This window comes from Panthera uncia, assembly GCF_023721935.1.
Source record: "Panthera uncia isolate 11264 chromosome B3 unlocalized genomic scaffold, Puncia_PCG_1.0 HiC_scaffold_1, whole genome shotgun sequence".
NCBI classification, from domain to species: Eukaryota; Metazoa; Chordata; class Mammalia; order Carnivora; family Felidae; genus Panthera; species Panthera uncia.
The window spans coordinates 83,799,588-83,867,896 of NW_026057582.1; the positions used below are offsets into that span (position 1 = coordinate 83,799,588).

The 68,309-nt window shown below is 51.2% G+C and overlaps 5 protein-coding genes across 5 annotated transcripts in view; 3 read left to right on the forward strand and 2 right to left on the reverse strand.

Annotated features, from left to right (window-relative positions):
• Positions 1-10,922, forward strand: part of RTF1 (RTF1 homolog, Paf1/RNA polymerase II complex component) — a 50,610-nt gene extending 39,688 nt beyond the window's left edge. The window contains exons 7-18 of the mRNA XM_049613401.1: positions 1,146-1,281; positions 1,770-1,947; positions 2,906-2,988; positions 4,322-4,409; positions 4,503-4,610; positions 5,193-5,270; positions 5,965-6,086; positions 6,281-6,338; positions 6,769-6,846; positions 7,329-7,424; positions 8,371-8,482; positions 8,739-10,922. Coding sequence (XP_049469358.1) covers positions 1,146-1,281; positions 1,770-1,947; positions 2,906-2,988; positions 4,322-4,409; positions 4,503-4,610; positions 5,193-5,270; positions 5,965-6,086; positions 6,281-6,338; positions 6,769-6,846; positions 7,329-7,424; positions 8,371-8,482; positions 8,739-8,845 — 1,244 coding nt within the window. The 3' untranslated portion in view covers positions 8,846-10,922. The remainder of the gene's footprint in view (positions 1-1,145; positions 1,282-1,769; positions 1,948-2,905; positions 2,989-4,321; positions 4,410-4,502; positions 4,611-5,192; positions 5,271-5,964; positions 6,087-6,280; positions 6,339-6,768; positions 6,847-7,328; positions 7,425-8,370; positions 8,483-8,738) is intronic.
• Positions 10,923-19,481: 8,559 nt separating this feature from the next.
• Positions 19,482-28,041, forward strand: ITPKA (inositol-trisphosphate 3-kinase A). Its single transcript, XM_049613402.1, has 7 exons — positions 19,482-20,035; positions 25,951-26,047; positions 26,133-26,349; positions 26,481-26,685; positions 26,915-27,016; positions 27,273-27,344; positions 27,458-28,041. The coding sequence occupies exons 1-7, from the start codon at positions 19,547-19,549 to the stop codon at positions 27,659-27,661; spliced, it is 1,386 nt and encodes a 461-aa protein (XP_049469359.1). The 5' UTR covers positions 19,482-19,546; the 3' UTR covers positions 27,662-28,041.
• A 233-nt stretch (positions 28,042-28,274) lies between these two features.
• LTK (leukocyte receptor tyrosine kinase) lies at positions 28,275-35,788 on the reverse strand (the record flags this gene model as incomplete). Its single annotated transcript, XM_049614124.1, is given in 26 exon segments — positions 28,275-28,387; positions 28,486-28,753; positions 28,844-28,934; positions 29,011-29,145; positions 29,252-29,277; positions 29,279-29,329; positions 29,679-29,795; positions 29,891-29,922; positions 29,925-30,048; positions 30,205-30,258; positions 30,378-30,443; positions 30,445-30,478; positions 30,980-31,175; positions 31,632-31,724; positions 32,168-32,320; positions 32,857-32,954; positions 33,877-34,037; positions 34,040-34,074; positions 34,122-34,195; positions 34,197-34,261; positions 34,467-34,489; positions 34,492-34,603; positions 34,740-34,949; positions 35,415-35,530; positions 35,624-35,671; positions 35,674-35,788. Coding segments are annotated over 26 exon segments (2,610 nt in total), but the record flags the coding sequence as incomplete, so codon positions are not given.
• Positions 35,789-38,764: 2,976 nt separating this feature from the next.
• RPAP1 (RNA polymerase II associated protein 1) lies at positions 38,765-56,123 on the reverse strand. Its single transcript, XM_049613403.1, has 25 exons — positions 56,076-56,123; positions 55,014-55,270; positions 54,557-54,705; positions 54,184-54,273; positions 53,362-53,482; positions 52,369-52,590; positions 51,311-51,490; positions 50,158-50,273; positions 49,778-49,876; positions 48,831-48,932; positions 48,438-48,605; positions 48,008-48,193; positions 47,749-47,883; positions 47,471-47,641; positions 46,793-46,950; positions 46,170-46,328; positions 45,844-46,045; positions 45,303-45,412; positions 44,792-44,987; positions 44,425-44,577; positions 44,075-44,217; positions 42,726-43,482; positions 39,560-39,736; positions 39,362-39,421; positions 38,765-39,254 (listed from the first exon to the last, which is right to left on the reverse strand). Exons 2-25 carry the CDS (start codon positions 55,192-55,194, stop codon positions 39,105-39,107), a joined length of 4,185 nt encoding a protein of 1,394 aa, XP_049469360.1. The 5' UTR covers positions 55,195-55,270; positions 56,076-56,123; the 3' UTR covers positions 38,765-39,104.
• Positions 56,124-64,111: 7,988 nt separating this feature from the next.
• Positions 64,112-68,309, forward strand: part of TYRO3 (TYRO3 protein tyrosine kinase) — a 17,026-nt gene continuing 12,828 nt past the window's right edge. Inside the window, exons 1-4 of the mRNA XM_049613404.1 lie at positions 64,112-64,305; positions 66,131-66,314; positions 66,554-66,654; positions 67,423-67,593. Of these exons, the coding sequence (XP_049469361.1) occupies positions 64,173-64,305; positions 66,131-66,314; positions 66,554-66,654; positions 67,423-67,593 (589 nt within the window). The 5' untranslated portion in view covers positions 64,112-64,172. The remainder of the gene's footprint in view (positions 64,306-66,130; positions 66,315-66,553; positions 66,655-67,422; positions 67,594-68,309) is intronic.

The following is a 68,309-nucleotide window of genomic DNA, read 5'->3' on the forward strand; positions in this document are numbered from 1 at the left end:
GTGAGTACAAGCGGGGGAGGGGCAGAGAGAGGGAGAGAGAGGAGGACAGAGCATCCTCAGCAGGCCCAGAGCCCAACTTGGGGCTCGAACTCACAAAATGTGAGATCGTGACCTGAACTGAAGTCAGATACTCAACCGACTGAGCCACCCAGGTGCCCTGTTTTGCTTTTTTCAAGTTTTATTTCAGTAATCTCTGCACCCAACATGGGGCTCAAACTAATGACCCTGAGAACAAGAGTCTCATCCTCCTCTGACTGAGCCCGCCAGGCACCCCTAGACTACCTATTTTTATAAATAGAATTTTATTGGAAAGCAGCAGTGCCCATTTGTTTCATAATTGTTTGTAGCTGCTTTTTTTTTTTTTTTTTAATGTTCGTTTATTTTTGAGAGAGAGTGTGCAAACGAGGGAGGGGCAGAGAGAGAAGGAGATAGAAAGAAGACTTGAAGCAGGCTCTGGGCTGACAACAGTGAGCCCAGTGCAGGGCTGTAACTCAAACCATGAGATCACGACCTGAGCTGAAGTTGGCGCTCAACTGACTGAACCACCCAGGCACTCCATCTATAGCTGGTTTTTATCTACAGCTGCAAAGTTGAGTAGTTGAAATAGTGACCCCATGAAGCACAAACCTAAAGTATCTGCTGTCTGCCCCTCCAAAAAATATTTTCTGACTCAGGATTTAGTGTGATGGCTTGTTCCTTTTTTATAGCTGCATAGTGGTCCATTTGGGTGGCTGTACTAGAGGTGATTCAGCCATTCCCCTGTGCAGACATTTGGGTTGTTACAAAAGACCACTTTAAATTGAAAGTAAAGTTTTTCTCCAAGACCCTCTAAAGACATCATAAAATTTTTCCCCATCTTTCTTGCCCGTCTTCAGGTGTCTTGAGTGTAATAACAGACACCTGTGCATAGAGTTGGTGACGCTTTCTGCCCACTTAGCAACAAGCATCCAGCCCCTTTTTTTGTCTGTTGAGGCTTGTGCCTGAATGATTTAACTCTAGTTTAACTCGCCTCTGTATATAACCCAAGTAATCACAGTGCAATCCACAGAGGACAGGGCTCCATGTCCCAGTTCTTTTTCAGGGATGAAAGCTGTTTCAGTTTCTTATTGAGAGAACATGGGTAAACATTTCCCCTTTGATTTTAGCCGAGCTCCTCGCTAAAAAACAGCCATTAAAAACCAGTGAGGTGTACTCTGATGATGAGGAAGAGGAAGAGGATGACAAGTCCAGTGAAAAGTCAGACCGCTCATCCAGAACATCGTCATCTGATGAAGAAGAGGAGTAAGCTGTGTATATTTTGGTCTAGTAGTCAGGATTAGGTGGGTTCTTTGGGAAGAAGCTTAGTGTAGTTTCCAAAATCGTCTTGTTTGGATGGTGAACTTTGATTTGGTTTAGCACCTTCAATTGCAGAGCTGAGTTCCCCAAAAAATATGCTCCTGCCTTTGGCTCTTAGCTAACTGCACCCCTGGACATTTTGTCTGGGCCTGGCAGGTAGGAACTGACTTCATGTCATCCTCAGACCGTCTTGGAGCTTCCATTTGTTTTCTTACTCTGATAGGTTATCTGGGATGACCACGTCATTGAAGACAGTTCACAGTACCATTAGGAACAGGATTCTATTACCACTCTTTCCTGTTGCTTCATTTATTTCTTCGGTGGTTAATCACATGTACTTTGGTCAAGTCAAGTCTTAAGAAACTGGTAGTATTTATGTATCTTGATCTGTTTTTATGAGGAACACTTTTCTCAGTGTCCTTTATTCCTCACAGGAAAGAAGAGATCCCTCCCAAATCACAACCCGTCTCCTTACCCGAGGAATTGAATCGGGTTCGATTATCACGGCATAAGCTGGAACGTTGGTGTCACATGCCCTTCTTTGCTAAAACTGTCACAGGATGTTTTGTACGGATCGGCATTGGAAACCACAACAGCAAACCAGTTTACCGGGTTGGTGTTTCTTTCCTGGACAATTGTCCGTGTTTTAAATATAATGATTCTCAACTGGAATAGGAGCTGCTGAATGACACAGATCTGTCACTTTTCTGCCACCATTTGATGGGAAAATAGACTCTAATTGAGACGCCCATAGAATAATGACAGTCTGAGGTGACCAGAGATCCTTCATGAACTATTGACAGTCTTTGGAGCCCAAGGGTGGGGGGGGTTTGGATTTAGAATAATTTTCTTTCCCTTCCATATAAAAGCAAGAAGGGAAACAGCAAGAAGGGAGTATTCATTGGTTGTTACATAATCTGGAAGCTTTGTTCATTTGAAAAATAAATAAATGAAAAATTTCCATGTTACATACCAAGAGACTTCTGAAACAGAATTATATTGAGGTTTAAAAACAAAAACACAAAAAAACCACCCTCTGACCTAATAGAGGTGGTTTTGTGAGTTCTGGCACTGCTTCTGTGATCTGGATGGCTGGAACATAGCTGTTTGATGTTTTTTCTTTTTGTTTTTGTTTGTTTTATCCTGGGTTGTATGGTTTTAATATGTGTTTACCTCCTTCTGTGAGGACCAGCAGCCATGCCACATCCCGGAAAGCTTGACAAACAGAAACTGACCTCCATGGTCTTCATGTTTGATTGATAACACTGACCTCTGAAATCCCAAGTGTATCCCCTTAGTAAGGGAGGACTGGGTCAGAGGGGAAGCTCCTAATGGGCCCTGCCAGGCTAACCACCTCCTCTCCTGGCGCTCACTCACTCTGTGCGTGGGGCGCCTGGTGCTTGGCCATCTGGGTTGTAAACCTGAGGAAGGTGCCCAGAACGTCTGGCAGCTGTGGGCTCCTCTTAGTGCAGGGTCACTCTTTGTAGTTAGGTCAGGAGAGCCAGAGAGAGTGGTGTGGAGAGCTCTGAAAGAGTCTGTTTTTAACTGGTGTCTCTGTCCTTTCACTTAGGTGGCTGAGATCACGGGTGTTGTGGAAACCGCCAAGGTCTACCAGCTTGGTGGCACCAGAACAAACAAAGGGCTACAGCTACGGTAGGGGAGGTGCGGCGGTGGCAGCCTCTGCACAGGCACTGCCTGTTGGAGCTGTTGTTCTCTCCCAGTGTGACGTTTCTTGTTACAGTAAATTTCTGTTGTGCCCAGTGGGGACTTAGAGGGGAAACTTATATTCTGCCTTTGCCCGTAAGGAAAGGTAGGGTGTCTCCCTCTCACAGGGGAGATCCAGGACAAGACGTGATGGGACGTAGAGAAGGAAAATGTCAAGCTCCCCTCATCCCAGAGCCCTGCAGGCATTTCCTTGGTGACCGTGGTCAGGAGGCTTGCTTCTATTTCTGGCTGTCACTAACCTCATCTTCTGACAAGTCAAGCCACCTTTCAGGACTTCGTTTCTCTTCAGTAACATATTTGCTGAGTGCTTGCTATCCGCCACTGTTCTGGGCATCAGGATAGAGGCAGAAACAAAGTAAAAACATGAAAATCCCTGCCCTCTTAGAGCCTGAAAATTCTAGAGACCCTATATGAAAAGGAATAGAAGTAGTTTGCCAGGATCACCGAAAATAACAGATAATAGACCCAGCTGTAGCCTGGCCTAATTTGGTCTCTGTGGTCTCCATTCTCTTCTCCTGGCACTGTCATCTTTCCTGGTCTTCTTGAAAAGGGCCAGTTGGGGGGCACCTGAGCAGCTCAGTCGGGTAAGTATCGGACTTCAGCTGAGGTCATGATCTTAGAATTTGTGAGTTCGAGCCCCGTGTTGGTCTCTGTGCTGACAGCTCAGAGCCTGGAGCCTGCTTCAGATTCTGTGTCTCCCTCTCTCTCTGCCTCTCCCCCACTCTCACTCTGTCTCTCTCTCTCTCTCTCTCTCTCAAAAAAAATAAATAAGTAAACATTAAAAAAAAAATTTTTTTTAAAGCAGTTTCTTTCTAAGGAATGGAATTTCCTTGTCATTCAAATATCTACATAGTATTTCATATTCTCACTGCCAGTTGATTGTAACATTTTATTATAAATGGACTTTTGAAGCACTAGCCAAGTCGTTTTGTTGTTGTTTTTTTTTCCAGTGGTAGCTGTGATTCTTTATCCTGGCTGCCCATTAAACAGCCTGGGAGGTATTGTTTGTTTAATTTCATTGCCTGGTTCCTACTCCCAGAGATTCTGTTTCAGTTGAGCTAGAGTGATGCTTTGGCATTAGAGTTTTTAGATCTTCCTAGATGATTAGATGATTGGAATTTCTAGATCTTCCTAGATGATTCTAAGGGGCAGATAGGATTGAGAACCACAGAGATAGGTGGTTCACAGTCTGGTAGGGTTGTTTTGCTGGTACTGCAGTTAACATACCCATTCTTGGAGATGCTTTCTCTTTTTTATGTAGGCATGGCAGTGACCAACGAGTGTTCCGCCTAGAGTTTGTCTCAAACCAGGAATTCACTGAAAGTGAATTCATGAAGTGGAAAGAGGCGGTAAGTGGATAGATAGCACCTACCAATTGTTCATGAAGACCCTGAGAAAGTCTCTAAAATCCCTTAATAAGCTTTTATCATGTTTTGGTCTAGATGTTCTCTGCTGGCATGCAGTTGCCCACTCTAGATGAAATCAATAAGAAGGAATTGTCTATTAAAGAAGCTCTTAATTATAAATTCAATGATCAGGACATTGAAGAGGTAAGAAACCTGGTACCCCAGAGATTGGAGGTTCAGTAAGAACCAGTGTTAGAGAAGATCATGACTTTCTTTTCTTTCCCTATATCTTGATATGTTTAACTCTGCGTAAGGATTGAATAAGGATGAGAAAATATTGATATTACTACTTTATTTATAATTCATTAAGATTTTCTCTATACGCTCTCATTTGAAATCCTAGAGTAAAGACGTGTATTTAGAGTTCAAGGATCTGTTTTCTGCTAGGCTTGGTCCTTCATGAGTTTCCTTTCTCCAAAACATTTTGGTAAAATTCTTTGATCTCTGTTCTCTTGGACAGTGGCTAGCCTTACAGTACCAGGTCCCTGGGCTGCTGCTGTTTATTGGTGCATGTTCCTTCAGACTGTCCCAGAAGAATCTCCGTGACCCTGGAAGCAGCATAGTATCCCTTGGAATGAACTCGCTTTCTCTCTCTGGGGCATGACACTGCTGTAGGAAGAGCAGCCCCCTCTTAACTAGCTGCTTGCCTCCAAAATGGGCTCATTTAGCCTGTCTACAAAACTAGTTTAGGAATACCTCACTGCTGGTATCTCCTCTCTGGTACAGATTGTAAAAGAGAAAGAAAGGTTCAGGAAAGCTCCACCCAACTATGCTATGAAGAAGACTCAGCTGCTAAAGGAAAAGGTGAGGACTTGCATTTGAACCTCTTTCCTCATCCTGAAAGGTGTAGAAATCAGACTTGTGTGTCCTCTGCTAAGTTAGTGGTGGCAAGATGGGAGGGAAATGCTGGGCTCCAGCATAAGCAACACAGGGCTTTCCAAGCAGTGAGGCAGCATCCCTTGGCCATTTTCCTTTCTATAAATTGAAATTGATTGTGTCTGTTCTGTTCCCCTTACTTTCTAGAAAGTCCCTTTAGTTTCGTGTGTAATAAGACAGAACCCAGGGTAATATGAGCACTGGGTCTGAACAAATGATACTGCCAAACCCAGCTGAGGTGGGTGGCTTTCCATTCTTCACATCACGATGGGGTGAGCCTTGTTAGGGTGAGTCAGCCCCATGGGGCCTGGGTTCCAAGGTTAATGTTAGATATCGCTGCAACCGGGGGCCCAGAGCCAGATAGCTATATGACAAGGTGTTACTACTGTAATAAGAATTATACCTTGCATTTGTAAAGTTTGTTTTCAGCGTTCTTTCATATCTCCTGTCATTTGTTCACTGAGTGAACAAATGTCTTGCCTGTGCTGAAAGTAAGGGGATACTTGTTACAGAGCCAGTCATAGCCAAAAACTCTTGGCTATGTCTTGCCTGTGCTGAAAGTAAGGGGATACTTGTTACAGAGCCAGTCATAGCCAAAAACTCACACTTCTCTCTTGTGCAGGCCATGGCTGAGGACCTGGGGGATCAGGACAAGGCCAAACAAATCCAAGACCAGCTGAATGAGCTAGAGGAACGGGCAGAGGCCCTGGACCGCCAGCGGACCAAGAACATATCTGCCATCAGGTGTGTTACTGATCTGTTTTGGTTGGGCTCCTGTCCTGGACCCACAGACCTTGCCACAGTTATCAGGTGAGCCCGTGGCCTTGCACATGCTGTGCTTGCACTGGCTGCATGAGGCTCCGGGGTCAGGGGTCAGGGCTCAGTGGTTCCCTCCCTCCTTCCCCAATCGACTGACTCACCCTTTTACTCACCCACAGTTACATCAACCAGCGGAACCGGGAGTGGAACATCGTAGAGTCTGAGAAGGCCCTTGTGGTGAGTAAACAACTTTATTTGGATCCCTGAAGACATTTTAATTAATAAAATGATATGAAATCTTCTATACATCTTGCTCCAGTTAATTTTTTTAATTATTGAAGTAACATGTACTCTTCACATCCACGTGTTTGTGTGCACACATAGACCCATAAGATGTATTGATTTATAGTGAAAAGCAGCATTCTTCTGCCCTTCTTATCCCTCCCCATCCCATAGATTCTGCTCCACGGGTGTTCGTCTTTCTCGGTTTCCAGTTTTGTTCTTTTGTTGTTGCTCCCATATCTGGTCTGGTGTTCTTGAAGAGAAGAGGATGATACGTGACTTTGACTCTTTTAAGCTCTTGCAAAGACTGTTACGTATGTGTAAGCTAGGATAAGTGAAGGTGGGGAAGGAGACGCAGTCCTGTAACGCATGCTCTCTGTTTCAGGCTGAAAGTCACAACATGAAAAACCAACAGATGGATCCCTTTACCAGGCGGCAGTGCAAACCTACCATCGTTTCTAATGTGAGTGCCTAAAGAGGACGTTTTTAGTCAGGACCTAGATTCTAGGACATAAAATGAATTCCATTAGGAGATTAATAAGGAAGTTAAAAATAATGTTGTCTTAGTGGGATTTGCTTGCCTCAAACTCTTGGGTCTGGCTATCTCTCTCTCTGTTTTTTTTTTTTTTTTTTTTTTATCTTGCTATAGGACCTATAGGTAGTGAAAACCTGGCATGGATTTGTAGAAACGTCTGGACTAACCCCTCTTTGGCAGGGTGGGTTTACCAATGTGGCAGACGTTAGGAATGTGTGGGCTGGGCCACCTAGGGCCAGGCTGGCCTGGGCTGGGCTTCAAAGCTTTTAATTGCCTCTTTTTTGCTGCCTTGAGGAAAACCCCACTGAGCTGCTGATGGGTCCACTGTGGTGCTTGTGATGTTAGTGGTGGTCGGCGGGTAGGACTCTGTGAGCTTTAAATCTCTAAAATAACTTGATTTTCTCTCTCAGTCCAGAGACCCGGCTGTTCAAGCTGCCATATTGGCCCAGCTGAATGCAAAATACGGTTCTGGAGTGTTACCAGATGCTCCAAAGGAAATGAGCAAGGCAAGTGCAGCACTGTCCTGTGGGCTAGACGCTTGGCTTCGTTGGGGCCTGATCTCTCCCACCTGGAGGAACATAGCCTTTCACTTGCAGCCCTTTCTCCATCCTGATTGTTCACAAATGTAATAAACAGCTACTGAATTTTAGTCAGACAACCTAAGTGCTAAACCCAACACCACTACTTAACTAAGGCCTTGATTACAGCTTTAGGCAACTGACATCTAGCCCTCTGAGCCACATTTTCTCCTATGTAAAATGGGGATAATACTCTATATCCTGCTGCTCCGCAGGGTACTGGGAGGAACTGATGACACATAAGCATCAGACCGTTGTAAAGGTGAAAGCTCTTTGAAAACTGAATGTCAGGGGCACCTGGATGGCTCAGTTGGTTAAGCGTCCAACTCTTGGTTTCGGCTCAGATCATGATGTAATGGTTCATGAGTTCAAGCCCTGAGTCGGGCTCTAGGCTCATAGTGTGGAGCCTGCTTGGGATTCTTTCTCTCCCTGTCTCTCTCTGCCCCTCTCACACTGGCTCGCTCTCTCAAAATAAATAAATAAACTTTAAAGAAATTTTAAAAAAAAGAAAACTAGAATGTTAAGCAGAGAAACTGCCAATTTAGAAGCAGATTTTTGCCTAAGTTAGGTCTTTTCCTGTGGAGTGCACACTGTCCCAGGAATTCCTGAAATCTTGGGTCAGAAAGTAACTTACTGTCTTAAGCCCACCCTTTCTGCCCCACACCACAGACATGAGCCTTCCCTCTCCTCTTTCAGGCTTCAGAAAAGAAACCACCTTAGTGGCCTCTCCTGTCCTCCCTCTGAGGGAAGGAATCAGAAAAGGGCCTTAGCTTTTTTTTTTTTTTTTTTTTTTTTTTACTATTAGTGGCCGCTGCTTCTTGAAGTCCTCTTGTATTTATGCTTTTATAGTTAGTTTTTTCTCTTCACATTGCAGGGTCAGGGAAAGGATAAAGATTTGAATTCTAAGTCAGCCAGTGACCTCTCAGAAGATTTGTTCAAAGTACATGATTTTGATGTGAAGATTGATTTACAAGTTCCCAGCTCAGGTAGGTACAGGTGGGGGGAGTGGTGATGGCTGAGGACCAGATGGCAACATGGCTCTCTCGGTCAGTGGGGAGGCCTGATTTTAGGGAAGAAGTGCAGGTGTCTACTCATCATTATTTATAGAGGCCAGAGTAAGCGGGGCTGTGGGCATGTTTTGAGAGGGAGCAGGGACAGTCAACCCGACTGGAAGGAGTGAAGCAGGAGACTCAAAGGACTTCGTAGGCGCCTCAGATGCCAATTTGCTCTTCTTTCCCACAGAGTCAAAGGCTTTGGCCATCACCTCCAAGGCTCCACCAGCCAAAGATGGGGCTCCAAGGAGATCTCTAAACTTGGAAGACTACAAAAAACGGCGAGGGCTTATTTGAGCGCACCCAGCCTGCTGCTTCTGACCCTGCATGCCCCATCACAGTGTCCCACCTTTCCTCTTTTCCTTTGATTTGCCCTCTTTGGGCTGGAGCAGCAGTAGAACTGGGAAGAGACTCTAAACTGCCAGTCATCTGTAATATAAACCATTTGCTGTATAGACCTCCCTTGTCTGCACCATCTCCCACCAACCCCCCAGGCCTCTCACCCAGTGTGGGCCTGGGCTCTCTTGGGTTTTTTCCATGTCTTTAGATTTGTGTTTGCCTTTTTTTTTTTTTTTTTTTTTTTAAAAAAAAAACCAGCACAGTTCATTGGCCACTCTGCACACATTCAGTATTAGCGTGGAGCTGGGATTCTTGCTGTAGCCCCTGGGGGCAACAGCAGCAGCACTGGGCGGCCTCCTCCGCGGGCTGCCTTGGACCCAACCATTGAACATTTGGCACCGGACACTTGTGGAGGGAGTGGGGACTGGGCACCTGCAGCCCTCCTCCCTCTCTCCTCATCTTTCTCTTCTTCCCATCTCTGCAGAAGAGAGGTTTTCAAATCCAATTTAGTTTCCAAAAAGTGTACATTTGTGGGGAGGGAGGGGGGGCTGTTTGAGAGAGAGAGAGAGAGAGTGTGTGTGTGTGTGTGTGTGTGTGTGTACGTACGTGTGTGTTTGTGTGTCTGTAAGTGCGTGGATTTTTTTATCATTTTTTTAAAATGCAGTACTCTTTGTATCAGTCTGTCATGGGTCTATAGCTGTTTCAGATTTTTTTCAGCTGTACATGAGCATCTGAAACTGCAAGAAAGAAACTCATTAAATGTGATTCTTCTTACTAAACAGGCCTGACTGCTGTAGCTGTGTAACATATCCTCCCCCACATCCTCTCCCCCCCCCCCACCTCCCCCACCTCAGAGAAAACACCCCAGTTTGCCCCCTGCCCTGTAGGCTGTGTCCTGGCAGGTGGGAGGGAAGCCCACAGCCAGGTAGCAGAGAAGGCAGTGCAGGTGTCTTGCTCAACCCATGGGTACAGCCTACAGCTTCTCGGCTGAACATAGAGTGTCTTTTTCCCACCCCATGTTCTTGTCTCTTCCTAGTGATTCTGTTTTGCTCTTTGGGAAAGAATAATGTTTTGTTTTTTAAGAGAAAGTATTCAACGTGAATGTGGAGAGAACGAACACAAAAAGATTTAGGTTGCAAATGTTACAAGCATGTGCAGTTTTGTGTGTGTGTATACATATATATATGGTAAGCATATATATTGTTGTGCAGCTAGGGTGAGGCCAGCAAAGAAGTGTGTATGTCTTTATGAAATGTTTGAAAAGAGATAAGCTGACTGCTTGATAATCATTCTCAGGTGTAAAGCTCCAAGTGTAAATAAAAGTGGCATTTAACAAATCTTTTCAGAACAAAGTACAGCTGACTATATATACCAAGAACTAAGCTAAAGAAACAGCTGAGAGCTGCTGAGTCCCACAAGAGGGAGAGGAATTTAGAAGCTCTGCTTTGTACTTCATCACCCTACTTTTCTGTAAGGAAGTGGGATGATGGGAAATCATGGACTTAAGTTGTATTTAAACATACAAAATGAACTTGGTGACTCTTCTGGGTTTAGTAGAGCCTCGGTGTTGCTTTAACTTAGTTTACACTTTTTTTATTTTAAAAAAACAGCAACGGATGGTTTTTTAAAAGTATTGTGACTGTAAAATTGGTAAACTGTGACTGTAACATAGCTCTGTGGTAGCTGTGACGCAGTTCGGTTGGGCTAAGGTGGGCAGTGGACTCATTAAAATCATATATACTTGAATAGTCCATTGACCGAAACCCTTTATAGACTGTTGTGTAAATGTGGAATCACAGACTGCTAAACATTGCCCAGACTCCGGCAGAGCCCTGGAAGCTGCTGGGACCTCTCCTATCATGACAAACCTGGACTGTTTTTTCTTTCTGGTTTTAAAAAACATGAAATTATAGAATCCATATAATTTGCTGGAGTCATTCTGATCCACCATGTAGATCTGTATTTAGTATCATTTGGATTTGGAGAAGTGTCGATTACATTATGGCTGTGTAATAAAATTTTTATTAAAACTGCATCACACTGTAGCCACTTTGCCACTACCTCCCCACACACAGCTGCCAAAAGTTTCGTTCTGAGATGCCAAAACACAGCGAGGAGAGAAGCCAACCAATTTATCACCTGAGTCGTCTCCTTGGTGATTGGAATCAGGACTGAGAATTTGTCTCCAATCTCCACTGAGGCAGGGCCTCTGAACCAAGATCTTGACCAGGCAGAAGATGTTGGCTTTATTACACACCCCTCCTCCACAGCCCCCACACCCCCACCCCCAGCTGGGCTTCTTGGCTGTTCACTTGAGGTATTTCTTACGCTGGGGAGTTGCTGCCATGGCTCCCTACTCCACACCTCCCCCACTCCATGTGGTTTCAGTGTTGAAGGGTGCGGCACCTAAGGCTGTTTAACACATTTTTCACTTCCTTCCAAGAGGCAAAAAGGCCAATGTCCATATGCCTGGCTCATGATGTATAGGTCTGTTTGTCTGTCTTACTTCTGACAGGTGCAGGGAAAGTCTGCCTGCAACTTCCCTTCAGAAAGAATGCTTTTGTTCTGTTTCTGTGAAGTCCCGAGCTGTCACTCAAACTGTACAGATATTTGTAAATAAACTTTACACCCTGTTTTAACAAGGGGATCGGAATTAATCCAAGGATTGCATCCTCAGTGGCAACTCTCAAAGTCACGTTTTCAAAGTCCAAGAAAGCCTCTCTTTTGCTTGGTTTCCCTCCTTCCCCTTCTCTTAGCCTAACACCCCCCAAAAGTGAAAGTGACTGCTTTCAACTCTTTAGCAACCTGGTTACCCAGAAGCTTCTCTAGTATGGTAGTTGTCTACAGCCAGGGAGCCCTCCACTTGGCCTGGTTTACTTCCTATCTTGGAAGATACCAGCAACCTTTAACAGAACTAGGTAGGGCCCTGATAACACTGCCTAGCCCTAGTGAGAGGCTGGTGCTTCCAAGCTTTCAGTTGGCCTTTGCTATGCTGTCTCCTGCCTATCATGAGTGTGCAGAGGGAACCCAGGGACTGGTGACCATGGAGAAAATACTGATAGCCTTTCATCGATCCCCCAAGCTAGGGAGATCTGGAACGCCTCCACTCCCCCATTCGCTGAGGATATGTCTCAAAACTTTCTGGCCATGCTTTAGGAAGCAAAATCCTGGATCATCTATTTCCCTTTATAGACGGGAAGGTGTGAGGTGACAATCAATGGTAGGATCCCAGTCCAAGCCTGCCTCTGGTATTGGGAGAGGTGGGTCCCTAGGGCTAGCCCAGCAGCTGTGCCCAATGAGGTTTTCTCCCAACTCATCAATACTCCCACTACCTGAGTGCTGGCAGCAGTGGGCTAGCTAGGCCCTAGAGAGCAGGGATTCTGAGCAGAAAACAGCCCTATCTGCGTCTCCCAGGATGCAGTGCCTTGGGGCAGGCATACCTGAGGGCAGAAAGGAAGCTGCCATAGGCAGAAAGATGTGGAAGGGAAAGAGGTGCAGGGTCAGTCAACTTCATCTTCTGGCCTTGGTGTGGGCAGCTTTCCTTGGGTAATCCTAGGTGGCAGTGTCCAGCACCTCTTGGGAACTAGGAAACCATCAACCCCCAGCATGGAGTTTTTGCGTGACTTCACTGACCACTGAGGGCCTCTGAGCTCCCTTGAGGAGGAAAGTGTTGGGGGGCTGGAGGGAACAGCAGCACTAAAAGAGGGCCAAGGGGTAGCCTGCCTTCTCTGCAGGGTTCCCCAGGCCAGCCCCAGGCCAGCCCCAGTCCTGGCTGAGCAGAACCTGGAGCTGGTGTTTCTTGGCTCTGCGTGGGGGCTCAGCTACCGCAGCATAGGCACATCTAGGGATTCCAGATGGTGCTCTGGACCCAAAGGAGAGCCAGGAGCCACAGGACATTGCAGGCTCAGTACAGGGTTCATATCCCTGCTCTGCCACTTACTACCTAGGCCTGAGCTGGTTAACTCCTCTGAGCCACAAATCTCCCATCTTTACAACGTAAGATCCGTCAGAGCGGTCTTAAAGATTAAGTGTACCTTTCCCCAGAAGGGGTTCAATAATGCTGTTGTTAGAGCAGAGGCCACTGTTCTTGGGAGGAGAGACTTCAGGGGCAGAGTGGCGGGGGCGGGGGGTTGGGATAGAGTGGGCAGTGAGTTGAGGGACAAGGTAGAAGCTGTAGGAAACCAGGCAGAATGGGGGGCAGCAGAACCGCCAGAAGCTGAAGCACTTAGTTCAGGAACTCCTGGCAGCAACCACCTCCAGGGTCAAGAAATTCTGCTTTCAGGTTGAGATTACGAGCGTGGGCACTGGAGCGGGTCTGGGGAAAGTCCAGGGAAGCAGAGCTGCTTTTTGGCCTGCCCTTGCTGCTTATGTTCTCTCCAGAATGGACAGTCTGAAAGTGGCTCAGAAGACTCCCACCTCACCACCACCCCAGCAATCTCAAAGATTGTGAGGCTTGACCTACTCACCACCACCAAGAGTAATTAAAACATACAAGCAGTACCAAACTGGAAAATATGTGTAAAGATGACTAAGAAAATGTTCTGATCTTTCCCACAAGGACTATCTGGATACCTTCTTTAAAATATCAAAGGAATTTTTTTTCTTTTTCAGCTGTCAGTGACCCTGGTTTGAAAAGTGCATGCAGAACAGACACGTGAAAAGATGCTCAACATTGCTCATCGCATCATCAGGGAAATACAAATCAAAATCACATTGAGATACCTCGCACTGGTCATAGTGGCTAAAATCAACAACTCAGGAAGCAACAGATGTTGGCAAGGGTGTGGAGAAAGGGGAACACTCTTGCACTTCGGTGGGAATGCAAACTGGTGCAGCCCCTCTGGAAAACAGTGTAGAGGTTCCTCAAAAAAAAAAAAAAAAAAAAAAAAATTAAAAATAGAACTACGCTACGGCCCAGCAATAGCACTACTAGAAATTTATCCAAAGGATACAGGAGTGCTGATTCATATGGGCACAAGTATCCCAAAGTTTATAGCATCGCTATCAACAATAGCCACATTATGGAAAGAGCCCAAATGTCCATCAACTGATGAATGGATAAAGAAGATGTGGTGTGTGTATATACATACATACACACAATGGAATACTACCCCTGGTGAAAAAGAATGAGATCTTGCCATTTGCAACAATGTGGATAGAACTGAAGTGTATTTTGTTAAGTGAAATAAGTCAGAGAAAGACAGATATGTGTTTCCACTCATATGTGGAATTTGAGAAACTTAACTGAAGACCACAGGGGAAGGGAAGGAAAAATAAGTTAACAAACAGAGAGGGAGGCAAACTATAAGACACTCTTAAATACAGAGAATAAACTGAGGGTTGATGGGTGTAAGAGGTGGGGGGGAGGCTAGGAAAACGGGTGATGGGCATTGAGGAGGGCACTTGTTGGGATGAGCACTGGGTGTTGTATGTAAGTGATGAATCACGGGAATCTATTCCCGAAGCCAAGACTACACTGTATATACACTGTATGTTAGTTAACTTGACAATAAACTATTAAAAAAGAAAAAAAGAAAGTGTAGGCGGAGACCAGGTCTTGCTCAGCCGCAGACACATTCACCTCTCACCTGGAATGCACTGGTCTATCTCCACTGATTTTCCTTGGAGAACACCTCCTCACCCTACAGAGCTCAGCCGAAAGGTCACCTCCTCCTGGAAGCCTTCCTTGATCTCCCCTCCCAATCTGGTTTGGGAGCACCTTCTACTGGCTCTCCCTAGAGCAGCACTCACCAGGTAATAATTTATGAGTCCCCACCCTGAGCCTGTTAGCTACTTGGGTCTGCCGCATATCCGCAGCACCCAGCGCCACCTGGCACTTAGGTAACGCCCAGTAAATGTGGTGGAGGGAAGGGGGGCAAGCGGATGTCCAGCGGAGCCGACGCGTTCTGGGGCATTCGATCCCACCTGTCCCTCCCATCCTGTCCCCGGACCGCAGCGCCCAGTCCTTTGGGACTCGACCAAAGCCAGCGAGAAACGCGGCTGTGGCAGGTAGGCCCGTTCACCCCAGGGCTAGTGTGCCGCCCAGTCCGGACGAGCCAACACCCTTGACTTGGGCTCGCCCACTGGGGCCGGCTGCCCGCACGTGCGCGCGCACCTCCAGCCGTGGACGCCAGCAGGATGCGCTTCCCGGCGACATCCCGGGTTTGGGAGCGGGGCCTCGGCTTTCAACACCCGCGTCTTGGGGCCTGCGCGCGACTTCCCGGTGGCTCTTTTTGTCCGGCCACCGGATGCCTTGTGGAGTCGGCCGCCTAGCACCGGGGGTGGAAGTCAGGCTGCAGAGAGGTCACCAATGGAATTAGGGGAGGCACCCACGCCCTCGGGCACAAGATTCAGGGAGATGTCCTGCGGGGCACCTCGGGGACAGAGGCCGACCGACGGGCACCCACAGCATTCTCAGAGCAGTTCCTTCGACCGACCGGCAGCCGCATCCCTGACCTCATATGCTCTCGGTCCCCTCTGCCTCCACTAGGCCGCGGGAGAGATCCTGCGGGTTCTGAGTTATGAAGAGAGGGAGGAGGGAGAACCACAGGAACACAGGCTCCTGGGAGGGATGGGAAACCTTGTTTCTGAAGTGTGTCAGGAGAGAAAATGTTCTTATTGCGCATACACAGGCGCGGTGACACATTTTGTTTGTTTTAAACCAGAGTGATTCAGATGGTGAAGGGTCAGCAAAGGCTGCTGGATCCCTAGCCCTGCTAAACTAGCCTAGCTCGAAATCCCAGAATATTCCCATCAGGTCTATCCATAATGAGGTCAAAGATTGCACGGGGAAGGAAGAGAAACCTTCTCAAAGAAAAGGGTCTGGGGCTGTCAGGTGAAAACAGCCATTCACTCCTCTTCCCAGGAGGAAGGAGACCTCCAATTCTAACCCCACCCTCAAGTTGCCATTGGCCCTGGCTTTGGCCAGTCCTCCAGCGCCCTCTCTAGTTTGTTCTGGGCAGAGATGGGCCCCAGACCGACCAGGATGGGGAATGGTTGGGATGCATGGAGCCCCTGAAAGGGCAAGGTCTTAGTGACAGCCCCTTGGAAAAAGAGCCATATAGCACCCTGGGGCCTGTTTTCTGATGGGTCCTTTCTGGTTTCCTTTCTCCAGAAGACAAGTGTAAAATGATACACCACCATTCCATATAATGAAGGGAGGTCATTATAGGAACTACTCCTTGTATCCTTTTCACCTAGCACAGTGCCTGGTTTGAGGAAACTGCTCAAGGGAAGTTTGTTTTCTCTGTGAATCAATGAATGGATCACAGGTATTGTCACAAAATATTGGAATCTTGGGGTCAGGAAGTCCCTTGGAGGACACCAGTTCTCACAGAGCACATCTAGGAGTTGTTGACCAGAATAAGAACCTGTATCACTTGGTCCAGAGGAAGATTTGCCACCACCCTGCCCCCAACACACAGACACAGACACACACATGCACACACTATAGAGGCTCTGCTTTCTCTAGGGAAGCTTTCAAGGTCCCTCAAAGCAAAGGCAGTGCTCTGTCCTTTCTCCCTCAGGTGAAAGGGCCCGCCTGTGGCTCTTGGGAAGAAGAAATTAGTCCTGTGCCTGGCAGGGAATGGCGAGCAGTGACTTTACTCCTGCCCCTCAGGGTGGGGAGAGAGGGGCAGAGCTAAATAAGGCAGGTTGGGGAATGAAACCAAGCCTCCAGAAAACCCTCACCTCACACACCCTATTTTCCAGGCCTCCCCCTTTCCCAGCTTTGTGCCCACTGTCTTTACTGCCTAGGAGGGATGTAGCTCCCAGGCCTGATAAATCCCGAAAGCCATGGAGAGGAGTGAAGACTCAGACACTCTAGAGAGAAGGCCTCAAGGGTACAGGAGGATCCCTGAACTGAGATGCCACAGAAGAAGAGAGATCAGTTTTCTCATCAGACACATAGCTGGCCTTGTGAATAAGGCAGAGAGACGCACATGGCCTATCTCAGATTAGCCACCTCATGTCCATCAAAACCTTGCAACATTCCTGTATGCCCCCGTTTCCCATTTTTGCAACACACAAGAGGCCTTTCCTCCGTCTATATAGTAGTCTGATTTTCTCCACAGCACTCTACGCGTAGCCATCTACTCACAGCTTCAAGAACTGTGGAAACTGAGGCACAAACAACATGATTCCAGGATTTGAAAGGTCATTCCTGGCTCAACTAAGACAACATGAGACCCCCTGACTTGTCCCACTGCTATATCGGGACCCCCGGCTCTGCCCCAGTATGTGCCCCTATGCTTTCTGCCTGTAGTAGGTGGAGGCAGACTCTGCCTTCCTCAGATAAGGAACTAGAGACTGAACTATAAGATGCTAATAAAAGAAAGTATGCACGGCACAGGAATAGAAGTCAGTGGATCTAGCCAAGACTCTCTGGCTTTTCCACCAACTAGCTGTGTGGCCTTGTGCAAAGACTGTAACCTCCTGGGTTGAGCCATTTAACTCCTTTGTTACTTCTCCTGTGTTTTGAGGAGAACAGGATGCACCTAAAGGTCCTTCCCACTCTAAAAGTCTATGAAATTGGGGCCCCTGAGTGGCTCAGTTGGTTAAGCAGCTGCTGACTCTCGGTCATGATCTCATTGTTTGTGAGGTCAAGCCCTGCATTGGGCTTCCTGCTAACAGCAGGGAGCCTGCTTGGGATTCTCTCTCTTCCCCTCTCTCTGCTCCCTCCTCTCTCTAAATAAATAAATAAACATTTTCTAAAAAGTCTATGAAATTAGCTCTCATTTCAATACCCATTCCCAAGTTTGCCCTTACCTTTCCACTGAGGGATACTTAGAAAATATGGCAAAGAGCTCTTCTTTGGTTTCTGGGCTTAGGACAAGTGCCTAATAGAAGAAGAAAAAGAATTGCCCTTGAGTTTTCTCTTGGCAGCCAGCTCCTGGCTTGCTTGTGCTTCCAACATTGTCATTTATATATATATATATATATATATATATATATATATATATATATATCTCACAAACATTGACAGGTGCACAGTGCATGTTCCCTCCTCTCATTTCCCTCCCACCTTTTCAGTTCTGGCGAGTCCTTGTTGACTCTCCCCATCCTGGGTTTGCCCCCAGCCTGCCCCTACTCTGAGGGCAGTACCAGTGCCACCAGAGACCAAGTAGCCCCGAAAGAGGGAAGTGAGTGCAGGAGACATGGCTTTTGAGCCACCAAGCTCTAGAGTACACCCTTCACACACATCCAGGCTCCTCTAGATCTCTGTGCCCAGAGAAAGTAGCCATGTCATTTCCCAGGTTCTCTGAATAGTCAAACTCCTGTATTTCCTTCTTTCTCTCCTTCCCCTCCACTCATCCTTCCACACTTTTACTTTCTTCATCAATTCCCCCAGGACCTTCTCCTTTTTGCTCTGCTGAAGCTTCCCATTTTCTCTCTCTGAACCCTCCTTTTGTCTCCTCCTGGGCCATCCTTGAATCTAGCTGAAGGGAGATGAGGGGAAGGAGAGCTTCTTTTGGCTTTCATCAGCATCAGAGGCAATCCTTCTGGGGCATCCTGCCCCACAGGGTCCCCAACAACCCTGAGGCACGAGGCACCTGAGGAGGGATCCTCCCCGGTGGCATTTTGGGGGAAGACAAGAAATGCTGTGAAATACAAACTCTACTTAAAGCAGCCCTGCAGTTCAGCCGACCACTAACTTGTGAAGTGGCCAAATACTGCACCACGATGCCACGGATGAGCCAGCGTCGTGACTCTCTTCCCCTGTCACAGCCACAACTCTGGGTCAGGTGAGGTTTTCCTAAATTTACAAAGGGAAGAGACGTCAAAGATCACATCTAGAGTGTGATGAACCTGAGACTGGCTCTTCCTACCACCCACACTAAAACTATTCTCATATTGTATAGATTTTACATCTTTCATTTTATTTTATTCTCATAGAAATCCTGTGAGGTAGACGACAACCCTGCGGAAAAGAATCAACAGTTCAAGGAGGTGAAATGACTTGCTTAGGATCACACAGCAGACTCCACGCTCCGAATTCCACAGAAAAAGGAATCAGAAGTCCACAGCCCCCGCCAGCCAGTAGCCAAGGGATGCTGCCCAGGACTGCGCCAGGACTCGCCGCGAGATTCAGGCCCCGCCCCCCTGACCTTGTTCTCTGCCAGCTGAGAAGTGGGGAGCTTGGGGGGAGGAAGCCTCAGGTCTTGCCCAGGACAGAGTCCCCACTTGGGCGCACGCCCTGGGGTGAGGCTTCCCCAGGAAGCTGATGGCCTTGCATTCCATGCTGAAGGAAAGCCCGGGGACCAGGAATCCTTGGCCCAGGATGGATCGTGGAAAGGAGCCGGAGGGACTGGGTAGGAGAGCGAGAGCAGGACCAGCTCCAAGGCAGTAGGGCCCGGGGGCGGAGCGACCCCTCCGGTCTCTTCGAGAGCGGGGACAGAGAGGCTGCGAAGGCCAGGCCCTGACTTTGTGTCCACGAGGTCTGAGCTTCCCGGTCACCTGGAGGAGCAACAGGGAGCCCTTGGAGGCCCGCGCTTTCTCTGAAAGTGAAAGGAGTGGGCGGGGGGCGCGGCCGAGGCGGGGCCCAGGCGGGCAGCCGCGCAGGCTCCGCCTCGGGGCAGTCTCGCGCCGGGGGCGCTGAGCGTCTCCAGTCCTCGCTGCGCCGCGGGCTGGTGGGCTTCGCTGAGGCTCGCGTGCGGGGAAATGACCCTGCCCGGGGGCCCGACGAGCATGGCGCGGCCGGGGGGCGCGGGGCCCTGCAGCCCGGGGTTGGAGCGGGCCCCGCGCCGGAGTGTCGGGGAGCTGCGCCTGCTCTTCGAGGCGCGCTGCGCGGCGGTCGCTGCCGCCGCCGCCGCAGGGGAGCCCCGGGCCCGCGGGGCCAAAAGGCGTGGGGGACAGGTCCCGAACGGGCTTCCGCGGGCTCCCCCTGCCCCGGTGATCCCGCAGCTGACTGTGACAGCCGAGGAGCCGGACGTACCCCCGACCAGCCCGGGGCCACCGGAGCCGGAGGGTGGCTGGCTCCCGGCCGTGGGCTCCTCACACCTGCAGCAGCCGCGCCGCCTCTCCACCTCGTCGCTCTCCTCTACTGGCTCCTCGTCGCTGCCCGAGGACTCAGAGGACGATCTGCTGAGCGACAGCGAAAGCCGGAGCCGCGGCAACGTGCAGCTGGAAGCCAGCGAGGACGTGGGTCAGGTATGGGCCGCGGGGGCGGGGCCAGCGCGGGGCGCGGGGGCTGCGTGCGGCGGACCCAGCTCTGACCTGGCTGAGCGCCGACTTCTGCGCTAAGCTCCCTCCGCCTGGGGTCCTGCTTAGCAGGAGCATGGGGTTCTCAAGGACGCGCTGGGCTGACCTCCCTCCTTGGCAGTTTTCACCCGGCTTCCACCTGCGGGTCGCTGCCCGAGCCCTGGGGCGTCTAAGAAAGAGAGGGAGGAGGAGTCTGCGACCGGTCGCGAGCACCGGGTAGGGCGGAGGTGGAGATCGTGACTTGCTGGCTGCGAAGTGGAGCTGAGGGATCGGAGGGGCTTGGTCTTGCCCCGCGAACTCTCGAAGAGAGAGGGGTGAAGGAGTCTCCCTCTCTCCCCACCCCCTCTCCCGCGCGGCGGCCCCACCCCCCGCCGTTGCCACGGTTTCCCTCTCCTGAGTGGGAGTGGAGAGGCGCTCCAGGCTCTGCTCGGGAACCGCCGCCGTCTGCTCCCGGCGCCCGCACAAGATGTGGACGCAGAGAAGGGAGGGGCTTGGGGCTGGGGGCTCCGGTAGGGAGTGGGACGCAGCCCTCCCCGGGTTTCCTGCTCCTAAGGAAAGCCGGGAGGAGGTAAACTGAGGCTGAAAAGCGGGATCCGCCTGCTAGTCCCTACTCCGGTAACCTGGCTGTTCCGGTGCCAGGTTTGACCCTCAGATAACCCCGGCCAGGGTGCAGCGAAGTCATTCCCATGCCTGCCCCTCAGGGGTGTGCGGCGCCCGGGATAGCCATCTTGACCCCCTCGTTTTAACCAAGGCCAAATACTTTAAATAACTACCCGCGGTCAACGCGAAGGAGTTGCTCTACATCCACGTTATGCAAGTGTCCCTGGAGTGGAGGGAGAGGCGAAGGGCGTCCCGCAGGCTCTGGTGGTTCCGAGCCTGCCCAGAAGGGCGGTGAGAGCGGCGGACACTGGGCGCGGTGGGGAGAGCCCAGAGGCGCGGCCTCTGCCTGCTGAACCCGGGCTTCGCCGCTCGTTCGGACTGGATGAGGCGGAGGAGACCCTGTAACGACTTGCAATGGACCTGTGAATCAGTTACCCGCTGAGACGTACATTCTCCAGAAGGCAGCGTGGTTTGTAAGGTACAAGAGGGAAAAGTCTCATAGAGCAGGAACACACAAACGCGCACACACGCACACACCCCGCCGCAGTCAGGTGTAGGGTGCGGGGAGTCCCTCTCTCCTCCGCGGATGAAAAAGATACCCCTCCCTGATCCGTGATCATTCCTAGTACAACCCTGGCTCACAGAGGGATGCGGGTGCCATCGAGGAATCTCCAAAGCCGTGGAATGTGGGGCAGTGAGAGGACTCCTTTCCTACCTCCTCCGAAATCCGGAGCAGTAGTTCTGGGTGCACCGTTCCCCGGGTCAGATCTCTGACAGCGGAGAGGCGGGATCAGGAGAAAGGACGCCAGGAGGGAAGCCTCCCCCCCCCCCGCCCCCGCCCCCGTTTCCCTCTTCCGCCTACAGTCGGAGGAGGGCCCGGGGCCCAATCCTGCCTGCAACATAGGCACCCCGCCTGGGGTCAAGACTCCGAAGACCAGCTGCAGCCGTGCCCTAGGCGTCTTCGGCCGGCCTCTCCCTCGCCGAGCTTCGCCTTCTATCGGCGCAGCCAGGAGCTGGAGCAGAAGGCCGCTGCGGGCCCTTACAGCTCCAAGGCTGCGTCTCCCAGGCCTTCCCAACCCCCAGCCCGCCGGGGCCTCCCCGAAGGCAAACAGCCACGGAGGCGGCAGATAAGCCAGTAGGTGTTGACAGAGGCTGCCCGCGCCCGCGTGGAAGGGCCAGGCGCGGACTTTGCCTCACAGCCGGTCGGGGAGCGGCACAGAGTGCCCGCCTAGGCTGCCTTCAGGGCTTCCCTGGTCAGGAAGCTGAGGCCATCGGTTGGCTGTCGGTGAAGGATGCGCCGGGAGAAGGGTCCTGCAGCAGAGCTCGGGAGCTCCCAGCTTGCCAGGCCCTGACACTAGGGTATGGGTAGATAATGGTATAGCTGGAAGCAAGAGGCGGCCCTGAAAGTCTCCACTTTGCCTCTGCCTGACACATCTTTCCCCAGCTCCTAGGAGCACCACACAGCCTGCCCAGAGCCTGGAGCTGGGCTCCGGCAGGGTACTATCCTGGGACTGGGCAGCCTGCCTCCTTCCTGGGGCCTTTCTTCTGGAAGAGGGAAAAGTCACGGGCAGGGAAACCCAGACAGATCAGGAGAGGAGTTGGGGGCCTATCCCCAAGAGCAGCCAGCATGACTGTCCTCTTAGGCCTTGCCTGCCTCTTAAAACAGTTTTGGGGTGTTGCTGTAGGGAGGGTATCTGGCTCCTGTTCATTTGGTTCTCCTCTTTCAGTGCTCTAGGATGGGTAAAGAGACCTCGATGCCATCCTGTCCTGGACCCAGAACTCCCACACTTCACTTTTCACTAATTATAGAGCAGAATTTAGGTTAACAGACTTCCTTTTTAAAAAGCAAATGCCCCTGGGAGGGTGAAGTCGTGGGTCACTTATACCTTAGTGCAAATCATTTTATAAATTTAAACTGATTGCTCCCACCACCACCACCACTACCACCACCACCACCACCACCACCACCACCACCACCACCACAGGGAGTGCTGGTTTGATAGGGCAATGGGAACATGAGGAGGGGGTTGGGCTGGCAGAGTGCTTCAGCCCAAGACTGAATGGCTGGAGGTAGGGAGCCAGAGCCAGAGTCAGGAAGAATGGGGATGAGTATCTGGTGTGCTGTAAGAAGCAGGAGTCCTCAGGGCTTCCAAATGGAGCTTGGACAAAGGAGGGTCTGAGGCTAATGTCCAGCCAAACCCTTCCCAGAGAGAGATGGTCCCTGTTTAGCCCCAGGGGTAAGGATCAGAAGGTGCCCCTGTGACTTCCTCAAAGACTCTTTCACATAATCAGCTCTCCTGGTTTTTTTTTTTGCCCCAAGATGCCCAGGCAGCCTATGGGTGTGAGTTGGTTTCCCAGACTTCTATGGAGGGTAGGCTGGACCCAAGGTTGGGGCTTTGGCCCTGTTTCCAGCTAGAAATAACAAATCTGCTTTTTGATATCCATATAATAAAAGCCTTACCTGCTCAAAAATATCTTCCTTGCTGTTGTTCATGTGCCAAAATTCCCGCCCACCCACTAAAGAATGACTCTTCAGGAGCCTTTTTGAATACATGCATTTTTATCTGCATTATGTTCCCTGGAGGAGGCAGCTTCCTAAGATGGATGGTGGTGAGTTCATTGATACTTGCATAGACTCCTTCCGTGTTTGACCATATCCCTCACTGGCAGGGGAGCTAAATTCTGTCCTACCAACCTCAGGAAGTGGCTGGGAGGGTTCAGATGAAACCCCCTTGTAACCTGCATGGCTGGAACCAGCCTTAGTTGCTGCTACTCTTGGCTGATATGATCCTCACAAAATTGGAGGAGAATAGGTGATGACCCCATTTTACCTCAGCTTGGAAGCAAATCAGTGCTGCGTTATCATGCATCAATCAAGTGACAGTAGCCCAGGACTGCAGGCACTAAATCTTCTTCTACTGGGCCCACCTCCCACCTTCCATCCCCACTCACTGCTCTCACAAAATCCCAAAAGAAGGGATGGTGTGGTTCTCCCATCTCACCTAACCCAGGGCTGGCTCTCTCTTCCCCTGGGGTGGCTACAGAACTAGATATACCCTCCAAGTCCATTCTGGCCCCACTGTCCCCAAGCTTCTGTCAGTAGGCCCCTAAAGCTGCCTGAAACCATACCATTAAACCCATTCCTTTGGATGAAGACAGAGATGTTCAGCCAACAGAGAGGAGTTTGCAGGCAGATCTCAGTGTTTCCCCAGAGAGCAGACAGCCCACCTTGTGGCTGCAGATTGCTTCATCTTACACAAAGCGCTTTCTCATGCAGGGTCCCATTTGACCCCCAAAGGGAATTGGGGTGGTAGAATGGAGTTTGGAACCTGATGGGGTAATTGGGACATGGGGGAGGAGGTTGGGCTGGTAGAGAACTTCAGCCAGAAGCTGGGAGGCTGGAGGCAGGGAGTGAGGGGATGTTAACTCCTCTGAGCCTTGATTTCCTTCTGTAAAATGGCAATAATGCTACCACCCCATGCTCTTGCTTTGCATGTGAATGATTTGAAAATCATGAGTGGGAGAAGGGGGTATAGGACGGTGCCACTGAATACACATGGCGCATACATCTTCCTGGAATTTTACTTGAAGATTTGGAGGTGGGAGAGTTTTATAATAAAACTTGGATTTATTATGCAGCAGAATGCAAACCTTGCATGTATTTAAAGAGTAAAAAAAGGAGTTTTGAAAGAGATGTCATGTTTCTAGTGGGCTGCTTCTGGCTACACCCCCAGATCCCTGGGGGTTGGACACGTGATCACACCCTAGTGTGCCATGTAGGGACTTCAGTAGGAAAGTAGGAGCAGTGCTTTCTGATGGAAGATGAGAAGCGCCTGGCAGGCAGTAGGCGGTCAGTAAATGGTGGCTCGTGTTATGGCAGCAGCTCTATCCTCCCAGAGGAAACAGGCTCACACAGATGAAATCCTCACTTTGGTTCACTCAGCTAAAAAGTGACAGAACACATGATTCCAGTGCCCTGTCACTAACCCCTATCTCCTCCCCATGGGAAAGCAGCAGACTTCCCCTGTTTAGGCCAAGTTCTCCCTCTCCCTCTTGGAACTCTCTCTGATTAGGGAGGCTGTATTTCTGTGTTCCAGCCCTATAACTCCTGCAACACATATGCAACTCCTCTGAGGCAAGTACCCCTACGAGGAGGCAGCAGACACACAGTTTGGATGAGCAAACCTGTGTACTTTAGAGGGTGGACACAGGGCTGATGAGTTTTGGGTGGGAAAAGGAAAGGTCCAGAGTATGAGCTGCTCTCTGAATTGGGTGGAGGCCAGAAGCCATGGTCATGAGGCAAGAAGCACACCAAAATCTACATTTCCTTCCCAGTTTCATCTAAAATGATAGGCTCTCAGCTCTGCATCCCATTTTCAAGGCTCAGGTTTCTGGGTCTAGATCAAGACCAAAGATGCCCCGAGCCTTGCCAACTGGTGAGGAGTGAAAAGGCATTAGGAATAGCAAGAGGGTCTCAGGGAGCCCTAAGCCATTCTTTTCCCAGGCCCTGCCAGGCTAGCCTCTCTGTCCTGGGCCTTTGCAAAAGTTTGTTTCCATGTTTGTCTCCCTAAATGAGAGTAACCAATGGTCCAAAGTGAACGAAACAAGAATCCAAATTTGTCCAGTTTCTGCTTCATGCCAAGGAATGGGGCTGGGGAGGATGGAGCCTGTTACACTCAAGCCTCATTTACTACTCATAACAACCCAGGGAGAGTGATTGTTTCCCCATTTTACAGATGAAGAAACTGACACTCAGAGGCCTGTTTCTCAGGCCCCAGAATCTCCTGAGGCAATGTTAGAAATGCAAATTTTTGGCTCCACCCAGACCTACTTAGAATTTCCCCCTGGGGCAGACCTGAGCGTCTGCATTTTTTAACCGGGGTGAGCATCAGGTGATGTTCAAGCTCAGGAAAGTTCTAAATCCTTGACAGAGCACTTTAGTAACCTGCTCACACAGCTCAGAGCAGCAGGAGTGGGGTGCAAACCTGAGCCCTTTGGTATTAAATTCAAGGCTGTTTTCAGTACAGTCCATAAGCTGGATATCTGCCATCACCCTGTGCCCATCTCAGTGTCCTCCACATAGGCTCACAATAAACTTTCCTTGAGTGAGTGAGTGAGTGAGTGAGTGAGTGATTGAGTGAGTGAGTGAATCGTGGGGCCCTAGCTACTTGCGGTGGGTTGGGGCAGGAGACCCTATTCCAAAGGAGGGAGGGCTTAAGCACTGCTGAGACGCCAACGTGCACGCTGGACCGTGTCGCTTTCAGAAAAGCCACTGGCAGAAGATCCGGACCATGGTGAATCTGCCCGTCATGAGCCCTTTCAAGAGGCGCTATGCCTGGGTGCAGCTGGCTGGGCACACGGGTGAGCACAGGGCAGGCGCCGGTGAGGTGGGTGGGTGTCTGGAGTAGGAAGGGACCAGGCAGCGCTAACTGGTGCCAGTCTGCAGGGAGTTTCAAGGCGGCTGGCACCAGCGGGCTGATACTGAAGCGCAGCTCCGAGCCGGAGCGCTACTGCCTGGCGCGGCTCATGGCGGACGCGCTGCGCGGCTGCGTGCCCGCCTTCCACGGCGTGGTGGAGCGCGACGGCGAGAGCTACTTGCAGTTACAGGACCTGCTCGACGGCTTCGATGGGCCCTGCGTACTTGACTGCAAGATGGGCGTCAGGTACACGTGTCATGCCTGGCTGGGCGCGCACATAGGGAGGGGATGAGCGCTCTCCCGGGTGCCCAAAACCGCCCTGGACCGGGTCCAGGTGTGCGCCCTCTTACGCCCCGCCGCTGCCCGCGCCTCCGCAGGACTTACCTGGAAGAGGAGCTGACCAAAGCCCGCGAGCGGCCTAAGCTGCGGAAGGACATGTACAAGAAGATGCTGGCGGTAGACCCTGCGGCTCCTACCGAGGAGGAGCACGCGCAGCGCGCGGTCACCAAGCCACGCTACATGCAGTGGCGAGAAGGCATCAGTTCCAGCACCACACTGGGCTTCCGCATCGAAGGCATCAAGGTGGGCCAGTCCCGCTTCGCTTTGCAGAGCCCTGTCCCTCCCTCAGCCCTAACCCCGCCGTGCGGTATCTGCCCTGTTGTTGACCCCCACCACGAGGCACCCTCTGGCGGCCTTTCTGCGGTCCCTGCAACTAATGTCCTGGGAGGTATTGCTGCTCTAGTCTGATCCTCTCCCCTTGAGCTGAGGAGAGACACGGGGACCCTGACCCTTCCTGTCCCATCTCCTTCAGAAAGCTGATGGCTCCTGCAGCACCGACTTCAAGACGACGCGAAGCCGGGAGCAGGTGATTCGTGTCTTCCAGGAGTTTGTGCAAGGGGATGCGGAAGTGCTGGTGAGCGCCGGATCCTAGAACCCTGGGGTGGTGGGGAAACCTGAAAACGAGGGTTGCCCCTAGGTCATCCGGTTTAACTCCCTCGCCTGTGATCCGCACCCCCCCCCCCCATCGTAGCATTTATCCCACCTGGGGGCCTGTGTCTTCCTCACCGCGGTATTTGCCATGCCAAGTATGCTTCGTGGCCCCTAATATTAGCAGAGGCTCAATTAGTGTTTAATTAATTTGCCTTCCTCTCCTACCCTGTTCTCTCCAGAGGAGGTATCTGAACCGCCTGCAGCAGATCCGGGACACCCTGGAGGTCTCTGAGTTCTTTAGGAGGCACGAGGTAAGAGGGGTAGGCTCAGGTGCGGGAGTTGTGGTCTGTGAGGGCTACAGCAGGATTAGGATGGGGGGCTTCTCCAGGAAAGGGCCGTGGCCTGACCATGTGGGGCTCGACAGGTGATCGGCAGTTCGCTGCTCTTCGTGCACGATCACTGCCATCGCGCCGGTGTGTGGCTCATTGACTTCGGCAAGACCACGCCCCTCCCCGACGGCCAGACCCTGGACCACCGGCGGCCCTGGGAGGAGGGCAACCGCGAGGACGGCTATTTGCTGGGGCTGGACAATCTCATTAGCATCCTGGCCAGCCTGGCTGAGAGATGAGGCTGGGCCCTGGTTCTGACAGATGGACCTGCGGCCGTGTCCACACCATGCATGCAGCCAGAGACTGAAACCCTGTGGTGCCGGGAGGTTCACACGGTTCTGAAGGCCAAGTGCCAACCACCATGGGACACACTGCACGAGCAGGGGGCTGTCTCCCATACAAGCCCCAGAGTTCCCAGAACCGATGGCACTAATTAACCCAGGGAGGGTGGGTAGGGAGGCTGGCTGGGACAATGGCCTCCTTCCTCAGCCCAGCTCTCTTGAGGGGGCTGCATATCTCTCTAGAGAGGCCAGATAATGAATTTTATTTCACAAACACTAGATCTATTGGTCTAACCTCCCACACTACAATGGACAGCCTTTGCCAATAAAACTCAAAGACACCAGCTTTGGTGACTCAGGCCTCATCCCCTCCCTCCTCTGGTCCCTTTCTTACTTCCCTAGCATCCTTCATGTCTAGGCAGATCACTGGAGGGTATGAGAAGAGCTCTTTATTAGAGGCATTTGTAGGGTTGAGGGCTGCCCAGATGAAAGACACTTATGGGTGGGGGAGGGAAGGGTAATCCAGAGAAGGCTTCCAGAGGGAGGCGATTTCAACCTCTGGTCCCAAAGATCAAAGGCTGGGAGTGTCCAAGCTCTTCTCCAGGAAGCCTGGGCTGGTTTCCAGGATGGGGAGTCCACTGGTGCCTGGCCAGTTCTGAGACAGGCCCAGACACGCAGTACAGACTGCAGGGGACAGAGGCTACTGGAATAACAAGCTACCTAGAAGCCTGAGGAAGAGTGCAGGGAGGAACCATTGCTACAGGCACTGCCTGAGTCCTCACCTTCCAGGCCCCTTGGGGCCCAAGAGCCATAGGGGGGATTCCAAAGGTTCTGAGGTTGGAGGTCCCTGGATTTGGGGTCTTGGGACTCGAGGGCAGTCAGGGGCCAAGGAGGCTCCCTATTCAGCTCTTTAAGCTCTCCAGATTCAGTTCCTGGGCCCGTGGGGAATCTTAGGCCCTCCAAAGACTTGCTCCCCAGCCCAGAAGCCTTTTCCTCATCCAGAGTGGGCAGTAGCTCCATTGGCAGGAATAAATTCAGCACATCCGGGTCCTGTAATAGAAGGGCAGGGGAGCAGCTTTGTTTTATGGCTTCCTTCCTGACCCTCAAGATCAAGATGGTCAAGGCAGGTGAGGGGCACACCTGAATGCAGTACTGAAGATGCTCCAAGATGCTGGCAAAACAGGGGCACAGCTGAGGTTGGTGCAGCCAACACCGTGTCATGGTACAGTACCTGGGAGAAAGGTAGGATTTTGTGCCCACCCATGGCTGTGAAGGACCTCCGTCCCTGGACAACACTCCATACTCACACAGGCCCTGGGCAGCCCCTGGGAGGGCCCATCTGTCCCCCTCCAGTGACAAAGTACAGTATGTCCTGGTTGGTGCACCCAGGGTAGGGCATGTAGCCTAATAAGAAGATTTCCCAGAACAGGACCCCGAAAGACCTGCATCATGAGTGGGGGAAGTTCAATGAAGCCCATTAGACACAGCCTCCCCTTTCCCTCATGTAAGGTGGCCCAAGGCCAGGGAAGGGGGCAGGCATGTTATCACCAGGAGTCTGTCTTGGATGTGAAAATGAATGCCCTCCAGAAAGGCCTCTTCAGGCATCTACTTGACTGGCAGCAGAGCCTACTGCCCCCCCCCCCCACTCCTAATAACTGGTTCTACAGGAGGGAGGAGGGGAGTGAGACACTGCTCAAATGCCACCAGAGTGCTGGTAAATCTCTTGGAGCAGCAGCAGCTTTCCCCACGTCCCCAGACCCCACACCTGTAATATCATATTTTGCCATCCTGAAGTCCCCAGTACCGACCACTGGGCTGAGTCCAGTGCAGCCCAGCAGGCAGTTCCTGGCATCAATGTCCCTGCAGGCAAAAAAAATCACTGCCAGAACTCAGAAGCTCTGACCCTGAACTATTTCTATAAAAGTTATGTGGAAAAGCTATTCCTTAGGGATTAGAGATTGGGCTGCTCCCCCACCTGCTCTGAGCCAGGATCACTCCCAACCTGTGGATTTTCCTTCAGGTAGTGGCAGCCCTGGGTTATGTCCTGAGCCAGCTGGAGCAGGTCCCACATGGCCAGAGGTGATGGCTGGTCCTGGGTAGCGCAGAGGGTGTGTTAGTCCATGCTTGTTTTGGGACACATGGACAGGGTCTTTAGATGGGCCAAGAGGGCTGGGAGAAGGGTCTTACCAAGTGTGGCCGGTTGTTCCTCAGGAAACTGTTATGTCCCCTCCAGACCTCAACTCCAGCAGAATTAGGCGAGGGGCAGTCCAGAGTCTGAGCCCCACTCAGCGCACAATGTTCTGATGGTTGAATGTGCTGTGTGGGAGGTGCACATACCCCAGTCACTGACAGGGAAGGAAACCAGGCTCTAGGCTCCACAAAAGTGGAGACGGGCTCTGTATCCCTAGAACTGCTACCTCTCAGCTCCAGGGTGAAGAGAAGCTGTCCCAGCAGGCAGTTCAGTGCCCACCTTCCACCCCTGCCCCTGGGCCCAGGTGCACCTGATGCGGTGAGAAATCCAGCTCATCCTGACTAGAGCAGAGTTCTGGCAGGGTCTGGGGAGGAAAAGGGCTCCTGAGCTCCCCCAGACATTTCAGGAGGCCAGTTGATCCTAGCTCTAGCAACTGTTCCTCCCCCCATGGAGCCCTGCTCTACCCTGAGCCAGGAGTTCCACCCCTCTCCCCTTGACAGCCACCTGCAGGGGGTTGGGGTCCCCAGGAAGGCCAATTACCAGTCCTTCAATAGACTTCTCCCAAGGCGCCATGGCCCAGTGCTCTGCAGGAAGACAGGTTGGAAGGGAGAGGGTGGCTGGTCCTGGGGAAGGGTCCTGGAGGGTCTAGTGCCTCCTTTACCTCCCTTGCCACTCCCTATACACCCAGGTGGCCCTATCTGAGGACTCTGAGGCTTTTCTGCATCATGGCATCTCCCCAAGTACAAGCCCTGCAGAGGCAATGCTGACTGGCACAGAGTTAGGGCAGAAGAGAGAGCAGGTATGGGCTTAGGGTGAGGGTGGGAGTCTGTGATGAGGTTTTCCTTATGTCCTTGCAGATACTTGCTCCAAAGAAATCATGGGGTCCCTAGCATCCCAGGACTGGGGATGACAACTGACCTATACAAGTCACTGTGCCTTTTAGAAATTCTCTGGCCTCTGTCTCCTCCACAGAGGGGTTGAGGCCAGATTCTCTCTGGGAACCATAATTCACCACAGCAGGGAACGGGGTGGAAGAGGGAGGGATTCAGAGTGCATAGGTTCTCAGAAGGAGGGGGAGAACTCACCTGAGCAGAGTGACATTGGCTGGGGAAACCTCTGTAAGTCCTGGGGGCAGAGGCCAGGACTGGGCGGGGCCAAACCCCACCTGGCAGTAGTAGAGGTTGAGAGGTGTCCTGGTGGTGGAGGTTTGAAGGTAGCTCAGCTTGAGCTCAGGGTCGTGCAGCCTCATCTACCACAGGCCCTGCCACTTCTTATGGTTCACTGAAGAAGATGGCAAGAAGATACCCACACTGTTTGCTACCCTTCTGCACAGGACATCTCTCCAGATGTCCATTAAGGCAAATGTTTTCCCTGGGCCTCCACAGCTACTTCTACTCTTAGAACCCTAGAGGAGTCCACCACTGCTCTGCTGGAAGCAGGGTTTTTGTTTTGTTTTGTTTTGAGAGAGTGGGCACATGAGTGCTAGTGGAGGAGGGGCAGAAAGAGAGGGAGCATAGAGGATCTGAAGCGGGGTTCCATGCTGACAGCAGAGAGCCCAAGGCAGGGCTTGAACTCATAAACAGTGAGATCATGACCTGAGCCAAAGTCGGACATTTAACTAACTGAGCCACCCAGGTGCCCCAGGAGCAAGGGTTTTGAAATCAGCCTCGTCTGTCCCTGGGACCCCGTGCAGCTCAGTGACAAGGTGGGCAGCCATACCTGTTGGATGTTGCTTACCCAGAATAAGAACCCCACACACCATAAGGAGGCTCAATGTAGAGGTCACAACAGTCACCAACAGAACCAGAGGGCCTGGTGAGGTGGGCAGGTCTAGGGAGAAAGAGAGATGCCTTCAGTGGGAAGCTTTTCTCTGTCCCCCTACCCAAATTTTACCCAGACCTCAAGACTCAGCCAAACTGTTAACTTCTCCATGATGCTTTCCCTATTTATCCTAGACAAAAGCAACCTTTCCTTTCTGAGAACTCCTAAAACATTTTAAACCTCCCATGGCAATTGTCACTTTAATAGATTTCTAAATCTAGATCTAGATAGATAAATAGGTAGGTACATAGGTGGATAGGTAGATATCACCCCTCCCATACTAGACCACTAGACTACATGCTCCTTGAGGGCAGAGCATGCACTGATGCATATCCAGCCTCCTGCCCAGCACCTAGAATGGTGCCTGGCACATACCAGTCATCTTTCCCAGCAGCCTACTGCTCCTCCCAGCCCGTGGCCCCAGGAGTCCAGACCTTGGACAAAGGCAGGACTTACCTGTACCATGCATGTAATGTTACCTGCAGCTAGCTCCATGCCCCCTGGGCACATGCATTTGGCTAACCAGAGCTCTGCCTGCCACTGGCAATGGCAATGACTACAGCTGAGGAGGAGTCAGATCTCTACCTCTCTGTGGCTCTCCATGACTATGAGTAAAACAACTGATACTGCAGGGTGAAGGTGGGGGACAGACATACTTTTTCCAGCTATGTGGTTAACTCTAGCCCTGGACTTTGAACAATGAGCAACACCAGAGGCATTGAAGGGGTAGGGGAAGGGCTTGCAGGACTCTGTCAAGTCCATATACTCCCTCTTCTGGGATCCTGGAGCTTGGAGGATTGAGTTTAAGAATTCATAGCAGGAGGGGCACACCAGGCTCTGTGCTGACAATATGGAGCCTGCTTGGGATTCTCTCTCTCTCTGCTCTTTCCCTGCTCACACACTCTCTCAAAATAAATAAATAAACATTAAAAAAAATCATAGTAGGAGATATTTGACAAGCACCCCAGAATGCCTCATACTGGCATCACAATTGACCACCCAGTTCTTGACAACTCCCGTGCTGTCCAAGAAACAGGTGGTTCAGAGCAGAGTTGGTGGCTCAGATGGGAGTGGGCTCAAAGATTGAGGAAGAAGGCTAGACCCAGCTGAAAGCTGGGGGGGTGGGGGTAGGGGCCAATACCTGCCAGAGGCTGCAGAAAGCGTTCGCTGCAGGGGTGTATGAAGGATACCCCATCTTCTCCATCAACCCAGAGGATGTCAGTCTCTGAGGCCTGGAAACTGAAAGTGTTAGAGTGTTTGGCTACAAAATGAGGGAGGGAGGGGGGCAGGGGCATACAGATGGGAAACTGGCTTGGGAACAGTAGGGAAGCTGTTGTCTCCCTAGCGCGAATCCCCTGTGGCCCTCTCTACACTAGCATTACAATACCGGTGCTGCCCGCTCAGAAGTGGGAGCCAGGAGCCAGGGAGGTGGGATGGGCATAATCAGCTGGAACCTGAAGGCCTTGCTCAGGGACAACCTGAGCTGGGGCAACCTCCTGGTCCACCTAAAACCCTCTGATTTCAGGTCCTCAGATATAAAATGGAAGAGGCCCAAACCACATGTTCCATTTTTGTGATAATGGAGATGTGTATAAAGTACTCATGAACAGTATGGCTCAGACAGACCCCAAAGCTCTGTCTCTTTACACCAGTGATTTCCAAACTCTGGAGTGTATTAAAATCACCCAGAAGATTGATTAAAACACAGATGGCTAGGAGACTTCCCTAGAGTATCTGATTCAGTAGGTTGGAGAGGGGCTGAGAATTCGCATTTGTAACTTCCTAGGTGGTGCTAATGCTACTAGTTTAGGAACCACACTTTGAGAACTGCTGATTTAAATTATCCCTGACTTCCTGCCTCTCTGCTCAGCTTGCTAACTCAGCCAGCTCTAAGCTCTTGCGGCTGCTGTAGAACACGGAGACCTGTGGTGATGAAAAAAGTCCTGGATTTAAATGAAAATCTAGGGAGTCCTGTCTGCTTGTATGAGTTCTGTCTGCTTGCAAATTATTTGATCTCTTTTTTCTAAGAGCTATTACTTTTATTGCTCTGGCCCAGGACAGGGCTCAAGCCCTTTCCCACCTGTCCTTTAGAGGGCTTACTCTAAGGTTCTCACTTCACTTAACCCTGGGAGCTGCCCAGCTGCCCTCCCCAAGAGTGCACCTGTCCGAGTAGCGGCCGCCGCCGCCTCCACCCGCAGTACAGGCCCCGCCGCCGCCCCCGAAACCTCCGGCCAAGTGTAGCCCAGGCCTCTGCGCAGCCCTGGCCGCCCCCCCGCCCCCCGCCCCCTCCAGCAGTGGACGGCCGGCCTGCGGAGAGGGGGCCTGGCCCGCGATGTCCAGCCGCCCCCTCCACCTGCGGGGCGACAGCAAGATGACTGGCAGCGAAGATGGGGGCTCTCCCCACGGCCCCGCTTCTCCCGCTGCTTCCGGGCGTCGCCGAGCGGCTCTCCAGTTTCTCAGGGGCAGCCTCGGTCCTGGCGCCTCAGGTAGGCCCGCCCGCCTCCTCCGGCCGCCACCAGCAGGGGCTCCAGCTCGCCGACGCGCAGCTATGGCGCCGGCGGCGCGTTGAGGGGCGCGCCCTCCAGCCGTCGAGGGAGGACCCGTGCACCAGGCACCCGAGTAAAGGCTCAGGGACTGGGGACCCCAAGTCCGGGACGCAGAGCGTGTGTGCGCGCGTCCGCAGGAGGAGATTTGGGACCCCAACGCGGAGCGCTGAGGGCGGGTGCTGAGCGCGCCGAGGCAAACACGTACCCGAAAGATGTGGGTGGCGCCCCGCCGCCTCCCGCCCAGCGCCGCGACCCCGGGACCCCTTCGGCCCCCTCCGTCGCCGCGTGCTCCTCAGCGGTCCGAGTCTCTCCGAGACAGACGCGCTGGCTCTGCCGGCTCCCCTGGGGACATGGGGCGTCGGATGCAGCGGGGCCCCATGCTCCTTTCGCGGTGCGGCTGTCTCAACACCGCGGAGTGCCCGGCCCTAGCCCTACTCCTGCGGAGCTTAAGCCGCCTTTTCCCACGGGCCCCGCTTACTCGGGGACAGGCATCCTCTCCCCGCTGCCCCACTAGGATGTAAAGCGGCTCCCTGCGACCAAGGGAGAAGAGGGCGGAGACGAAGACGCCCTGCGCCCGCCACGGGTGGTTCTTGGCGCCTTTGCTCCCCGCGGCTCCGTAAGCTAAGGTCCTGCGGAGAGCAGGTGCTCGGTCCCCAGCCCAAGCATCTTTGGTCGTCGGGCTACCCGCCTGCGGCAGAGGTCGGAAACAGAAGCGGCTCCAGAATTTATCTCAGGGACTTAGGCTGTAGTCGATTTTGAAGGGTTGGGGAGACCCAGGGTTACACACCAGAAAATTAGATTTTACACTTACTTTAGCAGGCGTAATGGAGATGAGGGGAGGCTCAAGGCACCCGTTGGCGCCGCAGGTGGTTAGGGGCAATCCATTTGGTGGGAACAGGCTCCTAGATACTGGCTCACTCCGTGGCGACTATTGCCACCCTCCCCCGGTTCTGCTGGAAGAAGGGACAAAGTCTCCAGGGCGCACATGGTTGTAGAATACTCTAAGACAACGTGGTGTTCATGAGGCCGTTGGTCCCCTGACTTTAGAACCTCAGACTGGGAGGTCACCACCCACCTCTCCCTGCTCTGCACTTACAGGTACCTGTCAGTGCCCTGTCCCACCACAAATGTACGCCTTTCAGAGTCTTTTGGACCCCCACTGTCGCCACCAGGCTGCTGCCTGTGTACCACTTGTCACAGTTTGTGTGGGTCCTCCACAGCCGCTGTCCCCGCAGAAGAATAACCAAGGCCCTTCAGTGCGTGGAAGCAGGGAAGGAGGAAAAGGTCATATAAGCACCTGCCCTAGACTGGTAAGGTGAGCAGAGGAGAAGGGAGGAAGGAGCTTGGAGCTTACCTGGGGAATTAGGGGAGAAGCTGGCTCCAAGCCACTAGGTGGGGTGGTGATATTCCGTCTTGGGGGCTTGGAGCTGGCAGCCACAGGGGCAAGGATGATGGAAACGGTGCCTGGGACCATGACTGGAGCAGAGACCGGCTCCTGAAAGGTGACAGTGAGATAGCGGGGTTGGGAGAGGGGGCAGGATGTTAAATGGGAGACAGAAGATAAAGATAGACAAATGCAGACACTTGCCTCTCGCAGCCATACTCCTATCGCCACTCAGCCAGGGCACACCAGCATCTAGAAGCAGCCCCCCACCAACTGCTGTTGCTGAAGCCCCATGGGGTGCTGGCTGATACCTCTGCAAGTTTCTCCCCTGGGGAGTCCTTGTGAATGACTTGGGGGCTGCCCTGAGATTGTTCCTGCAGGCCCCCCACCCTTTCCTTGACTTAGCTAGGTAGTCTCACCCCCAGGCGGTGCTGAGACCCCAGGGCCTGTCCCTCCTTCCCAAGCTGAGAGATGGGGAACCTTGGATTGAGGTATGCACCTTGCTTCTGGGACCACTCCTGGAGCACTGACCCAGAAGTGTTGGCCTTGAGAGTTCCAGACCTCTGTGGGAGCCACAGGACCTGTCTGCCTTCACTGCTTTTGCCAAGCCTAGGAAGATACCTCTAGCCAGGTGGTTCCTTGACAGACAGAAGGTACTTACGCATGGCTCCAATCCATAGCAGCAGCCAGCTCAAGCAGCCCATGGCTTGTTCAGCCTGCTGCACTGAGGGTTGTAGGCTCAGACCTTGCCACTTTGCCCGTCTTCCCCTTATAGGAGCCTCCAGCTACTTGCTAGACACTGATGGTCCTAAAGCCTGCCTGGCCACTCCCACCTAAGACCCTGGCCACTCCCATGCTGAAGGAGGGGAAGGTGGGGCAGGTGGGCAGGGAGGTCCCCACGCTTTCAGGAAGAGGCTTGGGAGCACACATCCAAGGGCTCCGTGTCTGGATCCACTGGGTTGGCTGCTGGCTGTCTCAGAGAATGAGGTGAGTGCAAGGTAGGGGAGAAAGTGCCCCCCACCCTTTTGAGGCTGGAGCCTGAAAAAAATGGCAAGCCACACCCTAGATACTTGCCCAAGCTTCTAGGTCTTTCTAACTCCCACATCGGGAGCAGTGTGGTGACTGCTTCATTGGTGGTGGGGGGTGTGTGTGTGTAAAACACATAGGAAGTGCTCTTTAAACAGCCCCAAGTTAGGCAGCATTACTTGTCATTACTTGTGTCTTTTCAGTGCCTTTGTAACTGAAAGGCCAACTCTCCAGATACTCTCAGAAACATGCGCCTCTGGGTTCACTTCATACAATTGATTGCCTGTTGTTAACTCTGTACAATTTCTTACTGTGATGGGGTGAAAGCCTGAATCCTGATGTCAACGATCTAAGTGCCAGTACTAGCATTTCTAGTCAACAGGTGACGCTGTTCCGGTCACACTGTTCTGAGGCGGTTTCCCCACCACCTATAAAATCATATGAAGGGGGGATTGCTCTGTAAACCGCAAGAAACCCTGTAACTGTGAAGGTTACTTAGCCGTCAGGTGGTTTTGTGTCTTCTTTATTCTTTTTCCAAAATATTAATTTTTTAAAAAGTTTTCTTTATTTATTTTTGAGAGAGAGAGAGAGAGAGAGCAGGGGAGGGGCAGAGAGAGAGAGAGAGAGAGAGAGAGAAAACCCCAAGCAGGCTCTGCACTGTCAGCACAGAGCCCAATGTGGGGCTCGAACTCCTGGACCATGAGATCATGACCTGAGCTGAAATCAAGAGTCTGACGCTTAACTGAGCTGCCCAGGTGCCCCCCAAAATACTAATTTTAAAGGCTGAGGCCTGTGTGTAATATAAAGCACTGGGGAAAAAAAGAAGTGACAGTAGTTAGCTAGTTGGTGAAGCCTCTGAATATATAGTGCTAGATAAAGACACTACAGTGATTTTGTAAACACTCTAGTACTCAGACCCTATTTAGCTCTGTTGGTATCCTACTATGAGGTCACAAAATTTCTTTGGTAAGGTTCCCGTAAGCCAGTGGTTCTCCAAGTGTGTGTTTGGGCTTGGATAACAGCGTCAGCACCACCTGGGAACTTGTTAGAGATGCAAATTCTTGGGTTTCACCCTAGGTCTACTCAATCAGGAACACTGGTGTACTGCCTAGCAATCGATTTAACACACCTGAAGACACTGCATTGCTGTTTGCAGATGCAGTAGCTGCTTAATAAACCTACTGGAGAATTCTGTGTGCAGCAGCTCCATTTATGGGAAATGGGTTCTCTCTGCCTGCTGATAGGGCACACTGCACTCACTCTGATGACCTGTAAACACACTATAGGTAATTCCACACAGAAAATGACACTCTAAGAAAGCTTGAGTGTTAGAATTCAGATGAAAGAACCTAGAAACTCTATCAAGAGATGAACCAATGAATCAGAATTCATGGTTTGATCCACTCCTTCCCAGCCCTTACCTACTACCACTCAAGTCCACAATGGAAGGGGTGTTGTGTGACAACACTAATAGACCGAATATTTGTGCCCTCCATCCCTGCCTCATTCGTAGGTTGAACCCTAATACCCAATGTGAGGGTATTTGGAGGCAAGGCCTCTGGAAAGTGATTAGGTCATGAGGGTTCCACCCTCATTTCCCTTCCACCACGTGAAGGCTGTCTATGAACCAGGAAGTGGGCTTTCACTAGAGACCAACTGTGCCAGCATGTTGACCAACTTCCCAACCCCAAGAACAGAAATGAATTTCTATTGTGTATAAGGCACTCAGTCTTTGGTATTGTTACAGCAGCCCAAATAGATGAAGAGACAGCTAGTGCACAGTCTGATTTCGGGTTTCTTCATATCTCAGATAGCAGTTAACAGACCATAAGAAGACAAGACGCCGACCTCATTAAGGATACTTATACATCAAGTGGACTGCCCAGAGTCCTTCCAGAAGTACCCCTTCCCAAGAGCATTACTCTGGCCCAGCTCTACTGCAGAACTAGGACCCATGTTTTTGTTTTCCCAGACGTAGGCTCTGTCTTCAGCTCTCCCATCTCTCACAGGAGCCCAGCTTCTCCCCTAGGATAGCCCATCTCTCCATACCAATCCTGAACTAACATCTGAAATCAGTCCAAATCAGATTCCCAGGAGATACAAAAAATTTTTATTTCAGTACACATCTACAGGATTTATGTATCTGGTCTGGGGCAGGGGAAGGAGGAGATATGTACATAGTTTGTCTGGTCTCCGAGAGAGGGGCAAGTTACCCTTCACTTCCATACAGACCAGATCCTGAGTTTCAGACATCAGGATATAATGGGAGGGCTCACTCTGCTCCAAAAAAGCTCACACAGCCTGCTCCCAGGAAAGCAAGCCTTCTCCCTTGTCTCCTGCCCACCCTTAAGCCACAAAACCCTTCTGTGTGGCCAGGCCCGTGTTGGTGAACCCCAGGAGAATGTATCCATCTCTTCATCTGTAGCAGCCATACTAGGTCTCTGATACCCCATTTTGGAGCATCCCTGAGGTCAGTCTCTGGAGGTACTGCTGACGCAGAGAGGGCAGCTGGAGATACAGCTCAAAGCCTTCTGGGAGGGCAGGATTAGGGAGCTTATAGTGGAGAAGGTGTTGCCGGAGACCCTGCAAAAGGGGCAGAAACTTTATGAAGTAGGTAGTGAGATCCTATTGAGATTTCCGTGCCCCAAGACCTCTTCTCTTCCCACCCTCCAGGATGTGCCCCATCCTACCTCATTCGTCAGCATCCAAGTCTTCTGCAACATGCTCCTGCGGGCAGCCTTTACCTCGTCCTAGAGGCAGAACAGGGACAGGGGACACTGGGCCAAGGGCTGTACCCATCACTGGCCTTGTCTGGCCCTCATCTCCTCCCCAGATGACCCAAAGGCAGCTCAATCACAGTCTCCCTTCCTCCCTTCAGTATAACTTACTGAACTCTTTGGGTCCCGGGAGAAGATGAAGCTGTTGACATGAGCCACAGCCACAGCATAGAGTACAGGGCACCAGCGTGCGCAGAGTGCACCAGTAACCAGGACACGGAAGTAGAGCTGAAGGAGGGCCAGGTTGTCTTCAGGAGGCTCTGTATAGTACTCCAAGGACACAGGCAACTGTGACAGGGGGAATGAGACATGCTGAGGGTGAGGGTGGAATGTCTATCACCGCACAACAGGGTGGATGGCTGGTGGTCACATGGACCAAATCATGAGGGCAGAGATCAGGTCCTGGACAGACGTCCATCCCTATCACAAGGATCAAGGTTAAAGACTAAAGAGCTGAGAAGCAGGGAAAACTGGGAAACTAAGAAGCAGTACTGAATTTCTACTGCCTACCACTACTTTAATCTACTTAAAACTTTCAAAATGTCACATTCACCTGCTTGATTACACTATGAAACCTTTCAAAAGTTCCTTTTCTTAGGACCAGTAACTCTCTAAAAAATCACTCTTAATTCCATGCAGAAAGGATTATGAGAGGGGCACCTGGCTGGCTCAGTCAGTGGAACATACCACTCTTGACCTTGGGATTGTGAGTTTGGATCCAACGATGGGTGTAGACTACTTAAAAAAATAAAAACATAAAAAAAAAAGTGATTAGGGCACCTGGGTGGCCCAGTCGGTTGAGCATCCGACTTTGGTTCAGTTTATGATCTAGCGGTTCTTGAATTCAAGCGCCATGTCAGGCTTTGTACTGATAGCTCAGAGCCTGGAGCCTGCTTTGGATTCTGTGTCTCCCTCTCTTTCTGCCCCTCCCCCTGCTTGCACTCTCTCTCAAAAATAAACAAACATAGGGGAATGCAAGCTGGTGTAGCCACTCTGGAAAACAGTATGGAGGTTCCTCAAAAAACTAAAAATAGAACAACCCTAAGACCCAGTAATTGCACTACTAGCCATTTACCCACGGGATACAGGTGTGCTGTTTCAAAGGGACACATGCACCCCCATATTGATAGTAGCACTATCAATAATAGCCAAAGTATGGAAAGAGCCCAAATGTCCATCAATGGATGAGTGGATAAAGAAAATGTGGTATATGTATACAATGGAGTATTACTTGGCAATCAAAAAGAATGAAATCTTGCCATTTGCAACTATGTGGATGGAACTGGAGGGTATTATGCTAAGTGAAATCAGTCAGTCAGAGAAAGACAAAAATCATGACTTCATTCATGAGGACTTTAAAAGACAAAACAGGTGAACATAAGGGAAGGGAAACAAAAATAATATAAAAACAGGGAGGGGGATGATACAGAAGAGACTCATAAATATGGAGAACAAACTGAGGGTTACTGGAGGCGTTGTGGGGGGGGGTGGGCTAAATAAGTAAGGGGCACTAAGGAATCTACTCCTGAAATCATTGTCACACTATATGCTAATTTGGATGTAAATTTTAAAAAATAAAAAAATTAAATTAAAAAAATTAACAAACATAAAAAAATGATTATGAAAGAAAGACATAAGGTTTACCTCCAGTGGTATTTGTCATAGTGTTACTTCAAATAGCAGAAAATTAGAAACAATTTTCATGCCCACCAAGGGGTTGATAAAATAAACAGATGCACCTACACAATGAATTATTACATAGTAAAAAATGTTGATTTCTTAGAATATTTAATGATTGGGAAATGCTTATTATGTAATATTAAATTAAATGAAGAAAATTAAATGAAGAAAATATTATGCAGGGATCCCAATTTTATAAAAATATATATGTACACAAAAAGACTAATCCTTAAAAATGTATTTTTGTTTTTTTATATAAAATACTTACATTTTATATACATGTTAAATGTATTTATTAAAATATTTAAAGTTTACCAGAATAGGGCACCTGGGTAGTTCAGTTGGTTAATTGCCCAAATCTTGATTTTGGCTCAGGTTATGATCTCTTGGTTCATGAGTTTGAGCCCCACAACGGGGTCCGTGCTGATGGTGTGGAGCCTGCTTGGGATTCCCTCTCTTTCCCTCTCTCTCTGACCTTTGCCTGCTCACTCTCTCACTCTCTCTCAAAATAAATAAACTTTAAAAAAAAGTTTAGGGGTGCCTGGATGGCCCAGTCAGTTAAGCATCCAACTTCAGCTCAGGTCATGATATCGCAGTCTGTGAATTCGAGCCCCGAATCAGGCTCTGTGCTGACAGCTCAGAGCCTGGAGCCTGCTTCATTTTCTGTGTCTCCCTCTCTCTCTGCCCCTCCCCCACCTGTGCTCTGTCTCTCTCTCTCAAGAATAAACATTAGAAAAAATTAAACAAACAAAAAGTTTACCAGAATAAGATATGATGAAAATAAAAACTCAAACCTTAAAAAAATAGTAACTCTCTACAGCTTATAAGTTTAACCCTTTAGCCTGATTTTTGAGGCCCTCTAAGATTTTATTAGCCTTGTTTCCAACAAGTTCCTAAACTAAAATCTGTTCTGGACTCCTCCCTCTTCCTACCCTGTTATACTCCTTCCTGCCTCTGAGCTTTTGCTGATGCTATTCCACTAGGTACATTCTTTTACTTTTTGAGAGAGACCTTGTGAGTTGGGAGAGACAGAGAGAGACAGAGAGAGAGAGAGAAAACCCCAAGCAGACTCCACACTCAACAGAGGGCTAGATCTCACAACTGTGAGATCATGACCTGAGCTGAAATCAAGAGGCACTTAACCGAATGAGTCACCCAGGTGCCCCTCCACTAGGTACATTCTGTCCTTCATCCTCAACAATCCAAATTCTATCCAACCTTCAGTGCCCAGGTCAATCTGCACTCTTCCCCAAAGCCTTCTGCTTATGGGAAGCCCACTTTGATATTTCCCTTTTCTGAATCCTGACCTAACATCTAAAATCTGAATAACTTTGAACGTTAGTTTGTAGCACGTCTCTTATCCAGGTTGTAGCAACATGAACAACGAGCTGTAGCTTGTTAATAATATCCAATACGTACTATATGCCAGATACTCTGTGGAGTATCTCCTTTCGTGGAGTCTCAATCTCCTCAAAATCCCCAAGAAGTGAGATAAGGAACCTGAGGGCCACCAAAGCTCCCCACTGCTCAGGACCACCCCCAAGGCCCAGTACAGGAAGGCCAGTACAGTACAGGCTGTGTTGGGCTGAGAAAGTACCTGGGTCAGAGGCAGGCCCAGAGCTCGCAAGGCTCCCACATGCTCCCCAAAGAGGGCAAGGCGCAAAGTGACACTGAACCGACGCTGCAGGGGAAGGAGAACCAGAGCTCCAAAGAGATGGTCCCCAAAAGAGACAGCCTCAAAATGCTCCAGGAAGTTGGCATAGAGGTCAGGGAAAGATGTCAGGCCAGGAAGTGGACAATCCAGCTTGAGGTCTGGCAGGACTTTAGGCTGGCAGAGCCGGGCAAGGAGAGCTGCCACCAGACGTTGTATTGGGGATTCCCGGAACAGCTCACTGTCTACCAGGAACACACACATGAGCCGTGCCAGGCGGGCAGCAGGCGGTACAGCCCAGAGGGCCTGGGGGCGCCAGCTTTCCAAGATGAGCACCCACTGCAGAGCCCGCATAGCTGTGCCTACTGTGTCAGCAGGAGGAAGCCCCGAGGGCGTGTCTGAGGCCTGGTGGTAGAGGTGGATCAATGGCAGGAAAGGCCAGTCGGTAGGCAGCAGCGGCTCCTTAGGCACAGGGAGCAGCAGGGCTGGGATTTGCCGTAGCTCCTCTCGGTACAAGGCCTGAGATGCTAGTAGGCTGGCTTGGGCCAGTGAGCAGTGGGTCAGGTAGCAGCTGCGGATGCTGGGGAGGTCCTGGCAGGCCTGAACCAGCAGAGCCCCTCGCCCACACGCAGAGTCCCTGCCGCTCCCTAAGGACAGCCGATCAGAGAAGTCAGCTGCCTCTGGACCACCTGATGCTCTTTCCCTGCAATAGAACCCAAAAGCCAAAAATGAGGGTTTGAACCATGGCACTCTGAACACCATGCCACCTCTCCAGGGCTTCCCAGAGGTTCCTAGGTCCAATCCTGCTCCTCCCTGTTCCCCTAATCACTTTCTATGTTGTGTGTGTAGATTAAGAGAATGGATACTAAAGTCAGCTGCTTAGGGGCAGGTTTACGGAACTTCTCTGTGCCTCAGTTTCCTCATAGGAAAATGGGGATAATAACAATACCTATCTCATGGTACAAATGAAACACTTAAAATACAGACAGATACTTAAGGAGATGCCAGACACAAAGTTAGCACTCAGTAACTGTTAGCTATTACTCAAGTATAGCTAGTTTATGCACCTGTTTTTAGCTATACAGTCACATTGAAATCACATTATAATTCTCTAACGTGGATATCTTCATCCTCACTTTACTGATGAGAAAATGGAAGCTCCAATAGATGAAGTACAATCCATGCAAGAAAGAGGATTAAACCCAGGTGTTCTAGCTCCAAACTCAGGGCTGCTCTGTCAATAGCCACAACAGCCTCTCAAAGGGCTGAGTTGATGTCATCAACCCTGGACTTACGGGAGGAACTCCAGACGGAATACACAGCTCAGCAGTAGCTCATGGGCGAGGTACTCACTTCCAGGCAGCACTCGGCTCAGCAGGGCCAACACCATACTATGATGGAGAGCGGCATTGACGGCCAGAACTGGCTGGACTGTTGCCTATGAACAGAAGACCAAGGGGTGGGAGGGTGGGTGGGATGTGAGAGGGCACAGAGCAAAGGGAAGTGAGAGTCCATGCAAAGAGGATATATACTGAAGGGTACAGATCCTGGGCACATCTAGATGGGATGAACTGCAGGGGTAGGGATTATGGGGGGGGGGGGGGTGTTGTGGACAGAGGTGGAGAGGGGGCTGGGGCATACCCACCGCTCTCTGGGCCAGGGTGAGTGCCAGGTACTGTAGGTGGTACTCATGGCGCAAGGCCCACGCAGAGAAGGGAGTGAGTTGTGGGGCAGCCATAGGAGCCACACACTGGAGGAAGTAGTTCTGGAGTCCTGGGGCAGCCAATATGGTAGCCAGCTGGAGGAAAGCAAACTTGTTCAGATCTAAAGTGACTTTGATCTCTCTCCTAAAGTTCCCCAGGTGGCTGCCCCCTCCCCAGCCAAACTCAGAGAAATGGGTGCTGGCAAAAGAGACCTTTCTGCCTCAAGTGATACCCTCACCCTTTTGTTCTGACTCCTATCTTGCCCCTCCACCCCAGCCTCCAACCCCTAACCAGGTGCCTATGTCTCACCTGGCCACATAGCCCCTTGTGGATCCGGGCCAAGGTGTTGAAGAGAGACAGGAGGGCAGTGAGGAACGGGAAGGGTGAGGCTGAGCCAGCCAGACTGAGAGAGGGGCGTCCTCCTGTGCAACCCAGTGACACCAGGCTGGGGAGAGCTTCAGGGGCCGGAACACAGAACTGCGGGTTGCAGAGAGGGGAGCAGCATCTGGAGGCAGAATGAAGAAGCTGAGGGGGGCTCTGGCCTGATGTACACCAGGCTAGAAAAGAGCTGCTTGGTCTGCGACCAAGGCCCACAGGAACCTGGCTATATGTACCAGTACCCACATTCCTCAGAGCCCTCAAGTGCTGCTTGCTAGGGACTCAGGTTTCCTTCAGGCTGAGAAGGTCTACTTGGGATGGGCCAGGGAGCTAGATCTAGGAGTCCTACAGGGAGTCAAACGGCCTCCTCCCTACTGCCCCCACCTCCCAACCACACACACACACACACACACACACACACACACACACACACACTACATACCTAAGAGAATCCCACAGGCTGCCCAGAGTGGGTGGGTGCAGTAAGGGTAGCAGCAGCCCCTCTGACAGGCGCTCCATATCCTGAAGCCAATCCCCTGGGCACAGGCTTGGCTAGAAGACCAAGGGGCTCAATGAGCTGACAGCAAAAGGAGATGCATTCTCCTAGACCCTGTGTACCCAGGCCAAGCCCATAACTTCCAAGAGCCCAAGAGTCAGTGTTTGTAGGCTTCTGCTTTCTGACCCTTCTGGAGAGAGAAAAGACCCTGAGGTTGCCCCGACACCCTCTGTCCTCAGAGCATGAAGTCTCCAGGGAGACAGAGCTGCTGCTTGGGGTTCTCTGGTCCCCACCAACACAGCTCCCTGACAGCTCCAATGGATATGGAAGCAGAAAGAGGAAGGTGGGAGGGAAAAGGCGGAGAATAGGAAAAAGTGGAATGGGGAGGTAGGAGTGGAGAGGTCGAGACAGAGGGAGACACAGGGTGGTATGTTAAGATGGGGGCAGGCGCCCAGGATATGGAGGAAGGTAGGCAGGCAACACTCACCTGCTGGCTCCAGGCCTGGTAGTATGCATCCAGGAAGAGTAGGCAGGCAGTGGGCACCGGGCCTAGAGCATGCCAATTCTCAGATCTGGGCAGCAACTTCAAGGTCTGTCTTAGAAAGGGCTCCACAAGGGGTTGGAGCCCGGACACCTGTGTCCAAGTGATCAAGGAAGGAGTGGCCGACAGACTGGCCTCAGCAGAGTCACTAGAGGAGTGCCAAAAGGGTCACAGTCAAGGTCTGGCTGCCTTGACTCCTCCATAAGGTCTACCCACCCTCTCACTCTGGAGGAGTGCTCCCACCTGTCCTGAAGCTCAGAGCTATAACATACCTGCTGGACTCAGGGACAGTGTTACTGGCTGCCAGGGTCAGCTGGGTGAGCAGAGTGAGCAAGGAGGCTATCCGCTGCACAGACAGGGGCTGAGGGGGCTGGGTGCTGAGCTCCTCTGGCACAGCCTGCAGGGCCCGCATCAGCACTGGGTATAGCTCCCTGGGGGAGAATGATTACTGCCTTTCAGTGTCCAAAGACACTGGACATGGAGACACATGACACAAAGCAAGGCACTGCCCCAAGGACCTGCAGTTTGGTTAAGGAGGCTTGGGAGAAAGAGGCCCCAGGGCTGGGCACTCTTGGAAGGCTTCAGAGGGAAGGAAGGCTGGAGGCTGAAGGGAATGAGGGTAGACCTTCCAGGCTTCCTTCCAACAAGGGATTTAAATCTGATTTCACAAAGCTACTAAGGCTGTTGTGCACAGAATGTGGTTAACTCGGCTTTTTTCTACTGTCCTCTGGCTAGTCCTGGCCCCCAAGCCTTCTTCATTCCTCCCAGAGTCCCCTCTTCCTCATCCTCAGCCTCCCTCTGAGCTTGAAACCTTGAGCAAGGCTGAGTCATCAGATTAGGCCAGAGTACAGAACCGGAGAGGTCTGTAAGAGAGCCTACTCTTGTCTCTCCTCACCTGTAAAGGTCACTACCCTGGCCATAGGAGGCAGCCACAGCCCACAAACGGAAGGCCTCAGTGCTCAGCATCTCAGCTTCCTCTGGGGGCAAGGCCATTTCCTGGGGAGCCTCTGCTATAAAGCGGCACAGGCGGCTCCGGAGATCGAAGCTGCTCAGCTGAGGGTGAGAGGGCAGAGAGTCTGAACATCACAATCAGCAGGGAGCCCAAGTAGCCTCAGGTTCTCTTACTATGGAGACTGGCTCAACTCAACCCCGTTCCAGGCCACTCTCGTGCTACAGGGTCTTAACTCTGGACCAGGATGAAACTATCTCATCCATCCCTCCCTCCCGCTCCACCTTCCTTCCCTCTCTGCCTCTCCCCCCCTTCATTTTAGCAAGCACCTGCTCGGCCCCTTTTCTAGGGCTACTTGGCTATGGGTGACGGCCGCCCATCTGTAAGTGGCTCTTCTGGTCTGGGCCCATCAGTTAACGAAAGCACAAGTAGGCCTATAGGATACACTATAATCTAGATGACTAGGTTTCTGGCTGGTGGTTCCTACTGCATTTCTAAGCAACTGGATCAGAGATCAGAAAAGGAAGATGGCATGAGACAGTTACCCAGAGTCCAGAGGCCATGCTTAGCCCCCAACCCAGCCCTGTCTTAAGCCCCTCATCCCTCGACCTTTGTCCTGCTCACCAGCCGGGCAGCAATATTCCTACCAGCCGAGGCCAGGACACGAAGTAGTTTCATGGCAGTGGCACAGGGCACTTTGTGTAGACTGAGGACAGGCCCCACCCCCATGGGGGACCAGCTGGTGGGCAGGAACTCTCGAACCACGGTCTCTATTAGTCGAGGGCACTCCAGGACCTGTGGGGGTCAGGAAGAAAAGGGAAGTAGGGAAGTAGGGAGGCTGAGGGTCAGCAATGGGGTCAGCTAGGCTCTTTGTGCATTCCTTGTCTCCTTCTCGTTCTTACCCTTGTGGCTGACTCCAGGGAATGCCGGGCCAGACGGATGAGCACAGCCAGGATATCAAGGACCACAGAAGGGGCTGGGCAGGTCACCTCTAGCACGTAGCGCAGCCGTGGCAGCAGGTTGGTAGCCAGAAGCCCCTGGTGATCAGAGAGATAAACCCAGTGCCAAAAGCAACTGAGCCCCAGGCCTTGATGACCCCTCTTGCCTAAGATGTGCTCGCTTCGAGGTCATGCGACAGGTGCAGCTGCCCCAGCATTTTACCTTGATGATGTCATGTCTGGCCAAGTCAGATGGAGGCCGGTTTCCTTCCTCAGGGCTCTTTCTTTTTGCTTTTTCTGCTGGGGCCTCTTCATCTTCATCCTCATCATCCTCCCTATCCTCCTGGCTGGGCATCAGAGGAAACGTCAAAGCTCCATGGTACCAGGAGAAGGAGCTATCGAGGAGCTCCTGACATGAGAGAGAAGGGTGTGGGAAGAAGAGGAAGGAGTCAGGCCCAGAAAAAGCAGCAGCAGCAGCCACCCACCCAGAACAGAAAGGCAAGGCTGCTGGGCTTTGGGGCCCATAGAAGAAGGCAGTGGTGCTGCCATCCCATTCTCTGCTCTGCCTGGCAAAGCCTTGGCAGTGAGGGCATGTCCAGCAACAGGAGTAGGAACGCTGATGCCTCAAAGCCCTACTCCTATCTGTGCTGTACCTCATCTCCAGGAGCCACCAGCAGAGCCTGAAGAGCCCGGACGGCAGCTGCAATGACTGCGTCCACTCTGTCATCCAGGGAGAAGCGCAGCAAGAAGAGGAAACCAGCATCCAAGAGGAGGCGCAAGACACTGCCCACTAGCCGGTCCCCAAACTCGCCAGCCTGGGCCTTGGGGATAGGATAAAACTTTGCTGAAGATGTAGAAGTTAGAGTCTTTGTCCTAAACCCTTCACTTGCCCACCTATGACCCTGGGTTTATCCCATTCCCAGTCTGCCCCAGAGACAGTTGGTGTATGGGCTAAGGGGCCAGAATGAAAAGGGCAGGAGGTGGGGAAGTCTATGGTTGGGGGAGGAGGCGTGGGGACAGGCAGGACCGGCCAGCAGTCCACTCACCCTGCTGATGACCTGGGCCAACACATGCAGCGCTAGTGCTCTCTGCTGGGACACCTGGCTGCGCGTGAGGTGGAACAGCTCCTGCAGGGAGTACCCCGCTCTCTGGGGCAGGGACAAGAAATCAGCAGCTAGGACACAGGGCAGCACCCCAACCAATACACAGAAATGCCTCCATTCTAGGCACTGACTTAGTTGTCCAGGGGAAGGCTAAGATAAGTAAGTGATATCTCTTGCCTCTGCTCTCCATGGATCCTCAAACTGGTAAAGAAGATGGGACTTGCACACGAGTAACCATGCCATAAGGCAGATAGGGAAGAATTCAGTAATCAGTGTTTAATTTACAAGAGAAGAGGAGAGAGAGAGAGAGAGAGAAGGGGGACCTGGAAAAGTGATGAGGTCTTAGTGGGTAGGTAGAGCTTTGATGGCCTGAAGAATAAGCCCTGGAGGTCCTTGAGCACACGGCGTACATGGCAAGTGGGCTCCAGAATGGCGCAGGAGTGAGGAAGGCAGAGCTACAGGGGCAGCGGGGATAGAGGGTCGGAGGACTGTCTTGCCAGGCTAAAGAGCCAAGACTATTCTGTGAGCAGAAGAGAGCCAGGAAACTTTCCGAGGCACGGCACAGCCTGAGCGGGGCCAGAGGGAATCAGTATGGCAGTCCCATGAGGGACGGATGGCATGGCTGAGAGAGTGGAAGACATGGTGACTGAGCAGGTAAGAGGGAGCAAGGCTCTCCTTTAGAAAGCCTCAGACGAAGCGACATAGAACTGGCAAGTTCAGGGAACTGAACGGAATGTGAAGGAATGAGGAGAAACATTTTGAGCCCAATAACCTATGGACACCAAGGCTGAGAACTGGAATAGAGTACACAGAAGGTCCGAGGCAACTGACCAGAGGTCCTTTTCCACTTGCCAAGAGCTGCCCAGTCCTCCCTGGGCCCCATGCCTCACCTCTGCCTCTTCTCCATGGTGGTGCAGGCCCAGATGGGTGGGCAGGTCCACATCAGGGGCCAGAAGCTCTCCCTGAAGACTAAATCGGGCCTGCATCCTCTAACGGGAAGAGAAAGAAGACTATAGGCTGGGGATGCAGCAACTTACCCATACCCACTCCTCACCCATCTCCCGGGCCTCCAGTCCTGACTCTATGCCTGAGTGGAAATGGAACTTCTTTGGCCCCAGGGGCCAGGCAGGGTGGTGGGAGAGGAGGAGGAGTGCAAAGGAGAAATGCTTCTCCAGCTCCAGGGAAGAAAATGGCCTGAGTCCTGGGTGCAAGGGCCCCAGCCCCATTTCCGGCCCACTCCACCCCCTGTAGGTCAACTGGCCCTCCTCACCTCCTGCGTTTGCTGCCGCCGGAGTGGGGGCAAGTCCTGGGTCCACTGGAGCTTCTCCAGCTCCACAGTGCCCATGTGCAGCCATTCTTTGTGGGGCGTCACAGGTGGTGCCAGAGCTAGGGAGATGGAAGCAGAGTAGTAAACCCTAAGGGGCTCAGCTCGGTGGTCCACTGGGGTCCTGGCCATCACCCAGCGGTTGCCACATGCACCTCTGCCCAAGGGTCTGGCAGCCTCTGCCTTCAGCTATAGTTAAGTAGCATGGCCCAGCAGCTAGAACCCCTGGGAACTGGACAAATGTCTCAGATATGGGAGAACACACCTAGTCCAGGGCTCTAGCCCCTTGCTCATCCCAAGGATTTGCTGGGAGGGGCAAGAGAAAGTGGAGGAGGTAAGGAAGAGGAAAGAGAGGGAGCAGAGGAAGAAGGGAGGACCACATATATCAGGGACAACATAGCTCTCAACTGTCTAGTACCGACCTTCTCAAGAAGCAGGAGAGTGGGCAATGAGGGACAGCTATCCTGCTTCTGCAGGGCAAGATACAGAAACATACACCCAGGACACCCCCCTGCTTCTCCCCCCCGCCCCCCACCCGACCTGCTCAGCTGGCCTGGACCTCACGGAGGGGCAGGAGGCTCCTGGCTTCCATAATTCAATTTCTTCATTTGTTAATCACTAATAAAATAATCCAGGTCCTGGGAAATGAGTGCTCCCACTGGCCTCTCTGCTTTGGGTCTGGCATGTTCGTAAGGCCTGTGTCAGACTCTTCTCCCATCATCACCCTGGCCCTGCCATCTTGCTCATAACACTGACAGCAGAGGCAGAAAACTGTAGGGTGGCTAGAGCCAGGGCTGGGGCAACTCTTGCAAAGGCAGGCTGGAGATGATCTGCAGGGGGAGGGGCCATTCAGCCATCATGCTCTGCTGCTGCTTACCAGGGAAGAGCGAGAAGGAGTGGCAACAAAGCAAGAAAACAGGAAGCATATGCAGGAAGAATATATGCATCAGCAAATGAAGACTGATTTCCAGATGATAATGGAAGATTAATGTTAGATGTCAAGGACAGAGAAGATTCTCTTCTTTTCCCATCTGCCAAGCCTAGACGGGATACTTCCCTCTACTTTTATTCCCCAAAAGATGTACCCCTTTTTCCAAACCTGGGGCTTCTGGCTCCAGCTCGTCTTCCTGCCTGGGCTCACTTGGAGAAGTTGGCACAGTGGGTTCCTCTCCAGTGACCTCAACAGAGGGTCCTCCTGGTCTCTGCTCCTCTGTGGCCTTCTCTCCTGCTTGCTCATGGACGTGGCTGTGGGACCTCAAGAAGGCAACCAAGTTGGGATCTAGCGAAGAGGATGGAAGGGACAGTGGGTGTTGGTGGATCCTCCCCAGCCTTGTACAGACCTGACACCTGCTGAATGTTGCCTGCCTATGAGTGCCAAGGCCAGGACAAGCCATTTCCTCCTCCTGGCCTGAACCCGCTGGGCTCTCTTGGGGCTTCAATGACCCACACCTGTCCCTAGGACCTGCCCACCCACCCTTCTCTCCATCTTTCACAGTCCCCTGGCCCAGGTTTCCACCTATCCCAGTGCTTGGCTCCAGATCAGAGGCCCAAAGTAAGTGGCTGTGGAATAAATGAATGAATGTTGACTAGAGCCAAAGAGAAGGCATTTAGGGGAACAGTTCCTCTCTCTTTTAGCTAATTTATTTACACACAAATATTTACTGAAACCTAATCTATGTATGCTCTATTAAGGTGCTAGATACACACTTTGGAACAAGACTGACTTGGTGCTACTGTTTTGGTGAATAGAAACTAGGAGGGAGGTATGGCAGAGTTGAGTGTCATATAATAGAACATGTCATAGCCGTACTAGATAGAGCATAACTACATTACATTAGAGTACGTTACACTAGAGTAGTACAGGATACACAGTGTAGTGGTTAAGAGCAGGGACTGTCAGACCTCACAGACCTAGGTTTACATCTCATCCATGTTCTTTACCAGCCATATGACCTGGGGGAGAATTTCTTCAAGTTATGACACTCAGTTTCTTTTCATAAGTAAATGAAATTAGTACTTACAGGAACCATTCGAGGACAGAATGAAATAATGCATTCAAGTACTCAGCAAAAAGCCTGGCATACACAGTAAGCCTTCATTAATAAGTGGCAGTCCCTTCCTAGCCTGGCCTCGGCTGCAAAGACTGATATGCCATACCGAGCTGAGCTAGCAGCCGCTGCTGTTCCTGCAGGATCTCTTCAGGAGCCATGGCTTGTAGTTTTGCTATGTTCTCTTCATGGATGGTCTGGGCTTCCTGCTCAGCATCCTGGCTCCTGAGCCCCTTCCCTGTGACTAGATTGGGTCCCTGGAAGCTGTGGCTGCCCCATGGAAGCTGGTAGCCCTGCTCCCTAGGTGTGAGTGCCTCACAGGATGCAGCACCTGGAAGAAGTGTATGATTAGTTTCACTGCCTCACCCAAGCCTAATCCCGTTAGTCCTGGAGACAGAGGGAGGCCCCAGAGATTTCCCAGGCAAAGAGTGGAGGCCCCTCCCCACAGCCCACACCCCCACAACACAAACATAGACTGAGCCGGGTGGTGACCTCTCTACTCATTTTTCCCCTTTTAGAGGGATGTTTCCCTAAGAAATATCCTACTTTCTGACTCTTCTCTTAGATGTCCAGTCATCTGCCTCCAGAAGCCTGCCTCCGGCTCTTCTGTTAATAATTTGCATCATTAAAGGAATCTTGGCCTTTATCTTTATTTTATAGTCCCTGCCAGATATCTCTGACTCCTTCCTTCTTCCTAGAGCCGAATAATGGCCTGCACTCTCCCTGCACCTAAGACTCAGATGTGGACCCAAGCCATCCATACTCAATAGTGTATGTAGGGATAAGGGACAGCTTCCTCTTCAGATGGCTCAAATGCCACTTAAATGTGCCTTCCTGGGTCGCCTGGGTGGCTCAGTTGGTTAAGTGTCTGACTCTTGATTTCAGCTCAGATCATGATCTCACGGTCCTGAGATTGAGCCCCATGTTGGGCTCTGCACTGGGTGGAGACTACTTAAGATTCTCTCTCTCTCCCTCTCCCTCCCCCCGCAAAATAAATAAATATGCCTTCATATTTGAGGGGGAGAAGACACATACCCAAAGGTGACTCTATGATTGTATATTAGAAAAAGGGCGAGCCCAAGCCTCCTCAACCTCAGCTTACCCTCTAGTGGATCCAGGGTAGACACAACTTCTCTAACTGGTGGGACCCTAGCTTCAGACACTCTCTTTGCTGCAATTTCTTGGGCAAAGATGCTTCTCTTACCAGATGTTGCTGACTTCCCCTATGGGCAAAAAGAAAACCCAGGTGACTGATGCTCCTTACCCCGTCCTCTTCTCAAACTCTTTACACTAAGGCCACTGGAACAAAGGGATAAAAGGGTCTTGCTTCATCTCCAAGGGTCACAACCCTATTTCTCAGAAAAAGCAGTGCTCTATAGGACAGGTCTTGAAGTCTGACAAATCTGGGTTGGATTTCTGGCTCCTGTATCTATTAGATGTGTGGTGTTGGACAAGTTATTTATCTTTTCAGGGTCTCAGTTTCCTCACCTGGAAATGGGGATAATGATACCTACCTTACACGGCTGTTATGAGGACTAAGTAACGCGTGTAAAGTGCTTAGCATGGCGCTGCTTTAACAAGAGGGTTGCTTATCATTATTCAGATTCTCTGCCTGAGGAAGATGCACTATGGGGCATCTGGGTAGCTCAGTTGGTTAAGTGCCGGACTCTTGCTTTCAGCTCAGGTCATGATCTCACTCACATTTTGTGAGTCTCAGCCCCACAAGCCCCTATCAGGCTCTGTGTTGATAGCACGGAGTCTGCTTAAGATTCTCCCTCTCCCTTTCTCTCTGCCCCTCCTTGGCTCACATTCTCTGTCTCTATCTCAAAAAAATAAATAAACATTAAAAAAAAAAAAAAAAAGGAAGAGGCACTATAAGGTTCATCTGAATGTCCCCTAAGCACCATCTAAGCACCGTGCCTACCTGTCTCTCCTGTGAGCGATGGAACACAGGAGGGAAAGCAACACCACTGGGCACAGGCAGATTCACAGCCACTGAACTTGTATCTCGTTCCTGCAGCAACAAAGCACAAAGTAGTGAAGATACCAAGCTTTCCCCAGACTGGACACTATCCCCCTAGCCCCAATTCTGTATGACTAGAGTCTCTCTCTAGGGAGAAATGGACCCACTTTGCTTCTTAGGGGACAGTGTTTCTAAAGCAGACCCCAAACTGACTGCAGGGGGAATAAAGTCCCACCTTTCTGAATCACCCTCTACTCCTAAGGCTCACCACCCCTACCCAAATATCCTTGCTGTCCTAGGAAAACTTGTCCTACTAAACAAGGGTGAGACGCACAACGATCTTAGTCAAGACAGCAGTGATGTGTTGATCGTGCCTATTCAGCCTCTCTTCAGGATCCTCATGTTCAGGCGGGGGACGGCCAGGGCTGGGTCTGGCTCTCTTCGGGGGAGCAGGAACCAAAGCTGGGGGCAAATCTGGGAGATCTGGGAAAGAAAAAAAACCTCAGATGTGAGGATACCCACACCTTTCCAGGAAGAGACTGAGGGCAGGAGGAAGCCAAAGAAAGAAGGGCAGTTGCCGTGGGGCCCTGGCTCAAGCTGTGTCACCTTGGGCAAAGTATGTAAGCTCTGTGAACCTTAGTTTCTGCATGTGTAAAATGGGGCTGCAGCAACAGAGATTATGCAGTGTCTGAAATAATGACGGGGAAAAATCCAACCACATCAGGAAGAGGGAGAGGACATTCAGGTCATATCCTCTCTCGTTCCTCAGCCTGACACCCACAATCACTCACTGTCCAGCGTCACCACATCCCGATGATCTTGTAGCAGAGGATGGTCCAGGTTAGTGTCGCCACCTCTCCTACTTCCTTTCTTCACCAGTTGTACTGCTGGAGCCGCACCAGCTGCAAGAAACTGACTCTGGAAACGCAGCAGGTCCACCTCTGACTCCCCTGGCTTTGGTCTGGACAGCATCTTGACACTCCAGCTGCCTCTCTAGAGCAACTCTTTCCAGCACTGCTTTGGTGTGGTGATTCTCTCTCATTCACACCTACAAGCAATAAAGTTGATAGCCCTCTGCAAGCGAATCCTGATTCTCTTTATTGTGTATCAGAGACAACTCTTTTCTTGGGTTCACATCAACTCATTTCTTCTCACTCATACCTTATTGCCATTCCCTCCCTATACAGCCCTCCCTGATGTCACCAGCCTAACAACAAAGTTTATTGCCGACTTAAAGTTGTTTACAATCTGTGGATGATAAAAATTTTCAGGAACAGCTGTAGGGAACCTAAGAAAAATGCAATCAGGAGACAGGCAGATAAATGTCATATCAAGGAGTAATGATTCTGTACCAAAATGGAGAGAACATGCCTGGCCTAAAGGTGTTCAAATTATTAAGCAACAACAACAACAACAACAACAACAAAACCTTGGGCTATAAAAAACAACATATAAAAATCATCTGTATTTTTATACACCAGCAAAAAGAACAATCAGGAAATGAAATTAAGAAAACAATGTCACTGACAATCGCATCAAAAAGAACAAAAACTCTTAGGAATAAATTTCACTAAAGGAGTACTTGTACACTGTCGGGCCTCACAACTGCCCCTAGGGCTCTGCGGTCGCGGACACTCCCGGACCACTCGAGTCAGCAAAGAAATCACCGGATCCCAGCCTATGCAGCCCGCTGATGGTGGGCCGCGGCCGGGATCTCCACACCGAAGAGGCCGCGGCCACTCCAGTGCACAGCAGATACATTCAGGGAGGCTCCAACAAGGAAGCTGGATACCCTACCCCAGAGTCCTCCCCCGGGGAACCCTGAAATCCGTCCCTCCAGCGCAGCCCCTTACTTCCTCTAGGATCGCCTGGGCGCCGCCATCTTGCCCCGCAAGTGCCACGCTTCCGCCGCCACCAGGTTTGAACATCCGCCCCGCAGCCCAGCCCCGCCTTTCCAGGGCCTGGCTCCACCCTTTCTGGGATTGCATTCTGGGCGCCCAAGACCCCCCGTACCCCCCTTTTTTTTGTTTAAGTTTATTTAAGTAATCTCTCCACCCAACTTGGAGCCTGGGCTCACAACCCGGAGGTCAAGAGTCGCATGCTTTTCCGGCTGAGCCAAGCCAAGACGCCCCTACGCTCGGGACCCTTGAGGGGGAAGATGCACGGCTTGCCCTGCCCTCCACTACCCCACCAGGTAAACTCTATGCCAACACTGAGAACACTCATCCTTCGGATGTGCAGCAGACACAGGCCCTTCTACACACACGACACCCGTGACAGAAGGCAAAGTGTACTTCAGACGATCCTTCTGCACTCACCAGCCTGGATAATCACATCCTAAACCCAGCGCCCAAGTTTGTGGGCAGCACCCAGCAACCTACAAACACCAAGGTGACCTCCCCAGTGCATTTATTGGTGACCAAGAAGGTAAGCATGTAAAAGGAAAGGCAAGGCTTAAGGAAAGAAACACTGTAGGAGTGATGGTGGTGAGGAGAGAAGAAAACAGTCTTCTGATCCCCTTCCTGAGCATCCTGCCTCTGTTCACTGCAGTGTCTCTTCTTGGAAATCCTCTCTTTCTTCTCTCCCACACCCTACCCCCAAAGTCTTTCTCTCCCTTTAGGGCCAAGCTGAAGTGAACTCTAAAACCCCTGCCAACCAGGTCTATTCACTGAACTTTCCTTGAAATCTTACACCTGCACCACTTGTGTGGCTTGTTGGGAATGCACTGCCAATTATCAACTATTACTGGCCACCTTTTCACAAGCATGTATGCTATTCTCTTGAATAGACTGAGTTCCTTGGGGGCACCAGGCCCTCTTTGTTGCATCCATAGTGCTCAGCACCCAGCATATGGCCATGAAAATAGGACCTTAGTAAACCACTGCTTGATTGAAGGCTATGTTAGGGAAGCCAGTGTTCGTCCATTCATCCTTAAACTTTAGCAGGCATCAAAATCACTTTGAGGGCTTGTTAAAACAGATTACTGGGCCTCACCCTCAAGAGTTTCTGAATCAATAGGTCTTGGATAGGACCCAAACAAATTTGCATTTTTAACAAATTTCTAAGTATTCTATAGAATCATTCTTTAGTTCTCTTGGTCTCAACTGTAGCAGTAAATTTCAGCTACTAGTATTTAGCCATCTTTGGGGTCCAAAATAGTCCTGGGCCTGGTCAGAAGTTATGGGGAGTGAGGGAGGAGAACTGGAACCAGAAATGCTGGAAGAATGATAGTAGAAAATCATTGTTTGTTGGGGCGCCTGGGTGGCGCAGTCGGTTAAGCGTCCACTTCAGCCAGGTCACCATCTCGCGGTCCGTGTGTTCGAGCCCCGCGTCAGGCTCTGGGCTGATGGCTCGGAGCCTGGAGCCTGTTTCCGATTCTGTGTCTCCCTCTCTCTCTGCCCCTCCCCCGTTCATGCTCTGTCTCTCTCTGTCCCAAAAATAAATTTAAAACGTTGAAAAAAAAATTAAAAAAAAAAAAAAAGAAAATCATTGTTTGCAACCACTAATGAAATAATCGCTCCAGGCAACTATCATTAATGACTGATAAAACTATTGGGGGGGGGGATGACTGATAAAACTATTGGGGGGGGTGCCTGGGTGGTTCAGTTGGCTGAGCGTCTGATTCTTGATTCCAGCTCAGGTCATGATCCCAGGGTCATGGGATTAAGCCCCACATCGAACTCTGTACTGACAGTGCAAAGCCTGCATGGGATTCTCTCTCCCTCTCTCTCTGCCCTTCTCCCCTGGTTGCACTCTCTGTCTCTCAAAATAAATACATAAGTTAAAAAAAAAACTGTTAAGTGAAAGGTTGATTAGGATTTTATGTATGATGGATCAGGTTGCCAATTTATGAACAACAAACCTTAACATCACTAAAAGTGAGACCACTGGACATAACGTGTCCCCGATGTGATACAATTAGAAGTAAAAACATTTCCCAAGAAAGTTTCATGCCAAAAAATTGGAACCAAATCTAGTGAAGCATCTAGATCTAACTACTAATCTACAGGAAATATGGGTGTTAGAGGAACATGTTAAATGATAACATGAGGATACAATTAACAAAACCCAAATTGTGGAAAATTCTACAAATGACCCAGTTTCTTCTATAATAGATTCTTCTCTTATATACTTACAAATACATAAGAGATTATCAATGAAATATATGGCCCTTCTTTGGATCCTGATTCAAATAAACCTAATATAAAAAGACATTTTTTGAGACTGTTGGGGAAAATTAAACACAAACTGGGTTTTATATGATATTAAGGATTTTTAAAAAAATTATTGGGTATGGATGTGTTTTTTTGAAAAATAAACTTTATTTTAGACTAGTTTTAGATTTACAGAAAAATTGCAAAGAGTTTCCATTTACCCAAAACATAGTTTCTCCATTTTTTAAGATTTTTTTTTTTTTTTAAAGTAATCTCTACAACCAGCATGGGGCTCAAACCCACAACCCTGAGATCAAGAGTCATGTGCTCTTCCAACTGAGCCAGCCAGGCATGCCCCCCATTTTTAATGTTTTACTTCATTATTTATTCTAGAGAGAGAAGGATAGGGAGAGGGGCAAAGGGAGAGAGAGAGAGAGAGAGAGAGAGAGAGAGAGAGAGAGAATCTTCAGCAGGCTCCACACTTATCACAGAGCCTAATGCTGGGCTCCATCCCACAATTCTAGGATCCTTCCACTCTGAGACAAAGTCAAGAGTCAGTTGCTCAACCAAGTGAGCCACCCAGTTTTTTAAAGTAAAGTCTACCCCCAATTTGGGGCTTGAACTCAGGACCCCAGGATCAAGAGTCATGTGTTCTACTCACTGAGCCAGTCAGGTGCTCCAGTTTCCCGTTTTTAACATCTAACATTCAATGGTACATTTGTTAGAACCAATGAACCAATATTGATACATTATTACCAACTAAAGTCCATATTTTATTCATATTTCCTCAGCTTTACCCTAATGTCTTTTCTCTGTTCCATAAGAACATTTAGTTGTCATGTCTCCTTAGGCTCCTCCTGGTGTTGACAGTTTTGTAGACTTTTTGTTTGTTTGTTTTTGATGAGTTGGACAGAGTAGTACTGGTAGAATGTATAGAATGTCCTTCAGTTGGGTTTTGTCTGATGTTTTTCTCATGATAATACTGGGGTTATAGGTTTTGGGGAAGAACAACACAGGGATGAAATGCTATTTTTATCACATTGTGTCAAGGCACCTACTACCAATATGACCTACGACTGTTGATGTTAACCTTAATCACTAGAAATTTCAGATCTTTGTACTGTACCACCGCTGCTTCCAATCCCATCCTCTTTGGAAGGAAGTCACTCTGCGTGGCCCACACTTGAATGTGGAGGCTTGCTTCCTCTCCTTAAGGGTGGAGTGTCTACCTAAGTTATTTGTAATTCCTCTGCGTGAGAGATTTGTCTATGCTCCCCATTAACTTATTTATTCAAAATATTTGGCCCTTTGATAGACCTCATCATTGTGTGTGGGGAGGATGGGGGAGGGTTTGGGTTTGGGTTTTTGAGCAGTTCTTTTTGGCCCTGTAAGATGCTCTGAGATCATTTTGTATATTTTGTGCCCAATCCTGGAATCAGCCATTTCTCCAAAAGTCCTTAGTTCCTTTTATTGGGAAGTGGAGTTAGAAATCAAAATTTGGGTGCTAGGTATGTTCATTGCTACTGAGGTGTCTTACTTTTAGGCCCTTCTCAACTGACAAAGGAAATATATCTATATATTGTTATATGTGCATATCTATAAATATTTCTATACATAAGCAACTGAATTTATATATGGATGAGGTTTTTATTTGTTAAGTCTGCTACAGTGTAATATTTATAGCTGAAATAATAATATGGCTAAGATTTGCTTTTAAGAACTCCAGGAAAACAACAAAAAATGGGAAAACAGAATACAATTGGCTAAGATTATCAGTGAAGTGGAGTGATAATTACATTGGGGATTATACTGTACTTTGGTCTCTACTCATATATATATTTAAAATATTTCATAATAAAAAGTTAAAAAAAAAAGTCACTGGCCAGGCTGTAGTTAAAGAGGATCAAAAAGAGAAATACAGACAGCTAGATATACAAACAAATATACTCACGCTCACACATATATTTCCTTTGTCAGTTGACAAAGGCCCTTACACATGGAACTCTTCCTTTCAGGGCCATTCCCTAGATGAAATTTTTTTTTTTAATGTTTATTTATTTTTGAGACAGAGAGAGACAGAGCATGAACGGGGGAGGGTCAGAGACAGAGGAAGACACAGAATCTGAAGCAGGCTCCAGGCTCTGAGCCGTCAGCACAGAGCCCGATGTGGGGCTCGAACTCACGGACCGTGAGATCATGACCTGAGCCGAAGTCGGATGCTTAACCAACTGAGCCACCCAGGCACCCGATTCCCTAGATGAAATTTTGAAGAGGACACATTTTTTCTTCCACACATTTAGACCCATCTGCTGTTTCAGAAACCTCAAACTTATTGCTCTCTCCTGCCTCCTAAGTTTGCTTTTGGGGAAAAACTCTGACCATTTGAAAGTCCCTCTGTGACTCTACATCCAAGTTCGGTCTCTCCTAGGGATTTACCTTTCTGTTTCATCTTCAGCTGGGCAGGGAATGGCACTGTTTCTGACTCAGGAGCTTCAGGCAAGGGGTGTTTTGCAGGCACAACTGGCATCACACCTGCAGGCAGTTTTCCTCCAAGCCCTGGAGTGGATTCCCTGCCTTCTCTAAGGTGATGGAGAGCACAGTCTTCGACCTTCCCATTCCCTAAGTGGAATTTCCCAACTTTCAATGGGTCCCAAGGATCCATTCTTTCTTAGTAGCTGGGAAATAATGGGTCCTTGGTCACAGGGCAGTGAGACTACCTTGACCCCATCGCTCACCTTGGTTACTTCTTGGTCCACCCACTCTTGCCTGAGTAGGAAGGACAGGAAGGTCCTAACTGAAAAAGAAGCTGAAGCAGGTGCTTCCTGAAACTGCTGGAAATTGCCATCAGGGAGTTCTGCTACTATGGGCAGATGGTTTTTATTTTTATTTCCAGGTTTGTCTGTGTCCTCTCTATCTATCCCTGGCCTCCTTGAGCAGTCCTGGATCATAAAAGGCAGAGTGGGCAGATACTTACTTCATCCAAGTAGGGAGATACCATGGCCCAACCTAGCTCCATCCATAATAATGGGTTGCTGCTGGCCTTTCCTCTCCCTGTATCCCCTTCTTACTCCCCTGGGATAGATCAGAGCTGGCTTTGGTACTGTTCTGAGGACAGGAACTCTTGGGACAGCTGCTCCTGCATTATGTCAAATACATTTCCTGTTGATTTGATTAGTTTCATTCGAAGCAATGCATTTATGAAAGGAAGGGAGATTTTGCAGGCATGAATTTGCACAGGCAGCCAACCTCCTTCAGGCACACACACACACACACACACACACACGCATTTTCTCCCCATCCACCCACAAAGTGTCAGTCACATTTAGAGTTTGCACAAATGCACACCCTCCCTCATACATCACAATGCACACCCTCTTACCCACCTACACACTTCTTCCACAAAATCACACCTGCTCACATACCCTTAAAGCATGTTCCATGCCAGAAAGAGAGAGAGACAGAGATACATAGAGAGATGGGGTAGATAGGTAAGAAGAATGGATTTCGAGGGCTCAGGAAAGCAAGCACTCTATGTGGGAGCTGGCTGGCAAGTCAGGAGACAAAGACCCCACAGTACCCCCTACCTTGTAAATAGAAATACTAAGAATTGATAAGGATTCAAAAGCGGGTATAGAGGAAGCAGGGACTCAGGGCTCCTGGCCCCACATGGAAAGTGTGCTGGCCCAGGGTGACAGAGATGTGCCTGAGGCCTACAGCTGAGATAGGAAGTTTGTGAAGGCTGTGAGTACAGAATGCAGTGGCATCCATGACATATCCAGGAAGCCTATTTTGACTGATGGGAAAGGATGGTCCTTAGGCTGGGATTCCCTGTCAGAGTTCAGGAAATGATGGGGAGGAAATGAGGGGAGAAAAGAAAGTGGAAGGTTGGGTTTGGGCTCTAGGTTCAACATCCTCTAGGAGAAGTATTTCCAGTGTCAAACAGAGTCAATAGGAGGAGGCTGCCTTTCATGGGAAACTTGAAATCCCCTGGAGAGAGGAGAGGTGGGGGAGATGGCCTCAAGCAGTGACAAGTGCTTAAGTGTAGAGCTGCAGCAGCCACTGTATTGCAGTCTTGCAGCCACTTTGTCACAGTCGTATGGCCCTGGCGAACCTGGCTTCAGCTCCAGACTGTTGTCTGCCTACCCTTATCCAACTCAGCCCAAACTCAGAAGCTGTGGATTCTGGAATGGAGCAAGTCTTTTCCTTTAAGAAAGGGTCCTGAAGCCCACCCACAGTACCCAAGAAAATTGGCAGAGTGCTCAGCTAAACCAGACTTGAGGCCCCTGCCAAGTCTGACAGCCCTTCTGGAATCTCTCCCTGTGTTGCCACCTGGGGGCGCCCCCAGCTGGGTCTGAGGCTGCCACCAGCACTGCTGTTGTTGTTGTCATTAGTATAATTAATAAGCAAGCACTGATGGGGCCAAGTGGAGGAAGAGGCAGGCCCCTGCTGCTCAGGAGAATCCCTGATAAGATCCAGTGTGGCTATAGGAAACAGGAGGCTAAGTGGTTTGTCCTTCCTCCTTACCCAGCACTTCTGGAAGGGCCCTCTGGAGTAATCTCCAGGGGACAGGTAGAGGCAAGGGCAAGGGGAGGGAAACTCTTGGTAGGCTGCATTTGGAATCAGCTGTGTATCTTCCTGACAGGATGTCTTTGAGCACAGCCATCCCCCCGTGATTACTGTGGGGCAGGCCAAGCTCTGAGGCAATTATGAATTAATTTAACAGACATCTGTCTGTTTCTTTATGGAATGCCTATTGTGTGCAAGGTGGTCTACTAATAATAGCTAATGTTTTATTGGATTCTGTGAGGACGTAGCCAACTTCCACACCATGTCCTAGGGAATGGGGGATAGAAGCAGAGGAAGCAACTAGGAAGAATGACAGCCCTAAAAGATATAGGCCATTGGGCTTTGGCCTATGTAGAGTAGCAATGGGGATGTCAGATGAAACCTGAGGATTACCAAAAAGATCTTGGAAAACTCGAGACCCAAGGCTCAAGATCTTGGAGATAAAGGGGTGGGAACTGGCGCGCGAAAAAGGGAAATTTGGGTGAAAGCCTCAAGAAAGAAGCACGAAGGGGTGTTAGTCCAGTGGGGGAAGCCTTGAGTCACGATTTCGGGGCTCTGATGGTTGGGAATCTAGGGGACTGAGATGCTTTATGTCCTGAGAGGGGGGACGAGGTTCCAGCATCAGAGCCTGGACAAAAAATTGGGGTGCGGTAGAGGCTCGAGCGAGGTTTGACGGCAGGATCAGGAGTGCTAGGTTTGAAACGATGCTGGAGTGTGTTTAGGGAAAGGAGGGGCGTGGCTGGCTGCACCACCCGGGCACCAGCAGATCCTCGGGTCGGCACTGGGGAAGCTGGCCCGGGGTGCCGCCGCGGTAGGGGAGCCCCGCGGGCGGGCGCGGGCCGGGAAGGCGGCAGCAGGGTGGGCGCTCGGAGCGAGCCGCCCGAGGCTCCGCGGGGGGGCGGTACGAGCTCAGGCTTGCGGGCGGGCTGGTTGGGGAGGAGGCGGCGGCTCAGAGAACATGAATCAGCGGCGGCGGCGACGGCGGCGACGGCTGTGGAAGGAGCGCGGTGGCCCATCAGCGGCCCCGGGGACCCCGCGCTGCTGACGGCGGCCGCCGAGACTCGCTGCGCGCGCGGGTCTCGGAGGCGCGGGCCCCAGCGCCGCCCCCGGACCGGCCCCCGCCCCTCCCGCGGCCCTCCTCTCTCGTCCCTCCTCCTCCGTGCCTCCTCCCTCCTCTCTCCTCCCTTGTCGCTCGCGGGCCGGGCCCGGCATGGTGCGGCGTCGCCGCCGATGGCGCTGAGGCGGAGCATGGGGCGGCTGGGGCTCCCGCCGCTGCCGCTGCCGCCGCCGCCGCCGCCGCCGCCGCCGCTGCTGCTGCTGGCGAGTCTGGCCGCTCTGCTGCTCGCTGAGCCCGCGGCCGCAGGTAGGGGTTGGTCGGGAGGCGGCGGAACGCTGGGGGCTGCGGAGGGGCGCGGCCGGGTGGGCGCCGAGGAACCGCAGCCGAGCCGAGCGAGCCCCGGGCCTGGGCGGGCCGGAGAGTTGGGTGGGGGGACCGGAGCTGGAAGGCCGAGATTGGGGGCAACGCGGGGTGGGGGGGTCGGCTCTGCGCCGGGTCCGCTGCCGGCTCTCGGGCCGGGGCCCCACCCCCAACTTTCTCGCGTCCGGGGCTCTTCGGGTGGAAGGGAAAGGAGTGGGGCTGTGGGCTGAGCGGTCAGAGGGGGGTGTTCGGGACTGGATTTTCCCGCCTCGACGTACCTAGATGTTTACTCTCCGCTCCCCGTCCTGGAGACCCCAATTCTGCCCACCCTACACACGAAGGTCCCACTCTGAAACCACTGGAGCTGGACTGAACAGCCAGGAGGCACACCTGCACCATTGAGGGTACAGGGGCTGTGAGGGTGCCCGGTCACAGAAAACATCTGTACATACTCTAGGTCCTGTACCCACTCAAAGCTTCCTGAAGCGGGGATTGTTGGAGAGGATAGGTTGGAGGAAGGTTGCTGGTCTTTGTAGGGGTTAGCCTCCTGTTCCCACATGGCCACTGAAGCATTTGCCGGTTGTGGGAGTGCTCCTCACAGCACTCTGCATCTCCAAGTTCACACTACACCCCTCTGGGACTGTTGGGTGTGTATGGGGTGTGAGGTTATCCCTCCTTGCCCTGTGACTGGCCCTGTGACACAGGCTAAAGTAGCAGCCATGGAGCTGGCACCTTGTTTTGAGACAGCACTCCCTGGTATATCAGATTCTCAGAGAAGGGAAGGGAAAGAGTGACAAGTATTTACAAGCTGAAAGGGTATATCTCAGAATTAGGGAGCCAAGGAATTTGCCTAGAGTTGCGCAGCAAAGGGTAGGAAGAAGCAGGACTGGATTCAGCTATGTGGATAGTTCACCTGCCCCTCTCTGCTTAAAAACATACCAGAAGACCAGGAGGGGTGTGTGTGTGTGTGTGTGTGTGTGTGTGTGTGTGTGTGTTCGCGTGCACGCGCTTGTGTGTGTGGATGCCTGCAGAAGGTAGTGCTCCACAGGGTGGCTCCTGTTGGTGTGACAGTAGCTCAGGGGTCTTGGACTCCCTGTTCAGGGCCCCTCCCCTGCCTTCTACCTCCTACCTCTCTAGCACCCGCCCCTGCACACATTCAGGTATTAATAGAGCGGGTGGCTGCCAGGAAGGCTGCCATGTGTTTGATCTGACGTGGTTCTGTAGCCATATGTTCTCCACTTCAGAGGAGCACCCCCTCCTTCTCTTCCTCAGCCTCCTTTCATTTGCCAAGGTGGGATGCGGGTTGAGGTAGGGGGTTGCCAACAGCAGTGTGAGTTCTGGCCTGAGACCTTGGGCAGGGAGCTGGCCGCCTGTTGGCACTAGATGGGTGCAGCAGTCATTCCCAGGGCAGTACCCTGCCCCAGGTGTATAAGAATGCCCCACCTTTTCAGCCTGGCTTGTCTTCCTTCTGTTGGTTGGGCTTGAACATTAACATTGCCCAGTAGCGAAGTATGCAGAAGAGGTAACTATCTTAGAGCTGGGGGGAACTTGACAGTGGCAGAAATGGTGCCTGGAGAGCTTGTCACATTCCTCTCCCCAGACAAGGCCCAGGCCACCTTCCATCCCACCCTGTCCAACATCTACTTTCTTGACCATTAGCTGAGAATGAGCCCCCCGACCCAGAAATTACGTTCTGGAAGAGAATAGGTGATATTTCCAGAGACAGGGGCCCTCTCAAGCATACTGACACCTTCTCCTTCCCACCTCTCAGGCCTGAAGCTCATGGGAGCCCCGGTGAAGCTGACAGTATCTCAGGGGCAGCCGGTGAAGCTCAACTGCAGTGTGGAGGGAATGGAGGAGCCTGAGATACAGTGGGTGAAGGACGGGGCTGTGGTCCAGAGTGTGGATCAGGTGTACATCCCAGTCAGTGAGCAGCACTGGATTGGCTTCCTCAGGTGCAGGACTGTGGGGGAAGGTGTGGCATGCCAGCCTGGGGGCAGGTTATGCTTTATGGGGGGGGCTTGGGAACTGGGGCAATGCTGCTGTCCAGAGGTCTGGGTTTTTTTTTTTTTTTTTTTTTCTCGGCATTGTTTGGAAACATCCAGAAGTGGGGGCAGGCTGAACCCACTGAGTCTGCTCAGCACAGCTTCCCCTCTTGACCCTGGGAGGCGAGCCTGGTGTCCTGTTTCCACAGCCTGAAGTCAGTGGAGCGCTCTGATGCAGGCCGGTACTGGTGCCAGGTGGAGGATGGGGGAGAAACCGAGACCTCCCAGCCAGTGTGGCTCACGGTAGAAGGTGAGGAGGCAGGGACACAGGTGGGCATGTTGGCCTGGAGCAGGTGCTGTCTGCTAGTGACCACACCTCTGCAGAAGAAAGCTTGGTGGAAGCTGGGCTGCCCAACTCCCTCTGGGGCCTGACTGACCAGGCTCCAGGCCTTCCCCAGACATTGGAACACCATACCCATTGGAATCTGGGTATTTCAGAGCCAAGGGGGCAACTAGGACTTACAACCTATGGGGTGCAGTCAGTTTCAGTTGTCTGAGCAACAAGCCTCAACCACCCATTTGGGGCTGGACCCTGTTTTGCCAAGTGGCCAGGCCAGGAGGGATGGGGGAGGGGAGGAAGGATCTGCAGCTGCGGGAGCTCAGAGCTGTTCAGCCCAGGAAAACAAAGTGACTAAGAAAGTAACAAAGGGCCCTGAACGGGATCTGGGGCCTGCCAGCAGAACTCTGCTAAAGCTTCCGCCCACTCCCCCTCCCTTTCTGGCCCTCCCCCACTCCCCACCCTCTGCCTCCTCCCTTGCTCTGAGAAGGGCTGTCAGAGCAGGTCTGGGAAGAGAGAAGCTACCATGCCCAAGAGGACAGCATAAAGTATATTCCTAAGGTGCCCAAAGAAGAGAAGCTCCCTCTCCAGCTAGGTGGCCTGTTCTGCAGTTGACCCAATCATGAGGGCCTGTGGGACCTTCTGCATAGAGGGCTACAAATGGTAGCAAACTTGTGGTTTGGGGTGGTTGGAAACTGAGAGGTGGCAAGGCTCATTCCCCACCCCCCCCTTTCTCCTTAGGTGTGCCATTTTTCACTGTGGAGCCAAAAGATCTGGCAGTGCCACCCAATGCCCCTTTCCAGCTGTCTTGTGAGGCCGTGGGTCCCCCTGAACCTGTTACCATTGTCTGGTGGAGAGGAGGCACAAAGGTTGGGGGACCTGCTCCCTCTCCTTCTGTTTTAAATGTAACAGGTGAGCAGCATCAGGAGGGGCTTTGAGCAGGGGTGGTGAGGCTGGCAGATTTCAAATCTGTGTAAATCACCAGGTATGGTATTGTGAATGTTCAGAAAACACCCCGGTGCCTGGGTACCTGACCTGCACCATTACTAAGCTCATTGAGTCAGGTGTGCTAGGCTGGCAGATAGGCCGATTAGTGGTGATCCTGCTGGGTGTGTTTGGAGGGTGCTGGAGCCTCTCCCTGTCTTTCACAGTAGTCCAGGCCATGCACAGCTGGCCCTGGGAGATGGAATCGTGTGGAACCAGGGGCACCCATTCCCCCCACCCCTCCCAAGGGAAGGAGCCAGGAACCAGCCCACGCAGAACTAGGAGGAGTGTCTGGCAGACTTGCCTAGAAGACAAGAGTCTGGGGCTGCAGAGTGGGGAATGGCAGGGAGAAGGAAAGGTGGGGGGTGGCAGCACAAAGATACAGGAGCCGCCTCTCCTAATGGCCCTTTCCAGAAATTTCTAGACATTTTCTCAAATAACTATATTTATCCATACCTCCACACAGATACACCCAAAGCAGTAATGCACACCCACCTGGACCCCAAGATCCTCACACACATACTGAGGCTCGTGAGGTTCACTTATCTGTGAAATAAAGCTAAAGTTCCTGGTCGAGGCTTGAACTGACCAAAAAAGTTGAGAATCTGAGCTTGGTCTCACACACTGGAAGGTGGGAGGGACAG

Coding starts and splice junctions, on each gene's coding strand:
- ITPKA (XM_049613402.1), top strand. CDS start 19,547: ATGACCCTGCCCGGGGGCCCGACGAGCATGGCGCGGCCGGGGGGCGCG. Junction 20,036..25,950: donor CCAGCGAGGACGTGGGTCAG/GTATGGGCCGCG, acceptor TGTCGCTTTCAG/AAAAGCCACTGGCAGAAGAT. Junction 27,345..27,457: donor AGTTCTTTAGGAGGCACGAG/GTAAGAGGGGTA, acceptor GGGGCTCGACAG/GTGATCGGCAGTTCGCTGCT.
- RPAP1 (XM_049613403.1), bottom strand. CDS start 55,194: ATGCTGTCCAGACCAAAGCCAGGGGAGTCAGAGGTGGACCTGCTGCGT. Junction 51,491..52,368: donor GCGGCTGCTAGCTCAGCTCG/GTATGGCATATC, acceptor CCTCTTCGCTAG/ATCCCAACTTGGTTGCCTTC. Junction 48,194..48,437: donor TGGTGGCTCCTGGAGATGAG/GTACAGCACAGA, acceptor CTCTCATGTCAG/GAGCTCCTCGATAGCTCCTT.